We start from the raw sequence: 72,089 nt of genomic DNA on the forward strand, positions 1-72,089 counted from the left end.
TCGATTGGTTAAGCTGGCGCCTGGCGCACTCACTGGAGGGCTCAATGCTGGGGGCTCCTATCTATCCTGTGGAAGTATAAAGCCTAATTAAGCTCATTTGCTATAACTATTACCTACGCTACTAGCTAATTATCCCGTTCTGTTGCAGCCTTAGGTGAACGTGGGGATGAAAAAAATATTGGATGAGAAATGTTGAATCAAATTTTTTTTAGAGAAATGTTGAATCAACATTTTTTAAGAAAAAGTTGAATCAATATTTTTTCAGAAAAATACAAACCAACATTTTTCCAACAAAAGTTGAACAACATTTTTGAAAGAAATGTTGAACCAACATTTTTTCGATAAAGTTCAGCCAACATTTTTTTTAAAGTTGAACCCAGCATTTTTGGATCCTTTTTCTCCGGCGCTAGTGAGCGGCGCGCGCCGTGGTGGGGCCGGGCTGCAGGGGGGGGCGGCAGTGGGGGTGGGGGCGAGGCGACAGCCGGCGGCAGCGGGGGCGCGCGACGGGAGTGGAGGAGGCAAGGGCCGCGGCGGGAGTGGAGGAGGCAGGGGTAGGGTGATGTGTGTTAGGGTTTGTGGAATCCAACGGGGTGAGTTGTTTTGCGCGAATCTCAAACACCGGGAGTGAGGGAGAAAAAATCTTTCGGAAGATGGCTCAATGCTTGCCGCTGGCCCATTAACTCATCAAGTGAACAAAAGTTCAGCCGAAAACAAAGAGACAGGCCCAGTTCATACCTTGCCGTACTGCTGAGCCCTTCGCCGAAGGGCGTTGAATTATATGATACTAAAAAAACTACTGGGATCCAAGAGAACTTGCACAGGATAAAACAGCATATATCACTCCTATCAAGATGTGTTAAGTTTATCTAGTGTTACTAGGGATTTGCAGCCTAATTCCAATCCTAACAACTATATAAGGCAATTTTAGGAAAAGATGACACTCAAGCACAAACAGAGTAATGAAAGAAGCCAGGAAACGGCAGACTAGGACAAGTCGCTGAATATGATGATGTACCTCCATCCTCCAAGTCAGGCACTGGAACCTCACCACCCGGATGAAAAAATGGTGCAGAGTGTCATGGTCTGAGAGGATGATGGCTATAGTCAGTGGTGATAGCTCATCCAAGTTCTTCTTGTTGCCAACAAAGAACTGGGCTATAAAGAAGCAACAAATAAGAAGCACCAATGCACAGGAGGTGCAGTGTCTGGTACTTGCTGAGGCCAGCAACACAAGCAGTTAAACGGCAATAATGGGACTACACCTCAATGTGCTCATTCTTCAACTGATCATGTTGCAGCATGTCGTGTCGATTCTTCAACACAACCATTAGTTGCAGTAGCGTAGTAGCAGATGACTTATACACGGCTGAGTACTGACTAGTGCAGGAGAGCACGTCCACACATTCAGCACAGGAGTGCGCCACCATGGGGGTACCCAAGAATAAAGAAACTGAAACTGCTATTTCTGGTTTCTACAGCTTAAAAGCAATTTAAGCAGAACCTGGATTGCTGCAAACCATAAAAAATATGCTATCAATATCCAGTTATCTTGAACAGTAAACAAATCTTTTACATGCTCTGAAACTTATGGCAAAATTTCCACATATCTGAAAGAACAAACATGGTTATGGCGGAACGAAGCCAAACATGAAAAATTAATTTGTTAACCAGCGTTCGTAGGCTTTTTACTTATTTGTTATTTCCGACGAATATGTAGTTTTCATTCCGAATACCTTGAAGTTCTATTCTAGAAGCTCTTTCAATGTTTCAAGCTTCAACAAACGACAACTTACTTCATCCATCACAAGTGAAGGTTGAGCGATTAACTTAGCCTACCATATACGCTACTAGTATACCCAGAGAATTATCGGCATAAAGGGCCTCATACCTCTGTTTGTTCTGCTCCTGATGCTACTGTTGGCATTTTGGCAAATTAAAGAATGATTACTAGCAGGTTGAAAACATATGTTAATCAGCTTAGGCTCACAAATATAGATGCACCATGCATACATGCATGACAGGGGTCAAATAAGCTAAGAATTTGATTTTATTTTTCCAAATGGGTAGCCCATGTTGTCATGGTGTCATGGTATCAAATATTTGGCAGTTACTGGATAATGAAGTAGGGTAATTTTTATTGGAAAGGAAAATCTTGATATCCGCCAAACATTATTATATTATAACAGCACAAAAAAATAAGCATTATTCTCATGCATGCTTTCTTTCACATCTCATCATTAGCAGTTCCACTACCAATCTCCCTGCCTACAAGCCAAAGAATCGCAATCAGAAAATGAAAATATTTATTCGGGAAATCTGATTGATAAAATACCCCAGTGTGCAAGAATTAGTCCAGTGCAACATTATACACCAATCTAAACTGAACAAATTATTAATTACGTTCCATAGCACAGCTTGGAATAGAAGGATCAAGCACATCCAATGCAATTTTCAGGTACAAGGAAATTACTCGGAACAAGAGTAATAACTCACGTAGTAACATAGTAAAAGAATATGTTCAGGCTAACTTAGCCGGAAAGACAATTGAGGTTGTCTAGAATTATTGTCACATTCTTAATCACATGACTAGTTCAGATGTTTGTGGTAATATATTGCCAATCCATTCTTAAGCATATGACTAGTACCAAATTAAGCAGCAAGCATAAATGGACCTTTTACTCCTATATGTGAAGTAAATACAATCTCACAAGTCCTACCTGCAGTAAAGAAACTTGTGTAGGAATGATAACGGCAATCGTAATTCAGGTAACCCGTAGCACTTCCAGGAATTTCCATAACCTGTAATGGCTCGAGTTGGATCAGGAAGGCAGCACCGACCCACAAGACAAAAATGGCATTAGCATCCTCAGCAATGCCCAGTATCTTTATTCGGATTATCCCAACCAACAGTGCAGACGAAAGAAGTTTGTTCAGTGGCACCCATCTTAAAATGCCGTCTGAGTCGGCCTTCCACTGCCACAACTGGAGGCTCAGTGATATTGTCGCAAAGGCTATGCCAAGCCCGTTGCCCTCCATCGGCAAGATCTGAAACTCGAACCTCAAGGGCAACCAGTGCGCGCGCGGCCCTAGCGGCCTGCTGATCACAGCAAGACTCCGCGTGTCCAAATCAAGCTCAAGGATATCACCTCCACCGGTCAACCAGCAAATCGTGTTCCCAACCATTACGCTTGGTTCATCCACTGGCCAGCCACCGGCCGGGAACGGGAACGGTGTTCGTGGGCCAGTAGTGATCTGCAGCCTGAGGCTGGACTGCTGGAGTTGTTGATGGTGGTGCACAGCAAGACCAACTGCAATGTGCTCAACTGGCCGGGATCATCGTTGCCCGGAGGGCGCAGCACTGTCGCGTCGAGGACAATGAGGGTACCTGGCGGGAAGGGGACGCGGCGGTGGTGCCCGGTGATGGGGTCCCAGACAACAGTCTCCCCCTTGTCAGGTTGAGGAAGAGGGCGAGGCCCGTGCCGGCAGCCGTAGAAGGTGCAGCTATCGCCGCGCGGAGCGGAGAAGCGCGTGGCGGGGATGCGGTCCCAACTCCCAAGTGGGCGTGAAGGACTAGGGGGTGGGGGGAAGGGGTGGTGCGTTCTGGTGATGGAACGCGCGGAAGCGGCGAAGGAAGGCAGCGTTGGTGGCAAGGCGGCGCCAGAGGTGGCAGACAAGGGAGGCGCGGAGGAGAAAGGATGGGAGCGCAGGGAGGCGGAGGAGGATCTCTGAGAGGACCAGAGGAGGTCATCCTGCAGTTCCGCCAGTGGGGGCGCTGGTGAGGAGGGGCCAGTCTGCCCGACCAGGGCCGTGGCGGCGGCGGCGGCTCATCGATTAAACCCCGTACCTTTGATGAGCTGGGTTTCTCCCGTCGGATTTAGTAACCCGGCACTCCACTTGGGGTCCCCAAGTGGTTGATTTATAGGTGAGGACGATTGCGAAATCAAGAACTCGAAGATGATTGCGAGAACACAAAGGGGACACGAGGATTTTAGACAGGTTCAGACGTTCAGAGAGTAATACCCTATGTATTATGTGCATGGATTGTATTGCTTGGGGTTGATCTGATATTCCGATACCCTCGGGGGTGCTTTTGGCTACCTTATATAGGATGACGACCAAGAGTTATAAGTCGGTTTGAATCTAATCTACTCGGTAGTTACATGGAAATAATTTAAGTCGGACTACAATACGTGTTCCGCAATATCCAAGCAGATCTGGTCCATCTTGTTGTCTTGACGTGTACTTCAAGTAACTTTATGCCCTTAGCCCGCACGCCCCGGTTGGACGGACCCACTTGTCAGGTCCGGTCAGTATCCTGGTCGGTAGGGACCCATAGGGTACCCATATCCCTCATCTCTAGCTTGCAACATTGGTGAAGGTGGGACTGCTGAAGATGGATAATGCTACCTTGACAGCGCTAATGGACCGGTGGAGGCCAGAAACACACTCATTCCACCTTCCCTCCGGTGAGATGACAATCACACTTGAGGATATAGCTATATTATTTCGGCTACATGTAGATGGACGAGCGGTGACCGGGAACATTAATCCGGTTGGCTGGAGGGACACGGTGGAATTGTTGCATATGATGTCTGGGTTCCTATTCCCCGATTCTAGCAGGAACACCATTGATGTGGCTGCCAATCATTGGGCAAGAGTGGGAGAACATTGGCACATATAGCTGGGGGATTGTGTTAATGTTTAGACCCGGCAACCTACCGAGGGGGGGTGCTCGAGATAATATTTAGTGCGTGGGGCTCGCCAAGATTAGGAACTCCAAGGTGAACACAGAAACACAATTTAGACAAGTTCGGGCCACTTAGATTGCATAATACCCTATGTCTTGTGTGTTGGTTGGATTGAATTGCTCTGGAGGGGGTCCCTACCTCACCTTATATTGCCGGGAGCAAGGTAACGAGTCAGTTGTTTTACAAGAATACTAGTCGGATTCGACTAGATGAGTCCTACTCTAATTGCTACGAGTAGTTTCCTAATCCTCAACTAGTTCTTATCTTGCCACATACACCACGCCGTCCCGCACCGTAGTCTCCATCTTTGACACGTCTCCATGTACAACCCTGTATCTAGGATTGTTCAAATCTTCTGCTGGGCCCATAGATGTATGTACGACAAGTCCCCGAATACATTTTAGTCAAATGCAGCAGTTCCGAGTACTTCTGTAGGCTTCTTCGACTAGTTGTGGTGCTCTTCAAGTACTCCATCGGGTTGAGTCTTCAAACGTACTCGAGCACTACCATATGGCTAGAATGTGCTCAAGCCTCACTTAACTTTATCTTGAATTTTCAATCTTGAATTTTTATATGGAAGTGCGATGAAAGTCGCACTCCATATGGAGTAGCCCCCGAGTCTTAGGTTGAATCGAAGAATCAGACTGAGGATCAATCTGCAATTTATATCTCTTTTTCCTTAAATTCCAAAGAAAAAACTTTTTAGCTGATGGGCACGTGGCACACAGCCCCGTAGCCGTTACACGACTAGTTTGGTGGGTACAAGAGTCAACCTCTAGTCAATGTAACCGTTCGTCAACAGTAACCTTATTTCTTCCGAAAATAATGGAAACTACCAACCAGGTGCGAAATCTTCGAGCCATTAAACCAAAATATTCCCTTTAATCCCGCAGCTGTTATTGCGCTGCGGTTACAAATAAAAGAGGAAAATATCCCTTCCGTTTTACCTGTGCCATCTACTCTTTCAACTTCTGCACTGTAGCCCTAGCGCCACCACTGCCCGATCCTCAACCTCTACCACCACCGTCCCCCACCACTTAGTGTGACATCCCTAGTAATTAAGAGACTAAATCAAAGAAATATCAAAGTGATTAAGGAATAAATCAAAACTAACTCTAAATGACTAAGTGTTAAACACCTTTTACTAAATCACTTGGAAAGCAAGTAAAAACAAATTTTATATATGGACTCAAATTTTGGCCAATATAAAAGTGGTAGATCTTTTGAAATGAAGCAACTTTCACATTTAGCACCTTTCTTGATTTTGAGTGGAAGGTGTTCAAAAATGGAGTAGAAGTTATGCATTGTTTATATCACATAATTGTTGTTTATTGTCAAAATTTAAACTTGTGAAGCAACTCAAATTTTTGCTATGCAACTGTGCCTCCTATTATTTTAGTTAAATACGATATACAATTTGATGATTTTACAATATTTTTTTACTTAATTTTTTAGTGGTGTTCCCTTGTGTTAAAAATTCATTTAAGATTCAAGTTTAGCTGTTTTCTTTTGTCAATTGCATGAAAACCTAAGCAGCTCTTAAGTTGATTTTTGTGGCATTGTGTTCTTTGTATTTTTGATCTTTCAAATGAGTATTTTTGGGCAATTTTTGGATGACTGTAACTGGGTCAAATGAGGGGAGAAAGTTGAATAGTTTAAATAGGCATCGGGCCCACACGTAAACGTGTTTCTTCCACATCTTGCTCGTGCATGCTCGCGATTGGGCAGGACAGTGCCACTGCACGCCCGTTGGCCAGCACCGGCCACTAGCCCGTTGGTTGGGCACTGCCAGCAGGTTGCTCATCGCTGGTTGGCCCAGGGATGTCGCCCACGCAAAGATACTCTTCTGCTCTCGCCCTCCTCCTCGCCTATAAAACAGAACAACCGACCCTTCCTCCATTGCCAGTACACCAAGCTCCAAAATTCCCCATTTTTGCTGACAAAATTCGCCACCATGGTGAGCTCCCAGCTCGATTCCTCGTACCCACGCCTTCCCATGACACCTCGCCTCCATTTTGCCACCTCCCAGCCGTCCTCCTCCGCCGTGAAGGCCTCCCCACGGCGAGCCCCATCCGCCTCCATGCACTGCTCCTAGAACTCCTGTGCGCTACCCCTTTCCCTTGTCGCCAGGCCCTACTGGTGAGACCCTTGTGCTCAGGGCGCCAACCCGCCGTTTTCCCCCACCTGCGTTGCCCTTCCCTCTTGCTACCGTCGGCCTGGGCCAACGCCACAGCCAAGTGCCGAGCTCGTGTTTCTGTCTGTGCCTGTTATGTGTGTGTGAGGGTATGTGGTGAGAAGAAGGGGAAAAGAGAAGGGGGTATGGGGAAAAGTTTAGGGACTTATGTGCAAAGAATCTTTAGATCTGAGGGTGGTTTTGCAAGTGTATCCCGGTTTTGGATTTATTTCCTAGATTAAATAGCTGCAAACTTTGGACATGCATGTTCTGCATTTGAAAAATATGAAACTACTTCTGTTAGTTTACTTTTGACATGCATGTTCTGGATCTGTAAGTTGTGCTACTGGAATCCTTAATGTTCATACTGTTTTAAGTTCAAATGCTTAAATGCTAAGTTGTGTTGGTTTAAAATTCAGAAACAAGATAACTTTCCAAATGAATGTTGAGCAACCCCAAAATGATCCCCACCTTTCTTTGTGAAATCTAAAGTTATTAAAACCATCAAGTCAAGCTCGAGTTTTTAAATCGCAACACACTTTACTTTACAAAGAAATCAAAGTTTAAATTCTTGTCTAGGTGAATGTGGCCGAAAATACACACTCTATGCTTTGGTAATGAATAACGAAATGAAACCTACGTCGTGAAAGTTTATGAACGAAATCTTATGCATATGCATCCCGTGTAGAAGCTAACCTTGCTGACGGGACGTACGAGCTCGTACTGGACAATGAAGAAGGACAACAAGTGGGAGAGCTGAACCTGATTGAGGCAAACCAAGGCCCGAACCAAAGTTTGGAAGAGCCTAAGGTTGATTTAGGACAAGAAGGCAAGCCCCGGAGCATAACCCTAGTTTCCAAATTATGCAATACTTATGTTGCTAATGTTTGTGCATTAAGTTCATAGGAATTGCTTGAAACCTTAGTTGCATACTCCTAGTACCCATGACTTGAATACTAGCATGTTAAGTTGAGTAGATGCTATGCGAAATAGGGACACGGTAAAAGTTGAGTGATTTTCAATCACTCGCGAGCTATAGGAGTTGCCTGTTTACTTATGTTGGAATCATAAGGTTGACGAGCAGGGCTTGGTACTGTGTTCTACAATTACTGATGCCCCGTCTGTATAAAGGAAAAACTGCTAAGGTTCAAACGTGTGGGAGTCTTGGTCAAGTTTTTGAATGTACTAAACACATGCTGAGAGTATGGGGAATCAGTAAGCCTAGTACCTAATTGAACCGGTGTGGACCTTTACCCCACTCTCTCTGGAACTGGGTTTCCATGTGGCCTCATGTGGTTACAAGTGTAGCCACGGTACGGCGTCGTTTTGGGACCGTGGGGCATTGTATCCAAGGGAAGTGGGCTCTGGACAAACACCGTGAATTGACGGGAACCGTTGATATATGTGAACCCGTCATGGCAATAGCATATGTTGCGTGTTTAGGTCCACCTTGCAAGGTTAAGAAATTCGATTCAAATCGTCTGCTTCTCACAGTTTGGGACTGCTTGACCTCTTTTCCAGCATCGAGTAAGAAGATGAATAATGATGATGATTAATATTGATGCTTGATTAAATTGCTTATTCTACCACACTTGCTTAGAATAGGTGCTTATCTAGAATGGTTAATCAACTAGAATTTGATGCTAAAACTTGAAAACAAGGACCTACTTTAGAAGCTTTTGGCAAAAACAAACCCCTCAGCCAAAAAGCCTTACATGTCTAGGAGTCGGTGGATTAGATACCACCTGACAGGTAAGTCTTGCGGAGTATTAGTATACTCAGCCTTGCTTGTGGCTATGTTTTCAGGTAATGAGGTGGATGTGAATGACTTGGTTGTCAGTTTGACTTGGTTGTCTTAGATCCCTCCGAGATGGACGGTTGAGTGGGACCCATTCTCGGTCGGCGAGGATTGTGGTGTTTGATATCATGGCAGGCTTCACCATGGTATTTGTATCGACATTAGACTTATCTTTTTTTTTGCTGCTTTTGAACTCTGAATACTACTTTATGCATTTAAACTCTTAAGTTGTAATAACTTAATTTGGGACCTGTAATAATTTATCTGGATTGTTGTAATCTATGGACTCATCTTCTTGCAAGTATGCTTTGTTTCGATCTGAAACTCATGGTTGCATCGGTGAAACCCGACAGACTGCCATTTTAATTCGATTAAAGTGTCTATTCACATTTAAGGCGATGTTGAGTAAACTTTAGCTGGGTTAACTAGGGTGGTTCTGCCACACTTAGCCCTCGAGTGTATGCAAAAGAAGACCATCGTGGCAAAAAGGATGGGGAAGAAGGCAACTGCATCCAAGGCAGCGGAAGGCTGGAAGAAGAAGATAGATAAGATGATGGAGATCCAACTACCAGCTCCCAAATATGGAAAGACTAACCAGACTGCCCCGTTGTTCCCTGCTTGTGCCTGGAAGCGATCTTCGCTCAAGGAAGAGGACATCAAGGCACTTGTGGCCGCCAGCCTCCTCTAGGAGAAGGATGTCATCAACTGGAGGTGTGCATTCAGCAACCCGTGGTCGCTGGAGACATACGTAGATGAGACGGTAATCTTCTCCCATTTTATTGGGCACAGATTAGCTTAGCCTGCCTTCGACTTCTTCGGCGGCCTCCTGGACTACTATAACATCGAACTTGTGCACCTCAACCCCAACAGCAACTTGCACACCACTATCTTTGTTCATCTGTGCGAAGCCTTCCTGGGGATCCAGCCACATTATCAGCTTTTCCGCAAGTTTTTCCACGTCAAGCCTCTGCCCAAGAGAGAGCACACTGAAGTAGTTGGCGGGGCTGGGATCTAGATGAGGAAGAAGGTGAAGGGCCTGTACTTGGACTACGAGTTGATTGACTCGCATTATGGGTGGAAGGAAAAGTAGTGCTACATCAAAAACCATGAGCCCAAGCTCCCGAAGTTGACAGGCCACCACCCGACTTGGAACAACAAGTGGTTGGATGAGCCTTCACACAAGGACTGCCTTCAGCTACCCAAGCTCCTAGACAGAATTGACAAGCTCAAGCAACAAGGACTAACAGGAGTTGGGGCAGCCTTCAGCTTCATGAAGAGGCGAGTCTAGCCCCTGCAACTGCGGTGTACATGGAGCTATGACTAGTTTGGCCCCAATGACCCACCAGGATGTCACTAGAGGAGTTCAGTGTGGATGAAGTCATGGCACGGTTGAGGCGCTTGTTTAAGAATGCAAGCGAGATCCCGACAATTGTGCGGGAATTCTACGCTGCCAACCTGCCAAGCAGTGTAAGTACTCGTGGTCGTAGCCCCCGAGTATTGATTTTGGTAGTTTTTGATGTACTAACTTGTCTATCTGTGCAGGAAGACATACACTTGTACTACTCCGCCCCTCCTCCTCCTAGATCAGAAGACTCTGAAGCTGCTCCTCGCGTACATACGGCTACAAGCATACATAGTGAAGCCGAGGAGGAGGAGGAAGATGAAATTGAGTCCTTCAGCAGCTCCGATTTTGAAGTTGCGGAAGAATTCATTCTAAAGGCTCAGCCATCTGACAAGGCTGGGTCATCCTCCGAGTCATTCAAGCACATAGCGGAAGATAATCTGGAGGCTGGGCTGGCGCTGCCACAAAAGAAGAAGTGGACCGTCACTGTGAAGCGTGCGGTAAAGAAGCCTCTCACCACCGAAGACGTGCTTCCACCGGTAATAACCTTCGAAGAAGAACAAGATCTTGAGGATTGAGTACTAGTAAGTCAATCCCATACCACCATGTCTACTCTATACGACATTGGTGGATTGAATGTAGTCGGAGAGGTGACTGAGGTGGAGAGGACGACTACCAAAGTCATGCAGCAGCAGCTGCCAGTAATCGAGGAGGTTATCAAGATCGAAGATGACCAAGAACCCCTCATTGCTAGGGCAAACCCTATCAGCACACAAACTACCTGAGAGGCAGAGGCAGCAACAAAGACTGGTGAGGATTGCACCGCAATCCAACAAGGCATGCCAAAAAAGTCATCACCGACCATCAAGCCCATGCGCTTGTTAGGGGAGCCCTTTATGAAAGTGAGGAGATCCTTAAAGTAAGTATTGGAACTTCATTCGAGTACTGATTCACCAGGTTATTGTGCTTAATGTTGATATCCTTGCTTGCTTAGTTGTTACATGATGTCTACCAAAAGAAGTAGGCACATGGTTTCAACAAGCCTTGACATAACTTGTGATGCATATGTGGGTATTTGTAATGATCTCTTACTTGATGATTGTACAGGTATTGCGGCCGGACTTGATCTTGTGATGGAGATCTTGTACTGGGCGTTCAGGCTCTGGGTTGGGCATACAGTGGCCACGGCCTCTTGAGGGTCCCGCCCGACTACCCTCTGCTCCAGCTTGGCTTGGTCTTGCACCTCTGATTTGACTTGGTCTGGATGGTGTGCGTCTAAGGCTACTGCCATTTTGGGATGGAGTGTGCAGAATTGAATGTATCGAGTTTTGTTGATCGAGTTGTTCGTACGCACGCTCTGCCAGTTCAGCCAGTTGCCTAGTGTACTTGTCCTGTGGCATTGCATAGCTAATAAGATCAATGGATGCAATGGTGGCAAAAGGAGTACGATGTTGACGCGATTGAACTACTTCAAATGCATGATCCAGGTTCATGATTGGCAGGTTTGCTACAAGCCAGCGGCAACGCTCTGCTCTTGCAGCGTTTCTTGCTCTTCGTCGAGATATTTGAGCTTCAGTTTCTTCTCTGACAATGTTGGCAGTGAGCTCATCCTGCGAGACATTATCTGAGTTCTCGTTCCTCTTCACCTTCTTGTACAGCAATGAGAGTGAAGAGTTCTCGTTCCAGAGAATAGCTTGCCGAAATTGACATGATGACCTTCGTGGAGCCGCCTTCTTCATAGATGGGCTACAGAGGAGTTCCCACCTGGTACGGGAGGGTATCAAGGTAGGCGATAAGGCATGAATCATCGTTCTTTGCAAGAGCAGGTGGCTTCATGTTGGGCCAGTAAACGAATCTATCTTGTGGAGTCGATGTGATTACTAGGCCTTGCTCCGAACCTGATAAATGGGTCTCCTCGCCCGGGTCCGAGTAGTAGTTGGGGTCCTCGATCATATCTGTGTTGGATTGTGATCTGAACATTGTTTGCAGGCATATGTTATTTTAGTATCATTCAATTTGCTAATGTGTTACGGGATTTGCCATAGGACGGCGATAACTCCTTGGCTACTGTTGGTTTCCTCTGGAACAACGTTTCTACCGTCCACGGCAACCCAGGATGGCACTACATCTACAACAACGCCATTGACCACCTTAGAAGTAGCCATGTAAGTGCAACATATTTTCACAACTACCTTCTATTTCATAGTGTGTTTCTAGGAAAGAACAATTGCTTATAGAGGTGAAATTGCAAATGTAGGTAACTTGGGAGCCATATAGTAGGAGTGAGGTTGAGGAGATGGAGCTTAGTCCCATGTGCAAGATGGACGCAGAGTATTGGCGTTCTGTTTGCCCCCTAATTTTCTTCTACATCATTGAGTACCATCTTCCAAATAGGGTGATGCGGCAATTTGGAATTCTTCAAACTTGCTCTTCAGAGTATAACAACACAGGTCAAGAACTGCACCAGTATGTATTTATTTCATCTTAACTCCCCATGAAATTGATTAATTTATCACCATCTAACCTTGTTGTTTTAATAATAAGATGTAGAATCAGTCATCGCAAGCAAAGGGATGCCAAGAATGGGAGGAGAAGCACATTATCAAGTGTTGTTTCTATTCCTTACATGCGTTGTTCTCTTGCACCGAAAGAATGGCGTGAACTTCACGGGAAGCTCAAGATTAGGATGTTGCAACTTGCTTGGAACCCCACAATCGCATAATGGGGGGTTCGTAACACGCTTGCATGTAGCCTGCATCTTTTGTTCATTATGAACTAATGATATGGCTGATTGACTGACTCATGCCACCCAAATAGACGGATCCTAGGGTCAAACTTGTTGGGCCCATCAATCCATTGGTGGAAGCGACAAGGACCCTTGCTGTAGTGAAATGGGTATCCACGGGTATTAAATTCCCACTTGTCGCGCATGTGTAAAACACCCTTCCAGCTGTAGTCTCATCCCTTGATTGCTTCACATGAGCTGGGATGCCACAATCACACATAGGAACTGGAAGAGGTGGGGGCACGGGGCCATCCGCATCCCCTCACGATATTCCTTGAACTTACGCTTCCGTGACGCCATCTCCTTGAAAAAGATGAAAATTTATTAGAACAATTGTATAAAATAAAAAAATGAAGTGGAATTAACATTATGCAAAAAGTACCACCAAAAAATAAACATGTAATCCTAAGTCAATACCGTATTCGCACTCGTCCAACTCCTAGACCACTTGTTCCTCTTGTTTTTGGGTAAATTTTTTAGACCCTGCTTATGTCGTTCAATGCGGTGACCCTCCTTACAGCAAACACAACAACTTGGTCTTGGTTGAACTCTACGAAACCGTAAATATCGACATCGTACCCACTTGACTAGTCCATCTCATTGCACAGGAGCTTCTTCTTCCTCCTTCCAACCTTGATTTTGTCCTTATCGTTGTCAGGAATGTAGTCATGGCCATTGTGCTCTGGCCGATGCGTCTCATCTAATATAGGCTCAAAACAAGACTCCCATATCTTCAATACTGTATTCTTAGAACATAGTTGTGTCATGTATGCTGGTGACAGGTGTGACACCCCTCTCACACGGTATGCGGTGATCATATGAGAGCATGGAACATGCAATAACTGTGGGACACAACATGTGCAAGTCACACTTGAGAGGTCAACTTTATAGATACGCCCACCCGTCATCTCACCCACCAATAGTCAAAGCGGAAGCCGTCCTAACCGAATACACATACAACGTAGGATCGAACAACTCGACCGACATGCTTGCTGCTTTCTTGCCTTCTGTTGCTAAGTGCTTCATTGCTCCTTTCCCCCATAGAATTTGGTTCGGCCGCCGATCAATTTGAGCCCTTGCTTTTGCCCACCTATGCACAAAATATGAATTGACCTTGTAGAAAGTGAACTCCACAATAGCAGATATTGGCATAGCATGAATGCCTTTGAGGACCTTGTTCAACATTTCAGATATATTTGTATTTTGCACACCATATCTAGCACCATTGTCAAATGCATTGGCCCACTTATGCTTGTTCTCCATTTTCTCCTCCAACCACTTCGTGGCTTCTTCATTCATCATTCCTTTCAGTTTCCATAGCCTAATGTCAAATGTCCTCTCCGCCTTGGCTGCACAAACCAATTTGAGCTGTTTTATTACTTTCTTGTTCTTGTGCCTATGCCATATATTTGCGGCAAAGTGACGCATGCACCACCTGCTCACAATTGGTTGGTAGCCTTCCATATGATCCTCAACCGCGTTTAGGATTCCTTGGTGGCAGTCCGATATTATGCATACCCTCCTATCACGCCCACAACATCCCGACGGACCAAATGCAAGAATCATGACTAGCTGTCGTTATTCTCACCCTCAACCAAGGAAAATGCAAGGGCGATCAATCGGTTTTCACCATCCATACCAGCGGCGATCAACAAAACACCCCTATACTTTCCGGTTAGAAATGCTCCATCAACGCTTATCACCGGCTTGCAATGCTTGAATGCCTATACACATTGGGGGAAGCACCAATACACCCGCTCCAAAACAAGCTTCATGACACCATTGTGTAGATCCTCCTTACCAGTTGTGTAAGTGCAGCACTTTGTACTCGGGTTGTAGAGTGCTATCGCTTATAAAAATTTTGGAACCCAACCATAAGAATCCTTCCAATCACCCCACAACATGGCTATAGCATGTTGCTTAGCCCTCTAGGCCTTTCCATACTTTACCACATAATTTGTGAATCCTTTGATGATTTCAATGACGACAGTTATAGAAACATTGGGATCCTCATGAACAAGTGAAGTGATCCGTCTTGCAATGTAACGAGCCATGCACTAAGAAAGCTCTTGTGCGTCCTTGGATGTCCCACATGTATGAGGTTGAATAACTCCAGTGATCCTCCATTTCTGCCTATCATCAGGTACTAGACGCGCCCACACCTTCTAGTCACAACCATGTTGGCAACGAACCGTGTATCTCATTTTGGCCGATGAACGAACCACATCATATGGCCTATGGTGCCGCACCGAGTAATCCCTTTAGAAAAACTTCAACTCCTCTAGGCTATCAATCTCATTCCCTTCTCTATAAATAGCTCACCACTGTCGGGTTCAACTTCAATAAGGCGCAACCTAGAATCACAATAACCCTTTCTTGGAACCGAATGGAATATGGAAACTTCAGGTACATGTACATGTACAGCTTCCAACTGCCTCAGCTCAGTCGGAGTGAATTGCAGCAACCGAATTCTAAAAAGAGTATGCACCAATCCTCTTAATGCCTCATCCACCATCTCTTTAAATAATGGAGTAGCTTGGCCCACCAGACTTGGTTCAAGTATAGGACTACATTGCAACACAGGTGTTGGATTCGAGATTGGAGTTGGAATGGATTGCACCACAGGTGTTGATTGCATCATTGGAGTTGGAATGGATTGCACCACATGTGTTGGTTGTGTCATTGGAGTTGGAATTGATTGCACCACAGATTTTGGTTGCGTCATTGGAGTTGGAATGGATTGCACCACAGGTGTTGGTTCTGTCACCCTATCATTAACCGATGGTCTCGCTTCATCAACAAATGAGACTTGATCTTCACCACCATTTCCAATCTCATCTTCACCACCACTTTGTTCTTCTTCAGAGCCCACGGATATATCATCCTCATCCTCGTCATCCTCCAAGTTGGCAATATCAAAATTATTGTTTACTCTACATGTATCAAAGTCACCTTCATCACTACTATCATCTGAACCATGAGAACAATCATCAGCACCATCCTCTTCATCATCCTCTTCCTCATCAACATCACTACCTGGTAACACATCTTCCTGAGTTAAGTGTTCAATTGGCTTATCGATATATGGAGACATAGACCAAGGACAAACATCCACAACTAACTTGGCACAAGCAACTTGAGAACCTTTCACCAACTCTTTGTAAACTAACCAATCATCATCACATGCAAGTGGCATCAACACATAGTGAGATCTTTTGTTACCGGCATCAAACCTTCCACAAATCCTTAAATCATCTTCCTCATTTCCAACTTTGAACAAAGAATTTACTCGGCTTATTATATCATCAAATGTTGGACTATCAAATCTTGCTACTTGTTGCCTCATTCTTGCAAACTATCCATTATCAACCGTTCCACCTAAAAAAAATGAATTAAACGATCCATCTACACACAACCACTAAATTAAATTGAATACATAGACATTCACCTAGTTTCTTACGACTTCTACATTACCAAATAATAATGAAGATTATTCTCTAAAGCATTGTTCATAAATCACATTACCCACAATTAACACATCAAAATTCTACCCTACAAGAGAAACTACATGATAGGAAAGGGTTACCATTGACCATTTGCACGACACAACACAACTAATCATAGTCGATTCGTACTCAATCCAAAGTTCCAACTCATATCATACACAAAATCTAACCACCTCATTTCCAACTAAAACGATGGAATCGAAAAAAACTAATTGGTTAGAGTGGAGGAGTTACCTTCTCGAAGCAATTTCCCTTTGTTTCCCCTTCGAATCGGGTGAGGGATGGAGTGGATCTAGAGGGGGAGGACTGGAGCTGGTGCCATGGGAGGAAGAGAGCTCGAGCTAGGGCTCGGAAGGGAAGGGAGGAAGTGAAGTGGGGTGGGAGAAAGAAAGGGGCCGGCGGGGCCACTATGTAATGTGCTGAGTCACGCCACGCCGCATGGCATGACTCAGGCTGCCAGCTCAGCGGCCAGCACGGCCACCCCACGTGTGCCGCCCTAGCATGGAGGGCCGGTCATGCCACATGCACTGGCGCGACTCAAGTATTAGTCGTGCCAGGCATTGTGGCTTGACCAAAAGGGCTATTTCTTGGAATTTTAGTTTAGCCTAGGTTGTTTTTAATATTTTAGATTAAAAAGGGTTAAAATAAAAAATCCAATATGGCTGACATAGGTAGACTCGTCAATATTCGATTCCACTTTCTCATGCTTCTGGGCCAAGAGAGAAATTAAGGGTTTGCTTGGTTTCCGCTCCAGTCTTGCCTCACCTCGCCTCACTGATGCGGGCAACAATGCGCTTGCCAGCCTAGGCGAGCGAATTTGGCTCTCCTGTGCTAGCAAGTAAAATCTCGTCAGCACAAACCACAAGAGAATCTTGCTCTGGTTCCAAATGACTTGCCTTGCTGGCTCTCCTAGCCTAACAAGGCAATACAGTGCGTGTCAAAGAAACTAAGCAAACCCTAGGGCATCCTAAGGGCGTCCTAAGGGTGTGATTGGTTGGGCGCATTTGGCCCAACCAGGCTCACGGGAGTCATCGTCCCGAAGTTTGGTTGCCTGCAAGCGGAACAGATGCAAGAGGTGCCTTCTGACCTGGCTCCGTAGAAACGGAGATGAAACTCGTTTCTAGTGGTCCTGGCTCGTGCGCTACAGCTCACGCATCTAGGGGTCAAGTTTTCCAACTCGATGTGTCTCAATCGAGCCTGCAGCCAAGCAACCACAATCAGCTTCGTAGTGCAACCTGATCCAATCATACCTGTCTGCACACCTACATCCCGGTTATCCTCAGCCTGGTTCTGGCAAACAGCTTGGCCCATGCATATACCGCAACCAATCACGCCCTAAGCCCGTTCGGTAGTGCTGGCTGCAGTTGTGCAGCCGCTACAGTAGCCGCAGTCAGCTAACAATTGTTGCAGCCTTTCTATTTTCTCTGTTGCTATGCTCCTCACTGCGGTGCCTCTCTCGCCAAGTAAAAGAATCGTTACAGAACAGCTTGGCCCGTGCATATACCACAACCAATCACGCCCTAAGCCCGTTCGGTAGTGCTGGCTGCAGCTGTGCAGCCGCTACAGCAGCTGCAGTCAGCCAACAGCTGTTGCAGCCTTTCTATTTTCTCTGTTGCTATGCTCCTCACTGCGGTGCCTCTCTCGCCAAGTAAAAGAATCATTACAGCTTATAGCCAACGAGTGCGCTTGGGCTGCAACCGAACGGCTGGGGTGTCAGTACAGCTGCAGCCGCCGCCGCTGAAAAATCATAAGCGAGCAGGCCCGGCCGACATGGGAGTAAAGGGGAGGCTGAGCTGACAGCAAAACCATAGTGTTGGAAGTTGGAACAGATTGCCATAATCCTAGAGTCTTTTCGGGAATACTACTACAAGGGTTTGTCCCATTAGATAGAACACAGTGCTATAGAACAGGTATGAAAATTTCGGTGAACTTTCAGGAATTTACTTCACGCAGACGCCTGATAGAATAAATTAATTTGAAAAAAGAAACAAAATATTATTTAGCGGAGCAAAGTTCCTGCGAACCGGCAAACTGTTCACAAGAGCGCGACTTATCCAGCCGAGCAGAAGAATCGTTGACTAGTTGCACTGAGATTGAGCAACTGAAAAGGTTGACTTGCAAGGAACACTGCTCCTGTTCTGTTTCCTTATCAAAAGGAGCAGCAACACTGTCATGTTCATATTCATTTGCAGCAGGAATCTGGCCCATTGCAAGGATCAATCTGGCCTCAACCAATCACCGAATCATTGATCAATCTTAGACAACTCTATCAAGCACGAGGGGTGTATTGGATTCGTGGCAATTGGAAAATTGACCAAGTGCAATAAGGAACATTAATCCGACTCGCACATACAACAGATTCAACATGTATATAAATTACAGGGACCTTACATTGAGCCGTAAAATCCTTCCCATGGTCACAGAAGATCAGACCTTGAGAAAAAAATCATAGAATTATTTCCTACTGTTCCATTAAAAAAACTTCGGATAAAATCTCCACATATCAGACAGAACAAACATGAAGTGAAGAAAAGCTTAAAAATCAAAGGGATCGACAACCTTGGCGGTTTTCTACCTGAACCCCTACAACTTCTATTGTTGAACTTGTCTTAATGTTTGAATAAACGGCAACAACTTGCTTCATCAAAAGTAGAGGCTTATCCAGCCACAGGTTACTTGTACATGGACTTCCACTTTCTAGGAATACTTTGATATTCTCCATTCGCTGCATATTCTAACAGCAGCTCCACCACCAATTTCCCCGCCTAGAAGTCAAAGAAACCCAATCAGCCAAAATTAAAACAACAAGAAAAGCCATATCGATAAGAGATGCCATACGTGCAATAGTTAGACAACATAACATTATATATCCATCAAACATGATAAAATTAATAGCTTTGATAACACAGTTAGCAATAGTCCGGTAAAAGGAAAAAATACAGGGACTGACAGTCACTCATCTAGCAACAACAAACATGTTCAGACTACTTAGCCAAAAAGAGAAAGGGAGGCTGACTACAATTATTGGGTAGGGAACTTCATTCAACTCTAACACATGGACTAAATCAGTGTATGACTAGGCATTATTGCTTCAATCAAAAAAATGTGTGCCTTATAAAAGATAAAAGAAAAGCATTGTATAAGGATTCGCTAGAAAATGTCAGTACAAATTAAGTACCAAGAACAAATGGACTTGGTTACCCATACATATATTTCGTCAAAGCAAGGTTGAGCTTTTACCTGCAGTGAAAATGCTTGTGTAGGGATGAATATAATAATAAGAAACTTGTAGTACTTTCAGGAATTTTGGTAACCAGAAATGAGTCAAGCTGGATCATGAAGGCAGCATCAATCCAAACATAGCAAAATTGCATTAGAATCCTCAGCATACCCCAGTAACGTTGTCCAGACTTTCCCTAAAGACGGTGCTGGTGAAAGGAGCTTGCCCAGATCCAATTCTCTGTGTAGCAGCCATCCATCCAATTCGGCATTCCACTGCCATAACCGGAGGCTGAGCTCCCCTGACACTACAGCGAAGCCAAGTGAACTGTTCTCCAGTGATAAGATCTGGTAATCAAACTTCAAGGGCAGGTACAACGGCCTCCTGATCACAGCGAGTCTCCGTGTGCCCAACATGGAGGATGTCCCCTCCACCGATCAACCAGCAAAGAGTGTTCCCAACCATGACGCTTGGCCCAACCACAGAACTCCATGGCATGGCCGTGAGCGCTGCTGCAGAGCCTGTAGTGACCCACTTGCCAGATTCCCATCTGTAGATGCGCGCAACCAGCGGCGTGAGGCGGGAGGCGCGGAGCCTGCTGCACAGCAAGACCAATTCGAAGGGGCTCGATTGGCCGAGGTCGTGGTTGAAGCCGGCAGGGCGCAGCACCGCCGCTCCGAAGACGATGTCACCCCGTGGGAAGCGCACGTGGCTGTGGTCTCCGCTGACGGGGTTCCAGACGACGACCTCCTTCCGCGTCCTGTTGAGGATGAGGGCGAGGCCGTGGCGGCAGCCGAAGAAGCCGCAGTGCTCGCCGCGGGCCTGCCACGGCAGACGGAAGCGCGCGGCGGGGATGCGGTCGGACGGATCCATCAGGGGGGTGAAGTAGGCGCATTCGCTGCTGTATCGGAAGAAGCCGAGGAGGGGGGCGTTCCGCCGGTGGAACGCACGGAAGCGACGGAGGAAGGCGGGATCGGTGGCGAGGTGGCGCCAGCGGTGGCAGACGAGGGAGGCGCCGAGGAGGGGGGACGGGAGCGGCGGGAGGCGGAGGAGGACCTCCCAGAGGAGGTCGTCCGGCAGGTCCGCGGGCGCCGGCGAGGAGAGGCGGCGGCGGCGGGGGCCCATCTATCAAACCCTCGCAACCTCGCTCGATGGACGAGGGACCGGAGTGGGCCGGCGGGCCCAATCAGTACTCGCGTCGTTCCAGTCCGGTCAACCAAAGTCAGAGGAGGCATGTCAATATGGCAACGGTTAGGGGTGTTGGGATCTTGGCTAAGGTTTTACGGATCACATTATATGTTTGATGCTCATTAGAAATATTAAATATAAATTAATGTTAAAAATAATTGCATAAACGAGGGTTATTTCATGAGACGAATCTATTAAGTCTAATTAATTCATGATTAACACATATTTACCGTAGCATCACAAGTGCTAATCGTAGACTAATTAGGTTTAATGGATTCACCTCGCGAATTAACCCTCATTTATGCAATTATTTTTATCATTAGTGTATGTTTAGTACTTCTAATTAGTATCCAAACATTTGATGTAACCCGGGCTAAACTTTAGCCAAGGATCCAAACACCCCTTAAATACTCTGTGAACACAACTATCCACCTGCACACTTAGCCATCGGATAAGCACGAAGGGCTGAGATTGAGCCACATCACTTCATCCCGCAGGTGATATGGCTCAATCTCAAACCTCCAATGCCTATATGATGGCTAAGATTATGCGACGTTATAGAGTGGGCAGCTGGTCCTATACTCGTAAAATCCACTTTCGCTGGCCCTACGGCAAGGGCGGACCCATAATTACACTTGCTCAGCTCACTTTTTACGTTACTTTTTTTAACAAAAATACAGATTATTGTTGCAATAAAGTAGAAGTTAGATCCAGACTGGAAAATAAAACAAAAGCGAAAACTATGAACACTGACAAACTAAACTACATTCAGGAAACATATTGGCTACCATTAATTATATTGTGAGGACACGAGAGAGACTTTCCGTCTGACAAGCAAATTATTGGGTCATCGTTTTGTATATTTTTGTGAATAATTGAAACCCAAGCAATAACACGCATTGCTTATGTTTGTTTTTTATGTTCCCTTTCCTTTTCTTATGATAAATAATTGAGCTGAAATTATTGTAAAAACTTGACTGTGTGTGTGGTCGTAAAGGTCCATTTTCTAAAAAAGAAATCGACAAACTAAACTACCAACAGCACAATGAACCCTTAACGAGCAACAACACAACAACACAACAACCATAACAAGTGCAATTTTAACCAAAAAGAAAGTCTTATGATGACAAAGAAAGCACGCCAGAAGACCCCGAAATGCATGATTTTTCGAATGCATAAGAGACTTGATTAGATCCAGTGGTAGCAGTTTCTTTAGACAGTCTATATATATTTACATCATGTTATTATTAAATTCCTCGCCATTTCATATAACACCCAAGCCGGTTAGCATATTGTGTTGGGCTTTCCTTTTGCATGCAGCTAAAGGTAAAATTTGCTTATTGTGTACTCCCTCCATTCCAAATTGTAGGTCATTTTAGCTTTTTTAGTTTATAGATATTATTATGAATCTAGATAATATCTATAAATCTAGAAAAGGAACGGAGGGAGTATATCAGTATGTCCTAATGTAACGCTTGTTGTGTATTCAAAATATATTTATTTGGCTAACATTCCATTAGATTTATTTGGCTAATCTTCCTGGTCAAGGAAAAGGATACTAATATTCCAGTTGTTTTTCTCTGAATCCGGATCGGTTTGAGTAATATACTCCTACTTTCCTCTGAATCCAGATTGGTTACCGGCGATAAAGTACGCAGGATTCTACAATTCCTAGAAGGACGAGCCAGAAGGATGGATTTGGATTTCTTTTCGTGTATACTACTATCAGAGAATATGTACGTACCAACTGTATTGATTTTTTCACTTAACACAAGAAGTTGCTTAGTACTCCCTCCGTTCCAAATTGTAGGTCGTTTTAGCTTTTTTAGTTTTTAGATATTATATGTCTAGGTGTATAATAATATCTATAAATCTAGAAAAGTTAAAACATCCTATAATTTGCAACGGAGTGAGTAGTTGATAAGAAAGTTCCGCCTGTATGAAATGCAGCAGAGAAAGCTATTCCACCACCAGTGTGTTACATTACTATCCTACAATTTCCCTATTACCTTAGTAAGAGACGCAAGAGCACGACAATTGATATGCCAACAAAAATATCTCCCACATCAAAACAAATGAAGTAAATATAATATGAAATTTAAAAATGATCAGAATTCTTTTATTTTTAAAATGTGGAAATAAATGGCCGAGAGTATTTAGACCATTAGGAAATGAGATAGCCGTCCGTATGTCATGTTAGCGTGGTAATGAATTGGCCAATAGTGGACCGTCAGGCTTTTCCCATTGGGAACTCAATGGTCAACATCCGGTCGGCTATTAGTCGAATGCCCCACCATGAATGATTGAGGGGAAATGACCGACAGTATACCCTTGGCTATTTCCTTTTCTGACTGTACATGTAGATGAGGGGAAATGACCGACAGTATATTCTTGGCTATAAGCCCTCGGCAGGAATTCAGTAGAAATTGTATTTTTTTTTATCTCTCAATTATTGCATAAGTGTGATATTCATCCCTCATGTCTTATTTGTGCCTGAACCAACTAAATTGGTGCATTTATCATCTCCACATTAATTTAACAATAGTTTAGTGTCATATAACATCAGTTTAGACCATGTAAATATCTTACTAATCACTGCTTAGCCGCTTCTACTGTTGAGTCAATCGCTATAATAGTTCGGTGTGAACAGGTTCCAATAATTTTTCAAATAAATTTTTATGGGACGAGCAATTTTTTTGGCTTTATATCTTCGACTCAGGATATTATATCGCTAACTATGGATTAGTGAGATGGTTACCTGGTATAAATCAACATTAGATGGCACTAACCTATTATTAAATTAAGGGGAGGATGATAAATGCACCATTTTAAGTAGTTAAAGGGTTGATTTGCGCCAGATGAAACATGAGGGATAAATGTCACACTTTGCAATACCTGATGGATGAAAAATACATTTTTTCCGTGTTTTTATGAAATTTGCCTTTTCACGGTTGTGCTTGGGAGAAATTGACAACCGGTCCTTTGAGTTCTCCTCACTTACTCTTTTATATTTTTTTAGCCTCCGTCTCTCTCATTTCTAAGCCTTCCACTCCCTCCTTCTCTTTATTCTCTGTCTGGAGGAGGAAAATATGTTGGTACATTAATTGTTTTGCTCTTAGTGAAAAAGGGAGAAAACTGGTTACAACAATTTGGTACCTCACTTTTTCGATCTTTAAATTGGTCGGATAATCACCTCTCTGTTTCGACATTCCACACTCCATTATTCTTCCTATTGTCATGCCCCGCTCTCCTCCTTCATCACCCTGTCATCTGTCATCCGCTCTGCCTCTCTCCATCCTTCCTTTATTTGTTGATGCAGGAGCTAGATGGCACCTCCATAGCACGATGCCACTATAGGTGACATCGAACTTAGGGGAAGATGGTGGGCGGGAAATGGCCTTGGAGCATTTTGAGCATGGCAGAGGAGGCTACAATTTTTCACTATTATTTCCAGTTAACATCTTTGTTACATGCGCGCATCATGCGCCAATCTGGCTAGCTAATTTCGTTAACCAAAGGTGATGACACTCAACGCAAAAAATAGGGGTCATCTAGGAGCAGAACTAAAAGAGTTTGACTATGTATTTCGGCTTTGATCTTTAGTCCTTGGTTTCCCTACCCAGCCCTATATTCTAGGATAGCTCACGACTTCCTATTCTTCATAGCTGAAAGGGGTGGATTAGTGCTGGAACTAGACCTAAGCATTTTTGGGCTGGCCCAGCATAGCCCAAGCTCGCTGTGATTTGGCCCACTCATGCTTGCTATGGGACTATACATGGTCAGCGAAAATCAAATAAAAAAAAGATCAGCCCTGAGCCTACCCAGATAATTTATTAATTTATTTTTAACTAAAAAATAACGGGATGCCTAAACCCAGCCCAACAACGCTCGTGGAATGGTCGTGAGCACAATTTTTCAGCCCGAAATGAATCGGGATTTTTTTAGCTCAGCTCGGCCTGACAAATACTAGATCTAGCTGCAACTAGATAGTGTGGTGGCCATGGCCCGATGCATGATGAAGGCAGAGACACTATTGGTGACTGTTCTGGGTTGAAGTTATTTGCATCGCTGTATTTCTCAACCGCACACTAGCCCGATCAATTTCCACATGTACAGTTGACAAACATGGGACTCCGGGACGAAGCCAGCACGTGAGAGCTTGTGGAGGGGGGTATACACTTAAAAAGGAAAAAGTCCAAATTACTCACCTCAAGTATAATCAAAGTCTGGACAACCCCCTAAAACCTATGCCATTTGGTTCAATTTATCATTAACATAATATGTTTTTTCTATTTCTTCACGCACAAGTGAAGTCTTAAGTTCAAATTTTGCAGGATGATAGCAGACATCATAAGACATGTTAGAAAAATATATCATGAATTTTTATCATTATTTTGATAGAGTAAGATATTTAATAATTAAATTTATCCTTGAGATACAAAATTATATAAAAAGTAATGATGAAAAATTCATAAAATATTTTTTAATATAGATTATGATGTCCACTACCACCCTGTAAAGTCTCAAATTCAAATTCAATTTGTGTATGGAGAAAAAAAGGACAAATTGCATTATGGGGTAAGTTGAACCAAATAGCATAGTTTAGGGGTAGATTGAACCAAAACATAGTTTAGGAGGTTATCTGGACTTTCGCTATACTTGAAGGGAGTAATTTGGACATTTTCCTACTTAAAACATACTCCCTCCGTCCTAAAATAAGTGTTTGTTTACCTTTCAAATTTTGTCTAACAAAGAATATTTATTTATTTTAGCTCCTAGCGAGACTCATCTAATTAAAAAGCAACACTCATACAAATTTAAAAAAAGTGTATTGAGAAGTGTATAGAGTCAATAAAATGATCAATTAATGCTTTTTCTCTGGTTCCAATGCACCTGCATTTATTCAGGATCCAGAAAACCAAACAGATTGCACAATTTTTAACCACAACTAATATAAGTAATCAGGAGCAGTATAGTCACTTCTCACAACTAATAATGTGTCCAAAATTTTCTAAATGAACACTTATTTTGAGACGGAATTAGTGCTAGGACATTAAGCAGGGAAAACATCATCGTTCGAGGGAGCAAGGGGGCCCTGCGCTCCCCCCAGCTGACTACACCTCACCGAGTTTGCACTTAAGAGAGAGAGCTTCATCGAAAGCTCCAAACCACTTCAGCAATCATGTCAATTATTACTCCACATAGAGTAAGGCACACCAAATTGACCTCTATATCTTGTAATTGGCCAAAATAGGCTGAAATCTAAGCTTTTGGTAATCAAATCTCACATAACTCATCCCGTAGCACATACGATTTTTATTTTCTATCACAGACTAAAGAGATTTGCTCTGACTTGTCTACATTGTAGGGAGTTTTGTTGCCCTGATGGATAGGATCCTCTGGATCACCAATTTTTCTAAATGGCAAGGGCAATAGTACTTTATTTTAGCAAAATCTAATGCAAGAGTTTATATTTATTGCATAACACAATTGGGAGAATAGGGGGCCATGGCCCCTACGTGTCCCCACCGGCTCCGCCATTACCTCCAGTGCTATGTAAACTTGTTGTATACACAACAAGGTGTTGGCGATAGTTAGCTGCCAATTCGTGAACTGCAAGTGCACGAATCAATTGTAGCTTTTCCTTTAGAGTATTCCCCTCAAGATTTCTCAATCCGTGGAACAAATGGAATGATGGCTCTCACTTTATATTAATCTTACTAACGAAATCAAGAAATAATATGAGTTGTGTAGAGAGACAAACTAATCTAAACTAAACAAAAAGTAAAGGTTGATACAAGATAGATAACAAAGATAGATATGCGTTCCCTCTATAGGATCTAGGTTCACATGAATATGCATCTACTACACAAAAGGGTGCTACCTTCACTAGCTATCATAGAGATTATGTGCTCACTTGTCCCTTTCCCTCCTGCATATTGTCACTATGTAGGGATAATCAACCACCTTACTCACACATCTATATCAAAGCATCCGCTGAGTTAAGTTAATCACCACGATTACCACAAACTCTACTAAGGACATATGAAGCGCTCACATATGTACATAAAAGCATTGCAACGATATAGACTATGAAGCATTGATAGGCATAATGTACATGTAGCAGTTACATATCAAGGATCCATTCAAACATAGGGATGAACAGAGGTATTATCCCATCATCTTACAGAGATTCATGCACAAAGGGATCATGGAGGTCTGGAGAACGTTGTCACCGAAGATGGCGGTGAGAGGGTGCAGGATCGGCCTGAGGGCTTCCTCCTCCTTCTCGACATCCGTCGGCATTGGTTGTTGTGGTAATCTGATCTAATCACTGTTTCTCATCTTGTGGCAGCGGTGGCTAGATCAAAACTCGTCAGGATTTGTGTTCCTTGTTGAATTTCTTGGGTATTTATAGTTGTCGGCATTAGTTGGGGTGTCTGCAAAATATCTGGAGAAAAACCCTAGGAACATTGTGGGCTTCCTTCTAGTGAAAGGGGACATTGTTTGGGGCCAAAAAGGGCCAGGCCAATTGACCCCCATAGGCCAATCGGCTTGCCCTTTGTAGGTCTAAATGCCTGAGCACTTTATACGAAAGTTGTAGATCTTTTTGAGCCATGCAATTTTGATACCAAATCCGTCCCAATCGGAATTCGGATGAGGAACATATGTCCTGTGAAAGTTCAGTTCCTTCTACGGGCCTGCAGTTCAATGTTCATGTTTGGTCCTTCCAATATCCAAAATCCGGGTCCAAATCCAACTTGTAGAAAAATCCTTCATTTATGTCGTATTTCCTGTGATTTTTCAATATGGTCCAAAACACAACACATGTGCGAATATGGGGTTATTTTAGGTGCCATATGGTGGGTTAGTACAAGAATAAGTCCAATAATGTCACTTAAATGATACTAAAAGCGTGGCAATAATGAACGCCAACAAGCTCCGCGGTATATCTTCTTTCCGAGCGGGCATCTTGGGTGGCTGTGTCATGGACGACTAGCCCAAACTAAGTTTTTGTACATCTTGTTAGCAAATTCGTAGTGCAAATCATTAAGTATGTGCTATCTAAATAAAATGACGCGCAAATAATATAACTTGCATAATCTAAATGGAGAGGCCTCTCAATAAGCCCTCCTATTTTGAAGGGAAGAATATGTCGGAAGGAAACAAAGACCAAAAGAGGGGGGAAAATGAAGAAGGTAAAAACCGAATCAAAGAAGTAACAAATTGATGGGCAGCTCCAACTCCGGTGACCTCCAACTCCAACGTCCTTTGTGTTAGGGTTTGGGGTTGGGGAGGGGGAGGTGGTCTGTTCCTTTAAGGTCTAAAGGGACGGTCGGGGAAGGTTGCTGGACCGGCGGTGGTGCCTATATGTGGGTTGGATGGCAAAGCGGCAGTGGCGCCACCTGCCGCAGTGGTGGAGGATGACAGTTGGGCAGTGCTCGAGGTGGGGGCTCATTGCTTTTTGTCGGATTAGGGTGGCAACTGTCGTCAAGCCGGCGGATCCGAAATAGGTGAGGTGGAGGCAGGGGAGCTCATCCAAAAAAATGTAGAGCGTGGGAGGAATAGGAGGGAGAGGTAGAGGTGGTAGGGGAGGGGTAGATAGGGGAGGGTGACACCGGCGAGGGGGAGGTTGGCAGTAAGGCAGCTTCATCGCGGGAGACGAGTGGGGGAGAGACAAAGAGGTGGAGTTCGATTTTTTTTTGTGCGGGATGGATGGATAAGGTCGGTCAGGAGGCTGTGGTGTGGAGGGCTCTCGATCGAGAGTTATCGAGAGAGCCCTCTCCGCTGAGTCACCTCTCTAATATAAATTTGTACAGCAATGAAGGCATTGCAATTTCCAGCAAGTAACTCATGTCCATCGCATTGACAGTGGAATTGTGGACATTCCGACACCTCATGCCATCACATCACCTAGTAGGCTCCAAGTGGCCGACGGCCACATGCGGACATGCCCACATTGTGCATGTCCTGCTGGACCAGACTTTCTCCACAGATAAAATTCCTTATTTGCCATCGGAATTTACATCGCTTCCTTATTTGCCACCGAAAAAGTTTGCCTTCCTTATTTGTCATTCTCTATTCGCCATCACGTAGTTAAGTTGACAAAAAAGATGATTTTACCCTTATAATATAGAGACATATTGTTGTAAAATTTAATTGGCTGCATATGCATGGAATCACCATATCTTTAAGAAATATTGGGTTGATACGGAGAATGCAAAACCAGTTGGATGCAAATTTTACAATGGATGTGTCCCTATGCCATGTGGGTAAAAACATCTTTTCATATCCAACTTAACACTGTTGATGGCATATAGGGAATAAATTTTGAGTCGATGGCAAATAAGGATGGCAAACTTTTTCGATGGTAATTAAGGAGGTGACGTAAATTCCCATGACAAATAAGAAATTTTCTAAAAAAACAAATACGGTGGCTTGATCGCAAATCCAGCCCAGGCATTTGTGCCGGCCCAACAACGAACAGCCCATGAGGCCATGAGAGGAGGGGACCAACGAGCACGTAGGCCATGATGAGTCTTGAGGGGCTTCAAATTGAAACAAGGTAGTCATGGGGCGGGGGCGTCGTCCTAGATCCAATCAGGAAGGGGCCGGGTTAGGCATATCCAGGCCCAGAAATTGAATTAATATAACTAACTAAAGCTGCTTTACAATTGGTGCAGCATTTTAAGGAGTACTGGAGAAATTATGTAATATACGATCATCTGCATGTACAAGCGATCCTTTTACGTAGTTAATCAATTTTGTCCTAACGATTAATGCCATACTGTACGTGTTTCCCTATAGCTTAATCTTCCAGTATCGTGCACTGCCGTAGCAATGGGAGCTTGAATATCCGCCATGAATCCTTCTTTCAGAATTATTTAGCGTGGCAGTACATGATCTGGGACTACGGGATTACATTTTCTGATGCAACAGGCCATTTCCAATCATCTCTTCCTCACTGCGTCACTGCGTGTGCTTCATCAGATGTGCCTTTTCATTTTAGTCATCAACTAGCAACGATTTTATCTTCTCTCTTTCGCTTGTGAAAAAGGATCACGATGCTTGTTAAATGATCGAAATCAGGCTGAAGATTGCAGAAACAGAACGAGCCAGTCTGGTCAAAACCTGGCTGTGGATGACAGGCGGATCAGAATTCAGAAGGTCCCTTTGTTAATGAGCATTGGTTATTTGATTTCCTGCTAAGTTCTAACATCTGATGCTGCAAAACTTGTAGCTTCTGTTATATAGCTTTCCCGTCATAACACGTGACTTCTGAGCATTCCGGGGCAAACACTCATAGTATTTGGGTATAAAAACGGTCGAAAGCCTCTAATACCAGGATTAAGGGCATATTAGATTGATTGATGCGCTATGATCCTCGCCACTACGGGCAACCTGACAACTGGAACTTCAAACCCACATTTCAAGATCCAAATCATACTTCTCTCAGAGAAATGATGGATTTATAGACACAAAACATGGTCCCCTAAAATTACTACTATGCATCACATCATGCAACTTGTAATTATATAGCTAGTGACAGGCGATACACTTTCAGTATCTTTAGGGAACAGATCAGTCCTGTCAGATGGCAAAATTAAGCATGCACGTTGACGTTGGATCATGAGCCAGCGCCAGTGATCTCCGCAGAGATCGAAATTTGAAAGATTTTACAGTGTTTTTTTATCAGAATCAAATTTTTACAAGCTAGCAAAGATGTATAAACGATCTCAATTTATATCAACACCACCAAGCTATCACGCATTCCATCGTGATGTGTACGTCGTCCTTGCAAGTGAATTTGTTTTGTGCCGTTAATGGCTGTCAACTCACTCTGCATCATCGAATAAAGCTCGTTGTCGACCAAATTAGCAATAATTCAATCATCCATTGTTGCAAGTTACAATACACTAGACATGACATAGGTCAAAAATGGTGCCTGGAGGGCCGTATAGTATAACAGGCAGGTTAACATTGGACCTTTTGAGATGCCAAGCTAGTTATGTAGCTTATAGGAGGAACAAACCTTGAGCCAAAGGGTTAGCTTTGTAAAAGAAATTATGATAATGTTGTTTGACCAAAGCCAGCAAGGTAATAAAGCAAATGCTTCCTTTTTCGCTTTCGGTAATCTATTGTACCCGTACCATGTACATCCATGCGTGCAATGATCGAGTCTGCATTGTGACAGTAACAATTCATGGTGCTCCGCATACAAATGTGTTTTCTTCTCGATGTTTTTACATGACCGTAGGAGTACATTTGTAACAGCTTTGTCTAAAATTCCCTTGAAATACTCTGCACAAATCATATCCTTAAGCCAATGTATTTGCATATACAAATTATGCTGGAAGCTGTGCTGGCAACCGGATTCCAGATTGGAGGCCATAACTATAACTTCTGCAAGGTGGCAAAAATTCGACACATGATGCCACGTTCTGGATTCGCCATGTAATAGTTATTATTTATGAAAATCATGAAGTTTTGGAGAGGTGGTAATGACCAAATTGTAATTTTGATTGCAATTCATGTACCAATATATTATTTATGAAATACAATTATTGCGATAATAAAAGTTTTCACCTTTCCCGTATAATTTTTTCATAGATACTAATAATTCAAATTTTTAAATTTTTTAGCCATGTCTGAGATTCCATGTTTTTTGTGACTGGAGTTCTAAACATGTCTTTGCTCCCGTACCTTGATATTCGGAGACAGAGTTGCATACCATTTATTTGTACGCCAAGTAAGCACTGCTAAAGCAGCTTCTTTTCATCACGGTTACATAAAAGTAACAGAGAGATCTGCATTGCGAACGACAGCATCAACTTGCACATGGCAGGATGGATGCTGAATTCAAAGGTGCTTTAGCAATTTAATCGCAAAGGTTAATAGCATGAGTGGTAGCAGTAAACTATACATGCTCATAAAAAAGTTAAGGGCATCTTGTTGGAGTTTTTTCACTAGAGAGGATCGGAAAAGCAATTGTGTGAAGTGTGAACCCATCACGTACGCATCCATGCGGAGAAGGGAGCCATCATTAAACTAACTTTGATATCATTTTCACATATTGCTCCTTGGATGCAGAGATCAAAGATATTATTTTGTTCTGTTATCTAAACGTGGATCAGCTCCACTTTATTTTTACGAAATTTATGGCAATTTTCCTATAAGATTTATGCCCAAAAGAACTTAAAAATTCTATTTTTAAGAATTCCAAAAAAATGAAATGAAATGTTAAAATTAACTGAAGCCTCCCGAATTTATTTGCATAATGGATCTTTTCTAGCCGTGTTATAAGATGTGGTACTTAATCTCTTTAACAGCTTACAGTTCTAGGGATGCATATGTAATAATGCCACATCAGAACGGCAGCAGCCCTACAAGATCTGCCTCCACCTGAATATTGTAAGGCTTTAAGTTTCACTGGTAATGACATTTGCACTGTAAACCAAACAGTCGATCTCGGAGACTGGGACTGGGATGCCTCCACCATCAGATCAATCGCAGCATAAAAAAAATACCAGCATAATTTGCATAAAAATTCAACAAGACACCAGCATGCAGTATTTAAGTCGGGATTGTTGTGTAAGGGTGCAACAAACACCACAAAGAAAAGCAAGGCCATGCATACTTTAACTATATCAGTGCTCGCATTCGCTAAAAGGAGAGGCAAATATCAACATGACAATTGTACGTGTGTTTTATTCCACATCATTCATCAGCCCCGACATCCAAATCGTCACAAAAGTTTGCAACCCCACATTGAAAACTGGATTTGCCAACGCTAATGCTTGTGGCGATAATTATGATTACACGTGCGGCGCGCGAAAAGTGCGAAAATGACCTTGAGCACTCAAGGGGACACAAATCCTCTAGCTAGCTGCGTGTGTATGATATGGCATAATTAGGGACATGTCAAGTTTACAATATTACACATGCACGTCCATGTAGATTATTGTGGATTGTAGCATCTTCATCCTAGACCACCATCATCATATGTAGCTGCATCACTAGTCACTACCCACGTTGATCAATCATATATATGCACTACATATATAGGACCGTGATACCGAATGATGTTGACATACCTAGATATTGGTTTTGTTGACATGGGAGCGAACGGATCATGTCGACACCCACAATTCCAACTTTTAATTACATCATTTAGGATGTTGTACTCCTTTTTTCTAGTCGCCTTATTGGAGGTGAAGTTTCGGTTACTGCAGATCACCTAGCTTGATTGGCTGACATCTGAGTGTCACCAACATTCACCACGTCCACATCATCCTAAACTGTTTTTTTTTCAATAATGAAATTGTTCTTAACCATAAGATTTCAGATCTGTAATGGAACACATATAGGGAAAAGTAAAGGTTATTAGGAATATTATTAGAGAGCTTTGTAAATCAGCAGCATGATTATGGAACTCATATAACAACTAAGGTTCTGATTTAAGTTGGCGTCGATAAAATATTGCTAAGGCTGCATGCAATTTTTTCTTGGCAAATCATGTGCAATAAATGGGGCCTAAGTACGGTCTCATATATGCAATGCAATGCAATGCATTAGTGCACATATATACTATTAGTTTTGACAGTTTGTGAATCAAATCAGAGGATTGCCCGCCACTTCTCCACTAACTAGTAATGAAATCAAATTTCGACATCACGAATGCATACAAATATATGCATTATGCTTGATCAAAAGGCTCCCATAACTAAGAAAATGGCAGCACAGAGGGGGCATTATCACTGCCAACATTAGCTCCCCTTTTTTTTGTGTGTGTCTGTGGTGAGGACCACTGAATTTGCTGCTTTTTCACTTTGTCAAGTGCATGGAGCGCACAGGCCCCTCCTTTTGCTTCCTCATGCACACACATGATTGCTCCCTGTGGTTGTTGATCCCGATGCAAAGCAAAGCAGTTTTGGTAATCACAAAAATATTTGCAAATTAAAGCCTTTAGAAAAGGTCCTTCTTTGTTGTATATATCAGAATAGAAAATCATTCTCATGTTATTCGAATCGAAAATAGCATCTATGCTGCTGTATAAAGCTAGAAATTATAATAATCATTTAGTATTATTGGTAGTTTCCTAGGTAACATACGAGGATCACAAGCTAGAGTGTTCAATTCCCATCACGAATCCGTGAATCGACGGATTACAAATATTTACCAGTGCAGCCATGTAAGACCAGTAGTAACTAGGATCATTACCAGATTACTGTTTAAACCGAAACTGGGACGAAATCAGTAGTTATTACCGGTAGCCTCGGCCAAGACGACATGCATTTACCGGTTCCGCGTCTAAATCTTTCTTACCGGTTTGGGCCGATATGACCGGTAACCGGCTGGTTTTGGCCCCAGGTTCCCACGTGCAAACTTTCCAGCATTCCAGAAAGGCAAATTCGTCCTGAACCTCTTGAAAAAGCTTTTTGACATAATTTTGGGCCATGGATTTTATTGACATAGCCATTGTATCATTATACTACACCTGGGTTGTCATGCTGCCTCGCTATGTTATTGGATTAATGTTACAGCCACTCTTTATCCATGACTCCATGCGCGGCAAAGAACAGGCGCCAGCACTATATAGATGAAGAAACAGCAAAAAGGCAATGAGAAGGAATGTTTCCTTGACCAAGTGAAAGGAGCCCCAACGCCAACTCACCAACACAAGCTAAAGAGAGCACAGATCAAAGGATCCATCCTTGATTGGTGATTCTACTGATCCCAAACCAAACAATTGCTTTCACCATCTCTCTCTCTCTCTCTCTCTTCCTTTCTATCACTCCTTTCTACCATGTACCTTTGATGGTGCCGAGCACAGACCAAACTCTGTGGTCTCTGTCTGATCTCCTCTCGCCCTGCTGCCATGCCAACAATGGACATGCTCCACGTCTTGCTCCTCCTATCTTCAATCTACGTGTCATCGTCTGTGTTTACGCCAGTGGTGGTGGTGGCGGCGACGGACGCGGAGGCGCTCCTCCGGTTCAAGGCCTCCATCCAGAAAGACCCAGGAGGTGCCCTCTCATCATGGCAGCAGAGTGGCAGTGACGGCCCGTGCAGCTGGCACGGCGTTGGGTGCGACGACGGCGGCGACGGGAGGGTGACGCGGCTCGACCTCGCCGGCGGCGGCCTCGTGGCCGGGCGCGCGTCGCTCGCCGCGCTGTCCGCCATCGACACGCTCCAACACCTCAACCTGTCCGGCAACGGCGCGCTCCGCGCCGACGCCGCAGACCTGCTCAACCTTACCCGCGCGCTCCGGACGCTGGACTTCTCCTACGGCGGCCTCGGCGGCGTCCTTCCCGGGGACCTGCTGGCGCGCTACCCGAACCTCACCGACGTCCGCCTCTCCCGGAATAACCTCACCGGCGTGTTACCGGAGTCGCTCCTCGCCAGCGCGCCGACGAGCATCCGGTCCTTCGACGTGTCGGGCAACAACCTCTCCGGCGACATCTCCACGATGTCGTTCGCCGAGACGCTGACGCTGCTCGACCTCTCCGAGAACCGGTTCGGCGGCGCGATCCCGCCGGCGCTGTCGCGCTGCGCGGGGCTCGCGACGCTCAACTTGTCGTACAACGGCCTCACCGGGTCGATACCGGAGGCCGTCGCCGGCATCGCCGGGCTCGAGGTGTTCGACGTCTCGTCGAACCACCTCACCGGCGCGATCCCCGATAGCATCGGCAACGCGTGCGCGTCGCTGGAGGTTCTGAAGGTGTCGAGCAACAACATCTCGGGACCCATACCGGACTCGCTGTCGTCGTGCCACGCGCTTCGGCTGCTCGATGCCGCGAATAACAAGCTGACCGGCGCCATCCCGGCCGCCGTGCTCGGCAACCTGACGTCGCTCGAGAGCCTCCTGCTCAGCAACAACTTTATCTCGGGCTCGCTCCCGGGCACGATTGCCTCCTGCACCAACCTCAGGGTCGCCGATTTCAGCAGCAACAAGATCTCCGGTGCGCTGCCGGCGGAGCTCTGCTCGCCCGGCGCGGCGGCGCTCGAGGAGCTCCGGATGCCGGACAACATGGTCACCGGCGCCATCCCGCCGGGGCTGGCCAACTGCTCCCGGCTTAGGGTGATCGACTTCAGCATCAACTACCTACGCGGCCCGATCCCGCCGGAGCTCGGCCAGCTCCGCGGCCTCGAGAAGCTGGTGATGTGGTTCAACGGCCTGGAGGGCCGGATCCCAGCTGAGCTGGGGCAATGCAGGGGCCTCCGCACGCTGATCCTCAACAACAACTTCATCGCCGGCGACATCCCCGTCGAGCTTTTCAACTGCACGGGCCTCGAGTGGGTGTCGCTGACGAGCAACCGGATCACCGGCACCATCCGGCCGGAGTTCGGGCGGCTGACCCGGCTCGCCGTGCTGCAGCTGGCGAACAACAGCCTTGAGGGCGCGATCCCTAAAGAGCTCGGAAACTGCAGCAGCCTCATGTGGCTGGACCTCAACAGCAACCGGCTCACCGGCGAGATCCCGCGGCGTCTCGGCCGGCAGCTCGGGTCGACGCCGCTGAGCGGGATCCTGTCCGGCAACACGCTGGCGTTCGTGCGGAACGTGGGGAACTCGTGCAAGGGCGTCGGCGGGCTGCTGGAGTTCGCCGGGATCCGGCCGGAGCGGCTGCTGCAGGTGCCGACCCTCAAGAGCTGCGACTTCACGCGGCTCTACTCCGGCGCGGCGGTGAGCGGATGGACGAGGTACCAGACACTGGAGTACCTGGATCTGTCGTACAACGCGCTCTCCGGCAGCATCCCCGAGGAGTTCGGCGACATGGCGGTGCTCCAGGTGCTGGACCTGGCGCGGAACAACCTCACCGGCGGGATCCCGGCGTCGCTCGGGCGGCTGAGCAACCTCGGCGTTTTCGACGTGTCGCGCAACGCGCTCTCCGGCGGCATCCCGGACTCCTTCTCCAACCTCTCGTTCCTCGTCCAGATCGACGTCTCGGAGAACAACCTCAGCGGCGAGATCCCGCAGCGCGGGCAGCTGAGCACGCTCCCCGCGAGCCAGTACGCGGGCAACCCGGGGCTCTGCGGCATGCCGCTGCTCCCGTGCGGGCCGCCGCCGAGGGCCACCGCCTCCTCCGTCCTGGCGGAGCCGGACGGCGGCCGGCGCGGAGCCCCGTGGGGCGCGATCCTCGCCGCGCTCGTCGCCGGCGTGGTGGCGTGCGGCCTGGCGGCGGCGTGCGCCGTGGTGGCGCGCGCGCGGCGGAAGGAGGCGCGCGAGGCGCGGATGCTGAGCAGCCTCCAGGACGGGACCCGCACGGCGACGGTCTGGAAGCTGGGCAAGGCGGAGAAGGAGGCGCTGAGCATCAACGTGGCCACGTTCCAGCGTCAGCTCCGGCGTCTCACCTTCACGCAGCTGATCGAGGCGACGAACGGGTTCTCCGCCGGCAGCCTTGTGGGGTCCGGCGGGTTCGGCGAGGTGTTCAAGGCGACGCTCAAGGACGGGTCTCGCGTGGCGATCAAGAAGCTGATCCACCTGAGCTACCAGGGCGACCGCGAGTTCACGGCGGAGATGGAGACGCTGGGCAAGATCAAGCACAGGAACCTTGTCCCCCTGTTGGGCTACTGCAAGATCGGCGAGGAGCGGCTGCTGGTGTACGAGTACATGCCCCACGGCAGCCTCGAGGACGCGCTCCACGGCGGCGGCGGCGCGCTCCGCCTCCCCTGGGCTCGCCGGCGGCGGGTGGCGCGCGGCGCCGCCAGGGGACTCTGCTTCCTCCACCACAACTGCATCCCGCACATCATCCACCGGGACATGAAGTCCAGCAACGTGCTCCTCGACGCCGACATGGAGGCGCGCGTCGCCGACTTCGGCATGGCGCGGCTCATCAGCGCGCTGGACACGCACCTGAGCGTGAGCACGCTGGCGGGGACGCCCGGGTACGTGCCGCCGGAGTACTACCAGAGCTTCCGGTGCACGGCCAAGGGCGACGTCTACTCGCTGGGGGTGGTGTTCCTGGAGCTCCTCACGGGGAGGAGGCCGACGGACAAGGAGGACTTCGGGGACACCAACCTCGTGGGGTGGGTCAAGATGAAGGTTAGGGAGGGCGCCGGGAAGGAGGTCGTCGACCCGGAGCTCGTGGCCGCCGCCGTGGACGGGGAGGAGAGGGAGATGGCCAGGTTCCTCGAGCTCGCGTTGCAGTGCGTCGACGACTTCCCGTCCAAGCGGCCCAACATGCTGCAGGTGGTCGCCACGCTAAGGGAGCTCGACGACGCGCCGCCGTCTTCTAATGAACCAGCACAGTCCGCTGCTTGCGACTGATGATGAAGGGGGCAACGCATACAACCGTACTTGCCACACCAGAGGAGTTGACGACCGAGTTGTAGTGTGGAAGTCGAATGGTCTCTTCTGTACATTGCTGCTCCGTACTGTTTCGATGATGAACTGATTTTTGAAGTGAGATTAATTGCTAAATTAAGCTGCTTATGAATACGAATTGAATTGTTGACCAATCTGACGCAGCGGTCAGACCAAAACGGACTATTACAAGAATGAACGATCAAGGAATTCAAGGCAGGCACCGAGTGAACCAAATTAGCAAAGAGGCGAGGCGATTGTTGGCACTTTTTATGCCTTTAGCAACTCCAAGAGCTCCCTTTAATTAATCATAAAATCTTAATTAGGGGAAATAGGAAAAAATGTTGCTCCAACAGGTCCCTCAAACCTACCGCATATTTGCGTCCGCCCGCATCGAGAGTCAATCCGCCTGCAAATTTGCATGGCGCTTCTCCTCCCCCAATCGGCCCGCGTTACTTTCCCGCGCCCACGCCTAATCCATTCGCGCTATTTTCTTTTCCGTGCGCGCCATTCCTTTCCCGAGCATCGGCGGCAGCAGTGGCGCCATTCCTTTCCCGAGCGGCGGTGGCAGCTCCTTTCCCGAGCGGCGGCAGCGCCGGCGCAAGAGGCCTGGAGAAGGAGCCGCCAATGTCAAGTGGTTCCATCCGGCAAGGACAAGATCGGTGCGGTAGGCAGAAGATGCGCCGAGTCATGGCCATCGGCGGCCCCTACGCCCAATGGAATGGCGGCGTCCAAGATTTCCAGTTTGCTAGCGGTGAGTACCTTGGCCGGACCGGTGAAGGTGAGATTCGAAGTGAAGGGCAGAGTCGACGACCACCATGTCCTCTGATGGCAGGCCTTGCCGGCGACGATGATGATCCCCTGGCGGAGCAGTACCCTGGCAGCGATGCTCCCTTTGCATCCTTTGAGCACATGGCCAACGGCAACACTTTTCTGAATGGTATGGTTCTCATATCCTGTTATCCTAATTCGTCAATCAAATTTATGTTTTGTTTTTGGATCCTTAGTTTGTGTAAAGATTTGAGTTAATTTTGCTAATGTGTAGTGCTCTGTACATGCAATTTCTCACAAACTGTGAAGATTTGATCAGAACTGTAGAATGCATTGTTGATTTTTTCTGGCAGAATCCTGTGGTAGTTTAGTCTGAGGACTTTGTTTACAGACAAACTAGATATAGATATCCTGACAGAGTCAGAAATAGTAGTACCTGAGTTTTTTGCTTCAAGGCATCAACTATCATTCTGATTTCAGCTCATGAGACGCAGCAGACTGCGTATTAAACTTCGTTGCAGTTTCAATCATCCAGAACAGTCAAAGTTTTCTTGTCAACCTACCCTGCTTGCTCTTTCAGATCTTTCTGATGCTTCAGAATTCATATATAGGCAAAGTGCTCTACTGCTTTGCCTAATGGAGCTTGTCTGTATGCATTTCATTTTTACAGTTACATTGAAATTTTTTTTCTTGGTTATTGTGTGGCATGCTTATTCTGATGCTTCGTTGCTGACAATAGAAATCTTGAGTTATAATTCTGCATCTGTACTGATTATACTGTGGACAATTGCCTTGAGGTAGGGCTAGCAATATTCAGATGATATTTTTCCTTAGGACTTTTCCTTTGTGCTTGGTGTTATATTTCCTTTGTTCTCCAAAATAATTGAATCTTTGCCTATGATCAAGTTAAAATAATATATCCAGCTTTGATAGAAAATTTATCAGTGATTAAATGCTTGTAGGAAATGGATATTTTTCCAACATGATGATGGATGAAACTAATCAAGGGGCAACACATATGCTTACCAACAGTCACAGGCAATTGAAGTCGGTCCAGCAGCCCCCTCCGCAAGGCCAAACCATAAGAGATCCAAGAATTTCAGTGACCACGAAGATGAGGTTTTGGTTTCAGGGTGGCTGAATGAAAGCTTGGATCCGGTCGTAGGCAAAGATCAAAAAGGTGGCAAGTATTGGTCTCGTATCTATGAGTACTTCCATGAACACAAGACATGCCTCTCAACGCGAACTATGAATTCTCTCATGCACCGGTGGGAGACCGTACAAAAATACGTGAATAAGTTTGTGGATGTGTAACACGGATTGAGTTAAGACATCAGAGTGGTACTACAATTTACTCACTATGCAAGACCAGGATTTGTTTTGACTATTTTATTTTTATATATCATATATGAATATCCCTTGGATGTTGGTGTGTGCAGGTTGTAGAGGCATGTGCTTTGTACAAGTTCAAAGACGAACATCACAAAACATTTCAGTTCATGCATTGCTGGAATAAGCTAAGAACACGACCAAAATGGCGTGCTAAAATTGATGAATTGACTGCTGCTAAAACATCTAACAAAAAAGCAGAAGACAAGCTCAACTGCTGATCCGAGTGCAAGTTTACTAAGTGAAATATGACAAGGTGAGGTTTAAGGCCTAGAGGATAATGCATTAGCATGGCCAATTGGTAAGAAGAAGCAAAAGCAACACTGCTGCAAGAAAAGAAAAAAGTGTGACAGCAATCTTAGAAAATATGTGGGCACAGAACAAAGAAATTGATGGGGAGAAAGAGTAAAAAAAGAGGAAAGTTCAACAAAGCATTTGCTCTTGAATATGATCAAGTTGCAAATGAAAAAAAATACTTCTTGAGGTGATGAGCTAGGAGGTCCAGTTGCAAAAAAGGAGGGATGAAGAGAGGATTATGACCATGGACCTTACTGCCATGCTAGATGAGCAAAATAAATACTACATGTGCTTGCGGGCTGAGATCATGAGCCGACTATCTATGCCTAGTACTTAGTATTCGATTCTTCTAAATAGTATTAGTAGCAATTGTTCTGTTACTGTTCTGCAACTTGGCATGTCTCTGTTATGCAAATTCAACATGTTTTCATGTTTCAGATTTGAATCATACTGGAAGCTGTTCATGTTTTTTTTTCACGTGGACCTTACTGTCATGAACAATCAGTCATCTAGGACTTTGATATATTTATCACCATGTGTGTGAGTGGGTTTGGAAGACAATATTGTGTCTATATCCATGTGTTTCAGTTTTGTCCCTGCTTCATTCTACTTCATTGAGCTGTGCCTTCTTTTAATCATCGATCGTAACGTGCATTTCATGAATTCTTGAATATTTTATTATTCACTTGCATATTGTATAATATGACTGCAGCCTTCTTTTGTATACTCACAGCGTGTTCAGGGGCAGAACCTTTTTTGAGTTCTTTGTATTTTTCTGCTCGTTTGTACTAGCCTCAAGAACCTGTGTCATGGGTCGTGACATAATCTGAAACCCATGCTATCCGAAGAAAAACCCTATGTGCCAGTATCACAAATAGTAGTTCTCATATGAATAACATTGTGAGAAGTACAAATAAACTTATAACGTATCCATAATTATTGAAAGTAGCAAATAAATATAAACTATAGGTAATCATTTGTAGAGGTCTGGATAATGTTGCCACAGGTGCTCAATAAGGTCATCTTGAAGCTAATTGTGAATATCTTTGTCCTTTATATTCTTGTAATTTTTAATAAACTCCTCAAGTTCAGATGTTTCATCGTGAGAAATATTCACCTTTTCTCTCACCCCATCATAATTTAAATTATCTTCCTCATCGCGCTCATCCTCAACTATCATGTTGTGCATAATGACACAAGCCCTCATGACTTGTCCGAGGGTATTTTCATCCCAAAATCGAGCTAGACCCCTAACAATAGCGAAACGAGACTGTAGAACCCCAAACGCTCGATCCACGTCCTTCCTACAAGTTTCTTGGGCAGTTGCAAAATATTTCTTCTTGTTACCTTGTGGTTCAGGTATGGTCTTCACAAATGTGGCCCACGAGGGATATATGCCATCGGCAAGATAATAACCCATTGTATATTCGTTGTTATTAATGGTATAATTCACCTTTGGAGTTTGACCTTCAGCTAGCCGTGCGAATAAAGAAGACGGGTGCAAAACGTTGATATCGATGTGCGAACTAGGCATCCCAAAGAAAGCATGCTAAATCCACAGATCTTTATCCGCAACAGCTTCAAGTATAATTGTAGGCTCATGCACATGCTTGGTGTACATACCTTGCCATGCCGAAGGATAATTTTTCCACCTCCAATGCATACAATCAATCGACCCAAGCATACCAGGAAAACCTCTACTCTCTCTAATGGAAAGTAATCTAGTAGTATCATTTTCATTAGGTGATCTCAAGCACTCATCTCCAAAAACCTCCACAACAGCACTAACAAACCTTCTCAGACTCAATAGCAGTACTCTCACCAATACGGACATAATCATCTATAGCATCAGCTGCTACTCCATAAGTTAACATCCGAAATGCTGCAGTAATCTTTTGTAGACTAGAAAGGCCAAGTATACCGGTAGCATTTCTTTTCTGCATGAAATATTCATCATGTTGTTCTACGGTATTCCATATGCGTACAAACAGTGTACGACTCATTGGAAACCTACATGTCAAGAGTAACGAGACACATATATAATATGATTTTTTTTAAAAAATGGTCCAAATAAATCTATTGTTTACATATCCTCGTCTGAAATAACTATGTCCGTATAATCTTGATACAACCTCTGATGCCCTGCCTGTTTGTGAAGTACTCGATGCCCTAGGATAGAACCACGATATTTTGTTTTATCATCGGACTCATTCGCATTCACGACCACATGAGTAACAGAGAGGAAGAAATCATCATCATCATCATCTGACGATGAATCCAGCACCAGTTTTGGCTTCGTCAACTCATAGCAAATCCGTTTTACTTATCCAATTGGAGTTGGAGATAGCAGGAACTGCTTTTCCTAGGCAGGGGTGGTGGCGAAGTGCTCGTGCAGACTTCTGGCGGCGGTGTGGAGATCGCGAGGGGGAGGGAGGTGATCGTGAGGGGGATTTGGGCAGCCTAACTAATGGGTCCAATTATGATGATGTGGCCTATTTAGAAATATTGAGGGGTAGTTATTAGCGATCTGCTGTGGGTTGATATGTTTTTGGGGGAAATTTTTTTTGGAAGAGCCCCTAATATATAGTTTTGGGGAAGAACTTTTTGTACTCTTGGAGTTGCTTTTAATAATTATACGCTGAGGCTGTATGAAAGAAACATTGGAATTAAACTAGTTGGGGATGAGCAGGATGTACGAAAGAAGCAACGGCATACCATGGGCTGCTAGGTTTTTATTTTCCTAGAAGGAGAAGAGGAATGGGCTCACAAATAAAAATAACAGGCCCTCAGGTAAGATTCAGGAATCTTTAGGCCTTAACTATGTTGTTTATGGGCTGAGGAGGCACTTCTGTTGGGCCAGTGGCGGAAATAAGATAGATAACTAAACACTATAACCCAGCAGTAGCTCAATAAGAGGCTTACAACGGTCCAACAAACTAGATGAACTATCTCAACATTATTTTACATAAAAAAGTTGGTGAATGTAAAAAAAATATAGAGAAAAAAATGTTGGTGAGTGAAAAAATGTTTGTAAATAAAAAAGAGACGGAACGTAGCCAAATCACTTATGGAAGCCATCAAATCTCTCAAATCATCACCCGAGTAATGGAAATTAGCCCCTAGATCAGCCAAGCTTGACATAGATAGACCACACGTGACAATAAGACAGTACATAGATAGCGTGAGCGATAGCGCGGGACCATCTGGATATTAGATACAGATATTAGAGGACTTGTTTGGATGACAACAAGTAGATACAGCCGGCGAAACAGACTCCCTTGAGGATAGGGATTGAAAGGACTACGCTACTGCCAAAAGAGAGGGAAATCGACCACATACATAGGGTCCCGGACCAGCCCACTAATCGTTGTGTGTATATACACGAAACGTTGCGCGTTCAAAGCAGGGCGAGCCACGCAAACTCGTTCCGGCGCGCACGGAGCGGAGCACCATCACCAATCGCGCGCCATGGCTGCCGCTGGTGACGCCGGCCGACGACAAGGGAGGACGACCGCGGCCATCGTGGTGCCAGCGGTGCCGCTGAGTTCCGGTAAGCCAATGCCGCGGGTGGGCTTCGGCACGGCGACGCCAACGTTGGGCCAGACCGAGGGCGACGCCGCCGCCGTGACGGATGCCGTCCTCCGCGCCATCGGCGGCGGGTTCCGCCACTTCGACACCGCCGCGGTGTACAACGCCGAGGCCGCGCTCGGCGACGCGGTGGCCAAGGCCGTGCGGGCGGGCACGATCGCCTCCCGGGACGAGGTCTACGTCACCTCCAAGCTCTGGATCGCCGACGCGCACCCCGGCCGCGTCTTGCCGGCGCTCGAGAAGACACTACAGTGAGTAGAGTACAAATCATGGCCCATTCCCCGAGAAAGCGTCATTGACCATCTTTTTTCTTGTCAGGAATCTGCGGATGGAGTACGTGGACCTGTACCTGATTCACTTCCCGGTGAGCCAGCGGCCGTCGGAGGTTGAAGGAGGCCCGGTGCTGGTGAAGAAGGACCTGGTGGCGATGGACATGAAGGGGGTGTGGGAGGAGATGGAGGAGTGCCACCGGCTAGGGCTGGCCAGGGCCATCGGCGTCAGCAACTTCGCGTGCAAGAAGCTCGAGCACCTGCTCTCCTTCGCGAAGATCCCGCCGGCTGCTAACCAGGTGGAGGTGAACCCGTGTTGCCGGCAGAACAAGCTGCGGGAGTTCTGCAGGGCCAGAGGCATCCAACTATGCGGCTACGCTGCATTGGGCGGGAACGGCACGCCGTGGGCCAACAATTCTGTCATGAAGTGCCCTGTTCTGAAGCAGATCGCCCAGGACAGGGGCAAAACCGTCGCCCAGGTAATTTTGTTCGTTCTAAAGTCTAAATCACACATTGATCGAAAACATCGATTTAATTACTTTCGCAGTATCAGAAAATTAGCTCCCGTCTTGGGTATTTATTACAAACTTTGTCGGCGAGATGCAGGTGTGCATTAGGTGGGTTTACGAGCAGGGCGACTGCGTGATCACCAAGAGCTTCTCCGAGAGTAGGATGCGAGAGAACCTCGACATCTTCGACTGGGAGCTCACAGAGGACGACCACCGGAAGATTAGTGAGCTCCCAGAGTCTAGGGGCAACTACGATTTCCTTGTCCATGAATCCGGGCCATTCAAAACAGTGGAGGACTTGTGGGACGGTGAGATCACTGCCGGCCAATGTAAGCAAACGGCGCTTGTTTCGTCTGACTGATGAATATGATGTTCTAATGGTTTCTGTCCTTACAAATATGCAACCAATATATTATATATTGTGCTAGTGTTTTGTGTGTCTCTTGGTTATGGAGGCACGAAATCTTTTTATCGTTGCGGAAAGAGAAGAAATCAGAAAAAAAATTGTGAGTAGAGTTGGGCTTGGGTTTGGACCATTTCTGCTAGTTAGGGCTTGGGCCATGCCATTTCGGCTTGGCTGTCCGAAGCATGATCGTCATTTGACACGGCATGAATGTAGGGGCTACGCCATGCCCATGATCTCGGCACGGCGGGTTGCATGGCATGCTACTATGGTACATCATCTTGATGATATAATATGACAATAGAAGCAAACCCATCCATTTGGTCTTTATGTTCCCCACTTGTGTTTATTTCTCCTCTCCTAACTAGAAATTATGTGGATACACGTATGAATTGTGTGGAGAAATTGTGGTCAATGACAAGATAAACCTTATTTGGTGACATTTAATGGGAGTTGGGCTTGGGCTAGTACGATTACAACATCACAGCGGCATATCATTCGATAAGACCACCACCAGATGTCTAACGGGATGTACTATCAGACCAAACACGATGATAGCTACTCCATCCATTTAAAATTTAAGATCATTTTAGTGTTTCTAGATACATGATTTTTTATATTTTTTATATATACCTAATAAATATATATTATATTTAGATATCTATGTATCTAGAAAAGCTAAAACGACCTACATTTTGAAACGGGATATTGTATCTTTTGTTATTAGGATCGTGCCCGTGTGTTGCTACAGGCAACATAATTTTTATATTGCAAAACATTGGATTCAATGGGATAATAAAAATATAAAATATGTATGAATATGAAATAAGTATATCATCCAAGATTGGATTCAGCAGGACAATAATCATGTGGAACATGTACGAATACATGTCATCCAAATACCACCCTCATCTATCCTATTTCTTTGCCTGTGATGCACCAAAGGAAATGTTTTACAATGCCTGGTAGTCTTGTCCTCCAAGCATTCGCTTCGTGCGCCAGAAGATCGACGAAGAAGTTGTGCCGCATTTATAGCATCATGTACGTAAGATAAGTGCTTACTTTAAGTTAAGCTCTCGTGTGATGTGATTTATCGTATATTGTAAAATTACAAAGGAACATACAACAAAGCATATTTACTCACTTTTTCGATGTGCACATTTCGAGGGCTATCCCACCATGCCATGTACTATAGAATAAGCCATCCATCTGAAAATCTGTGGTATGATGAATCATCAGCTATATAAATATACGAACATATATTTTAAGAAATAAAGAATATTGATACTCTAAAATGCCGGTGTGTCAGAGCTGATCTTACCCATCAGTGTCTTCCACAATCCCTTTCACGCGTTCAAATTTCCATTTGTGAACATCCTCCCATGAATCAGGTTTAAGCTGTCTAAATGCGTCCATAAATTTTAGGCAAAACCCTACAATCTGTATCGCATAATGTTTATATGGCACATCCGTGGCATATTTTGGAATGGGTTTAGTATCAATCACAATAAATTTCTTCCGCTTAATGTCGAGTACATAAAGCAAGTAGGTATTGACATGCTTCCATGGCAAGAGAACCTGCAAAGCACTCAGTACTAGGACCACAAAGGATATGTAATGAACAAATAACGACATGAAAAGAACTTACATATCTACAGCCTAGTATGTCATATTTTACTATTTCCCATCCACCAATCACATCACCCAACTCTTTACCACTGTGATGTTTACGATATTTTTCATGACGTGTTAACTCCAACATTTTCTGAAGCAGAATGATATATAGCCATGATCAGTACCACTTATCAATTTTATGTATAATTAGTAAATATAAATAGACAATGAATGCAGCATATTCCACAGTATGATTGTAATTATAAACAAGCTAACTTACACAGAATCACAGATCCACGTGATGCTTTGCAACCTTGTTGTACCTTATCATCCCTTTAGCCTCTCGGTATGCAAGAAATCTGATACCTAAGTTGAAAAATGGTTTAGGCATGGGCGAACCTCGTTTCAACAACACCTTGAGATCACCGAGTTTATACACAGCAAATCACTTCTTACCCAAATCATATTGCAAATCAATATATAAACACAATGCATAAGGAATTATAATAAACTGCAATACTATTAACAAAAGTGATGAAGTACCGAGCTTACTCCAATTTCGCAGGATCCTTGATTGTCAAAATATAATCACAAAAAATCTCAGCTAACTCATCTCTCTCCAAGGGCCAGTCCTTGTAGTATAGAAGAACATCTTGCTTATCTGAGTCTATCTCTGTATCGATTTTCTTTGGTTTAAGTGCATTTTCATGACTGTTCGTGGATTTCCTCTTTTGTTTGATCTGCTGAAACTCGTTAGGTTCTATTATTTCTGCAAAGTCACTAGGGCTTCCGATGGTTTCATCCTCATTACGTAGTAATGGTTTACCTAACCGTTCATTAAATATAGTTGACAGTAATGTAGCTGCCATTTTAGTCCTAAATTTTACCATACTCTCCTGTACATTAGTAGTAACACATTTAATTCAGAAAATATGCTAGTAAAAAATATTCACTAATTACTTGTGTTAAAGTTATACATAAAGTACGTGATCCACGGTAGTGCACAGATGGTCCCCAGTCCAATACTTTATAAAGGCAACCATGAATAACCCTCATGAGACACTACAGAATCATTATTATACAGAAAAAAGTAAGATATATACATATGAGATTGTAGAATTGGTATTTTAAATTAGTGTGCAATATCATACATACCCATCAAACTGTATTCTGTCAACCATGACTTCCACAACATCCCAGGTGTCAACATTGACGTCCGTCTAAGCATGATCTTTAAGGCCAGTGCATTGCAATGTGTATTCCTTCTACATCCGCAATCCCTTCAACTGTTTGTACATGTACTGGTTAATTAGTATGTGTAGTTTGCAAAAAAAATAGAAATATCTGAGATCGCAAAAACTCACAGTATTTTTGAGGTCTCTACGCCCAAACAATGTTCTATAAGAATCTAACACATGTATCTTATGCCTTTGCACATTCACTACAACAAGATACCAGTGTGTATCTTTTATATTTATTGGTAAGAACAACTATCAAGTATTAAAAACGTAATGTCAGTCAAGGAACGTATATTGGATAATTGAAGTATATCGTAATGTTGAAAATAGTAGTTACCATATCGTGTTGCATGTACGATAATACCCTTTCAGCCAACTGTGGAACCTATGAATCCCACGGGAGGGATAGTGATCCTCCATGTCCTCCATGTTCCATTTTTCTTCACCATCCCCCTTCATTAACATGGTCATACTTGTATTTTCTAGGTAGCACGTACCACTTGGCCTATTTATCATATTATCTTGAGTCCGCAATAGGTGGATATACGCATTTATGACCTGTAAAAAATCAACCATGAATAATTTCTCAATATAAAAAAGATTTTTGTTCCCATAAATTTGCACTCGGGGTTATTACCTCATCATACAGGTATGCGTTTCGATAAAATAAGCACTCCATGTGATTCCTATTCACTAGGACATCATCGATGAGCACAAGCTCTTCCCTACCTGGTTCAACTGAGATCTTTTTAGCAGCTTCAATGAAGGCATGATCATTGACATTACATTCGTAACCTAAAATAATCATAAAATTTGAGGATAAAGATCATTGCACCTGATAAATGTTGTGAAAATATATCAAATTAGCAACCTGATATATGAATGAAACATAAACTACCTTCCGAAATCTTGAAAGCATCTTCTGACTCGTTGGTTTCGTTAGGGATCAACACCTGTTGTGACATATCAACATCTTTGAGTTTGTTAGGTGTCAAACCCTCTTGGTATTTATTAACATCCAAGTAATCCGTCTTTGGAGTAGTTTCCTCTAGTTCCAACAATATATCCATACTATAGCCACCCTCGTCACCAGTGGGCGTCAGCTTCATGGATGGCTGCTCCAAGGATAACTATTGATGGAAAAAAGAGATAACATATAAATTCATTAAGTTAGTACCAGTTCTGCAATATGATTTAGTGAGCATTAAGCTTGTGGGTAGCTTACCTCGGAACCGTCTGACATGGATGGACGCTGAGATTTAGGATGCTGAATGTAGTGGTTTAAAGTTCACCAGGATCGTACAATGACTTGCGCTTCTTGACTGCTAATACTGATTGACAATGCAAAAAGGAGTTTGCTAAAAAAAGGAGTTATAAGCAAAGCAACAGTTTCAACGAGACAATTCCCCACAATAAATTATTTTTCTGAAAGAAACACGATTACAGTAAATAGTAATTATATTAGAACTACAACTGCCTTTCTCTTCGCATTTTACAAGAAGATTATTTCAAAAACCAAAATTCCCCACTACATCATGGCCTGCTAAGTCAAGTTACCATTCAATCTTAATTCCCTACCACATCATATCTAATTAGGCCTAATTATGATCTAATCATAACAAACATGATTAACAGATTAATTAACATAACACATGCCATATCGGAGAACCTCTTGGGTATAATCATGTTTGATTAGGCCTAACCATGATCTAATCTACATGAAAATGTTTAACAGAGGGTAACGAGAACTCACACTTGAGCTGCAACGCCGCCGCTCGCACGGCACCCTCCAACCTTCCGGTGCAGTTTGCGATCGAGCGTTCAGCTTCCCAACAGATCGGCGTCAGTCTAGTAGCGAGGTCAGGGAGTAGGCGATGAGAAAGCTTCAGGAGAAGAAGGATATAATGGATTGCATGCATCCTTACCAATGGTCAACAATTACCTAGCGAGGAGGTTAGCGAAGGCACAGGGCAAGCAATGGCAGCGCGGGGCGAGCGACGGGTTTGTCCTAGGCGTGTGCGTGTGCGATGGCGGCGACGAGTTTGTTATGGCGGCTGATAGAAAAAGGAAGGGAAGGAACCAACGATACAGACCGAGTACAATTCTTTTTCCAATTTCCTCCCCAGGCCTTTGCAAATGGAGTGACTGCGCACAGCCGCCCCAAAGTTAGGGCCCAATCTGGCGCATGCATGCAAGGAGTTAATTTTTTAATCTTTCCTTTCTTTTAACATGCCCACAAAATCTCGCGGATGCATGGAGTTGATTTTTTAATCTTTCCTTTCTTTTAACATGCACACAAAATCTCAAGGGATTGCTTGCTTGCTTCTGTCTTGCTCTTCTTTTTCTTCACGCATAAACTCCAACTGCTATCTCTTTCCTTCTCAAGGTATTTCCTGCCGACTTGTCTCTTTCCTTCGTCAGGTTCTCCAACAGTCGCCGCTTCATCTTCTCAAAACAGTCTTGTTTTATTCCTTCAAGTAATCCTCCTTCCAATTATGATGCAACTTATCAAATTTTCTCCCTGCACTTTCTTATATTACTATTCCATTGATCAGGATAGCAAGCACCCAATCATGGTGCGTTCTATAATCAAATCAAAATACATTTCCATTACCTATATTTTCTAAATATAGAGCCTCATTTTATATTCAAGTGACACTGAGCAGCGAGAAGCAAAGGTAATTATTACAATTGTCTTCATATTAATTTTTTTTACATTGAGGTTTTCCCTAAGCCTGCTATTGAAATTTATTTTATGCGGGAGCCCAAAGTGTTTGATCAGTAGATGAGCACTTTGTTCTCCTACTTGTGCTACGACTATGATGCATTTCTTTGTAGCAAATGAAACACCGCAACATCCTTGTGCATCGGAACCTGCATACCTTTTGATGTTTACATATTAATATCGGTTCACATGAACGCTCCACTTAACGGTATGAGCATCTATGCATAGTTGCGTGTGTTTTCACAGAGAATTGAACTTGGGGCTTTTATATTTGTATAAAACAAACAAACTTGACAAACGGTTCCCATTTGTTATTCAGACATCTCTGTGGTCGAGCTTCCTAACAGAGTTCCTTTTGGATTCCATGCCTTGTTTGTAACTGAGGTAACGATCATCTTTGGTGCTTGTGTTGAGTTGCAACAAATCTTCTTTCTGAGATCATCAGGTACATAAGGTCACCAAATTAAGAAATTTAAGGATAAATAAAGTTTATATGACTCAATTATTAGTTAGTTAATAAAGCATTATATTTATAATTTCCTCTAACAGGGTAATAAAAAGGTCATGGTACATGGTCACTATCTAAAAGGTTCATATAAGGAAAATCCTCGAAAAATATGATTCAGTATGTCGTGAACATCCAAACTTTGAAACACAACACAGAGTTGCGGAGCATCCTAGCATTACTACTTGTTTTTGATAGCTAATGTAAGGGCACCTGCCATCTTTGTAATTTGTTTCCGTTCAGCACGTATCCACTTGCATACGTCTGCAGCACAAAAATCAGAGATCGAAACTATATAACTTCAGTGAAACGAAGTTATTGAGCATAAAAAGATGTTACCTTTCAAATCGTATGCATCTGAACATATGGGAGAAAAAATAATTTGACTATAATCTGTAGTAGTCACTCCACCTAACAGGCAAGGGAAAATTGAATTAAAAACTTAAACAGGCAAGGGGATACATGAATTTAAAAAATTAATGGTTAAATATATTGTTAATTTTATTATCAAAACTGGGTGCTCATTGATAATGTCATACCTTGCATCGTAGATATCTTGACATGGAGGGCGCTAATGTCTTGAATTGATAAGCCGCGCGGTGCCACTCCCATACGTGGCGTTGAAGGTGTGGGTCGTTCATGTGGATTATGATGAAGTTTTTCCTACAAGCAACAACATTAATTCCGATCGACCCACGGCAGATAATTTCATATGTACATAAATACACATACCTTTGATTCATGATTACCACGTGCCTGTTAGGTCGCCTCCTGAAGTCCCCATATCTTGGATCTCAGACATATATACAACCACGCCTATGACATCTTGAACCACAAAAAAATATATGCTTTGCATTTTAGTGTGAAACCAAGGACATCATATTTTGTTAAATGATAGTGTGTATAAATTGATGAGTCACCTGCAAAAGTATCTACTGGCTAACAGTATATATCCTCAAATTTTCTAAAGGCACGAGGACACTTTGAAATCCAGATGGGCCTCTGTGGAGTCTTGATTACAGTGTCTGGTAAAAGGACGATAGCGTATTATTCACACAGACGGTACATATTGGGAATGGGATCCACATAAGTTGGCGTAAAGTACACCCAAAAAGTCATATGTTTCACCTTCAATGAGCACATTGTTGAACATCATATGATGGTCGCCGCACGCAACTGCCTCCATCTTGGTGCCCTGGACAAACATTGTAGCCAACATACATCAGTAGTTTGCAGTGAAACCACAATGCATCCGCCTAATTACACATGCATATAAAAAAATGAAGCACGCCGATGATTGAAGCACCTGCTCATCAACCAATATTACGCGCAAATACTCCTGTCCTCCATACTCTCGTATGTTTCCTTTCCAGAAAACCATGATGCTCACATCCCATCTCTAGAAGATGTGTTCCAGCTCCACCTCATGAAACTCAACCCACCTATAATTCTGAGATTTTGTACATATACAATGCGAGGATGCATCATAGCGTACAAGATAAAAACTGATGTCGTCATTCAAATGAAATCTCTACCACTTCAAAAATGATGAGTATCATACCTGTTCATTGTCGGTGCGGGCAAGGATATCAGCGGTGTAGGCAAGGTTACCCTCTTCCTCGAAAGTGACATGTAGGAGGAACCCATAGCTGAATAACTGCAAGTTGAACATTTGTACTGCAGTGAGTCTTATTCGTTAGGAGAGATGAAGGAATAATGATATAGGAGCTTATCACTTCGGTGTACTGTTCCATAGTTACAATAAAAAATATTTATCACTATGTACCCTTGTTATTTGTATATCATTTATGTACATGTTTTATGACTATATACTTCCAATCTGACTTACAATACGACTGAATCTAATGCTCCTCCAATTAAAAAGATGCTAGCTGCTACTGCCTACTCCTAGACACTTCTCTCTCTTCCTCTTATCCCATCGAAGCATAGGTGCTAATTGCAAGGAATTGGTACTAACAATGGCTAATTATGGAACTAACAATGGATAATTTTCATTGCCTAAAAAACAGTGGGTAATTTCAACTTAATTAGGATAGGGTGATTAACCCGAAGCTATTAGGGCCTAACCTAGACTATTCTTGATTAATTAATATAACATATGCCATATCCGAGAATCTTCTTGGGTATAATCATGTCCGATTAGGCCTAATTATGATCTAATCATAATGAACATGATTAATAGATTAATTAACATAACACATGCCATATCTGATAACCTCTTGGTATAATCATGTCTAATTAGGCCTAATCATGATCTAATCTACGTGAACATGATTAACAGAGGGTAACGAGAACTCACACTTAAGATGCAATGCCGCCGCTCGCACGACACCCTCCAACCTTCCAGTGCAGTTCACGACCGAGCATTCAGCTTCACAACAGATCAACGTCGGTCTAATAACGAGGTCAGGGAGTAGGCGATGAGAAAGTTTTAGGAGAAGGATATAATGGATTGCATGTGTCCTTACCGATGGTCAACAATTACCCAGTGAGGAGGTCAGCGAAGGCGTAGGGCGAGCAATGGCAGCGCGGGGCGAGCGACGGGTTTGTCTGGGGCGTGTGCGTGTGCAATGGCGGTGGCGAGTTTGTTATGGCGGCTGATAGAAAAAGGAAGGGAAGGAACCGACGATACAGACCCAATACAATTCTTTTTCCAATTTCCTCCCCAAGCCTTGCAAATGGAGCGACTACGCAGGGCCGCCCCAAAGTTAGGGCCTAATCTGGCGCATGCATGCAAGGAGTTGATTTTTTAATCTTTCCTTTCTTTTAACATGCCCACAAAATCTCAAGGTATTGCTTGCTTGCTTCTCTCTTGCTCTTCTTTTTCTTCACGCATAAACTCCAACTGCTATCTTCTATTAATTTTGACCTTGACTTTGACGATGCACTGGCAGTTTCCTATGTCTCTCAACCTTCCTGCATGACTATGCATTTTCACAGAAGATTTAAAGTCTAATCCACATATCGTTTGCTGCTGACATTTTTCAATTTGGATTGCCAAAACATTACTCATTTATATTACATACAAATATACAAAGTGCAGAAGTATCATCTGCTGCTGACATGAAGCTTTAGATTGCCAAAAGATCAACCATTTATTAGATACAAATATGCAAAGGGCAAGAGGAGCCCTTTCCTCCATTTTCCCTATACCTACTAAATACAGTTCCGCAACGGTCATTACAACCTCCTATGATTCCTAATGAAGTTTGTTGTTATAAAAGAAAGCACCGTGTCACACGCATTAGACACCACGGCTAGCACGGCCGACGCCGCCAGCAAGATAGCCTTCCACTGCCTGGTCGCCGCCAGGATGGACGCGGCCACGGCCGCCGCAGCGAGGATGGCAATGGCATTCTTGAGCGAGGTGTACTTCTTGACACTCGCCCTGCACCCCTTGCAGTGCACGATGTGGCGGAAGTATCCTAAATTAACAGGTTGATAGAAGATGGGTGTTTATAGCTCCACAGCTAATTAGCTTTCCATTCATATGCAACTTTGAAGGATTTATTTTCACCAATGCAACAAGAGTTTCCAAAGCTGCTACAACTATCTCAGGGTCTGACGATGCCAGGAGAAGCTTAAAATGCTGAAAAAAGTAACAAATTAACATGAGGCGACTAAAAAAACATGGGTGGTTACAATTAGCATCCTCTGAAGTCATGAGGAGGTAGTTGCACAAACTTTTAGCTCACCTCAAGACAAGCAAAAGAACTTTTATTCTAGCAATTCTCCAAAACAATTTGTATAACTTATTTTTTCAAGGTATCCTTGCATTGTAATAGGTCCTAAAACACGAGTCTTCCCACCGAATAGTAGATCCTGTCTGAAATCCCCTCCAAAAACAAAAGTCTTCCCACCGAACGACAGATCTTGCCGGCCCATTATATCATGTAGGCTGTTATCTAGGGCTTTCATAGCTTGCCTCTTTGCCATAGACGCCTCGTCCCAAATGATGAGAGACGCTTGCTGTAGTAGCTTTGCAGTACCACTTTGTTTGGTGAAACTACAACAACCACCATCCTCAAGAGTAAGGGGTATCTTGAAACGTGAGTGGGCTGTCCTCCCACCAGGCATTATAGACAATACGACACCAGATGTAGCTGTAGTAATGGCAAGCTTGTTCTGATTGCGAAGGGTTCCAAGAAGTGCCCTGTACAAAAATGTCTTTCCTGTACCGCCAGGTCCATCTACAAAGAACAAACCGCCTTGTTCGGTGTCCACTTTGGACATTATCTCTTTGTAGGCAGCCCTCTGCTCCTCGTTTAGGGAATAGATAGTCCCACATCTTCCGGATTCTAATCAATGCTTGCCTCCTCAAATATCTCACGAGGGATACCGCTAGCGTCGTCATATGCGTCGTCAATTCCTAGGAGAGGGAACGACCTTATGTCCTTCTCCATAGATTGCAACATGATCCTAATGTCAATCAAAACCATCTGTTCCACCAGACTCGGGTTTGGATTGTTACGCCTGTAGTCTTCTAACATTGCGTCAAGGTGTTTTGTCCACAACCCAAACACATCATTCGGCTCGCAGAATACCAATATTGTCACGAATAACCTACGCAATGAGGATGGCATATGGAACAAACTGTTTTCAGTAAGAGACTCATCAAATGTATTATCTTCTTCGATTAGACCTCGCATCTCCGCAGCTTCACGAAACAAGGGCAGGAGCACACCATCAACAGTCCTTAGGTCCCTGTATGAAGTAGCCCTAGCAACATGGTTCAGGAGAACCCGAAGAAAGTAGCGTTCCCCCTCAGCCGGATGAGCTGATACGAGTCTCCCGATCTGGTATACGGCGTTTTTCCTTAGTTTCCAAAATTTACCATTAGATTCCCAAGTATAATGCTCCGGAAAGTCACGGTACAAGATTCCTCGAGCTTCCTCATGAAGCCTATTGTAGTCAAAGTACGCTGTCAGCATTGACTCGTTGGCAACTGGACCCTTGACAACCCGTTCGATCTTGTCCCATTTATGATATGTAACCATATGCATGTCGGGAAGATGAAGCTGCAGATGCTGCACTAGTGGATGGTTCTTGCTCAAGTCAAAGTCATATATCCTCCACATCACTTCTGGAGGTGTCACCCACCGGGCCTCTCTGTACTGCGTGATCTCATCAACGTTCCCCTTGTCATCTTTTTTTTTCCAGCCTCCCTAATAGCCACAGGCGCTCTGTCATGGCCCTTGTATATGTATTTGAATAGGCATTTCACGGATTTAATGCTACTACATGCCTCAACGTTGATGTGGCAATTGAAAGTACACAGCAGACATGGGTTGTATGGGACGACCCACTGATTGTCCAGGATGTGACCTCTAATTATTTCCTTACAACCATCATCGCATCGCCGATGGATGGGGTACGAATCCTTACCTTGTGACATTGAATCGCAGAATGGCCGCGGGTACTGTAGAGGTCAGGGTACTTCTTCTTGTTTGGTAGCTCAGCAGAGATAAGCAGGTCATACTGTTCTGGACACGTGATCTTGTACTTCCTCTGCATTATTAGCAAAAAGTGTGCATGCGGCAAGCCCCTCTTCTAGAACTCCACGACATATATGAATGCACGAACCTTTCCAAGTATGTCTTTTTCCATCAACACCTTCTTGAGCTCCTCCAACTTTGCCCTGAACACTTGAGTTACAAGATCTGGACGGTCCTGTGGACTCTGACCAGGATAAAGCTCATTCGTGATCTCATCCCAATTAGGATTGCATGTCATTGTGAGGAAGATATCCGGTTTACCAAACTTTCCCACCAGAGCCATCGCATCCATGTACCGACACCTCATATTACGGGGCCCTCCGATGAAAGTCGGCGACAACACAGTACGCTTACCAACCTCATCAGCGTCTTCCACCCCCGTACGCCAGCTGTCAACCAAACCTTGGTACAAGTCAGCCCTAAGAATGTCCTGATTGTTGCGGATGTCGTCTAGACATGAGCTTTCGATCTTAACGTAGGTGTCGACGACAAACTGCTGGAATAGACGCTTGCCGTATAGTATAGGATTAAAAATCCTAGGCCGCATCTGGAATTTGTAGCAATAGTAATCATGCACGGAGACATATTTATTTCTAGCAGACCCTACACACATAAACATCGTTCATGTTGTACCGTGATTGACGGCATGCAAAACATTTGTCTAATGTTTGTAAGACACTATAAAGACATCTGAATTTACCAGCATCATCGTCACCACCACCATCAACACGCGCCTTGCAAATCGCTTGAGCTTTATTGACTTCAGCCACAGTCATACCAACTTTTGGAATGCAGTTGTGCCACTCGAGCTCACCTCTTGGAAAGAATAGCGGGTATGAGAGAGCGTCGTAGCACCCATGATAGGACCGGATGCCATGGATCGACCTATCCTTCCCTTGGAGGACAACACTATTATCGAATTGGCTCCGATGCTCGCTCCCCTCAATCCAAACGGCAGCAACCTCTGACGTCAATGGCACGTTATATGTTCTATGGTCTAGCCGTTGGTCAAGGTTCAACTCAACATGGTAATCCTCAAGGTTGTCAACATGGCCCATACTCCTAAGATTCTCTGAGTAGGGATTAATGCCATGTAAGATATCCTTTAGCCTCCGGATGACTTCCCTGTCTTCTTGGGCAAACTTCTCACGGTACTTGCGGAGCCTATGCTCAAGAGACGGATCGTCGTCGTAAAAATAAAGCTCGAGGTGACCAGGTTCGTGACCATCCTCTTTACCAAATGATCTTATGTTATGGTAGATTTGACCATGGGCACAGAATGTGTAAATTCCACAGTTTCTCATGTCGGTGGTTACACGATCAAGTTTACAGTACATAGAAGTGAAATAGAAGTGACCATTGAAATATCGGATGTTTGCACGAAAATGCCTAGCATCAGCGTCCGAGCTCGACCACAATCTCACGAGTTCCGATGGTGTCTCATGGGTGGAAAGATGAATCTTTCCACTACGACAACCGAATCCAAGTGGCTCAGACTCAAACTTCTTTGCATTGTAGTGCTCGCAGTTATCCTCTAGCTTGAGCATGCGCGTCACATCAGGGACATTGGCATAAACCGCATCGTATGGATCTGGTACATCGGGTTCGTTGGGATCTTTATTAGTCATCTCGATATCAACATCCTCATCAACTTCCCAATCATCAGGTTCTAATAATTAGCACGAGTATGAAGTGTTAGATTTTGGAAATAAGATAAGTCAAAGGTCACATAGATGCGCTGGAGTGTACCTTGGCGTCCAGAAAGGTACCCCTCATCCTCTTCCTTGTCGTCCTCAAATATGATATTCTCATCGCAATCTGATGCAACATTGGCACATGAGTGATGAGACAAACGTTTTTACATAGGTAGAATAATAGCATGCAGGAAGCACATGCAACATTTACCGTCCTCTTCCATAGAGGCATGTGTCTCTGCCTGTCCACCATGTGGAGGCATTGAATACGGCTCGTCAACAATAGATGGCTATGTCTGAATACCTATAGCGTCATTAGGTGCAGGCCTAGTATTTTCTGCGAAAGATTAATTGTAGGTGAGACATAGAAGAGGTATTGACAAATAAGCAAAGTAAATTTCTTTTTACTCGCTCCAAATACATTAGATGCAGTGAAGGGATGGGAGTCGCGAGCGTCCGTTTGGGTGCCACCTTTAGTAGTAGAATAGCAGTAGGATAAATGTAGGTTACTTTAAATATCATAATAATATAACATATGAATACTAAGGTGGGCAAAGGATGTGAGCTAATTACCATTGTCCATGACACAAGACGTTTGAGTCGGCTGGCTCGTATAATTGAATTTTTCACAAGCAAGCCGTTTGGTATTTCTACCAATGGTTGCTTCAAACATTTGATTACACTGGTTTAGACGTGAATTTCTAATTCCAGGAGTCACAGGCTTGCTATGGATGGTGTGGTTTGCAGGGACTAGCTAGGGGGTAACGATTGTAGGGGATTGCTCCACAGCTGACTGGATGTAAACAGGCCTGCCGTTTACAAGGGGGATTTCCATATCATCCGATATTCTTAACGGTGATTTATCAGCAGGAGGGAATACTAGCTCCGGGGTAAAGTGAGGGCTTGGCATAGCGATAGAGTCAGGATGCAAATTGCTCGCCCGTCGTTCCTTAACCATCTTTTTATAGTCTCTGCTGACCTATCTTCTTTTCTCTATATTGTCCTGTGGCGTCATCAATAATTTCTTTGCAGCTCTCAAATCACGCCGCCTCTTATTTATTAGAGCCCTCTGCCCCGGAGACATTGCCGCCCTACGTGCCCTATCCCTTCTACGCCTACGCTCGTTAGGTGAGAGGTCATTATTGGAACATGGTTCTAATCCAGCACCTAAAAAATGAGTTGCATTGATGTTTGGTTAATGTGTTTGGAGCATTAAGATGGCAACAATTGAGAATAACAAGATATCTATTTGATTTATGAAGAATAAATATGATCCATGTGTTATATTTAGCAATGTGTCAGAACATTTATATCAAACATTAAAGATAATGGTAATTAACAATCCAATATAGCAGCAATATTTAAATGTTGCCAACATACACATAATTAATTAATGCGATGTTTTCATAAACATATAATGAAATATTAATAAACAAAGGTACAAATTATACCACTAGAGGAAGCATTCATAATTAAAAAGCACTAAATAATTAGCCTGCACAGGATTACCTGCTTCACCCACAGGGCTGCTACAACTTTCATCCCAAATGTCCCCCATGTCACCAAAAGTAGCATCGTCATTGCGTAATGCAGCATTTATATCTAAAAAAGTTTTAGAGTTACAAATTCCTAAAATCATAGGCATATCATCTGATTATTAAGCACACGGTTACCTCCTTCACACAAAGGGCTGATACAACTCTGATTGCATAAATCTTCCATCTCACCAAGAGTAGCCTCATCATTGATGAAACCAGCGTCTCCATCTTTAAAAGATCATAAAAATAAAGCACCTTCTGAAACATTCATGTTTTTCCAAAAAAACAAAAGGGTGTAGGCGCACCTAATTCACCTGTCCCTACAGGAAGTCTGTATTTATTTTCTCCCAAATCTCCCCTATGGAGTCAGCCATCATTTTCATCTGCCTCCATGTGTACACTATCATCTACGTAAACTCCTCAATGTAAATATTTTGTCATGAAAAAATAAGGATGCAAAAGTGGAGCGAAACGAAAAACACAATAGTACCTTGGTGATGGTTTGGAATGTGCTGAATGGCACCTTGTTCCATTTTTCTCCTCATACACCTCTTACGGCGTGTATTGTTATATTCAATCCTCTTATCATCAGACATTGTTGCAACCAAAAATCTCTTCCACTCTCTATCACGTTCATTAGGATCTACATGATGTGGGGTTTGCATACCTTCATCATATTGGAATGACATAATGAGTGACGATAGTATATCACGAACCAAACATCCAACTATATCCTCACCTTGGATTGTCGTGTTTGTGAGATCTGTAAAAGGTACCCTAGACCGCCTTGACCCGGATGGTTCCGTCAAAGCGATAGTCCCTGCACAAGTCTAAGGACAGACATAACCATAAACAATTAGACTTTATTGAAAGGGGGTTATAGGACAAGTTGTACAAGTTGCACAAGTTGTCAGAAGATCACAAGAAAACCATTGAGCTAGATGCAAAAGAGCTGCAATTTAAATGATGCTCGGGATAGATCCATTTTTGTTAAAATGATTGCAAAGCGAAATAATCATTTTGCTCCAATTTTTGTTAGCTAGAATTCTGCATGAAAGTGAAATAAAAAAAATATTATTGTAGACTTCTATGAAATGGAAGAAATGATTACAGGAACAGAACACAAAATCAACCATGGATCATTAGCCACAAGCATGGAGCAAAGCGAAATGATTTGAATGGGTAGCTTTCAATGGTCGTGCACTCCTGCCTTTCAATATCAATATAGCCAGATAGTTCTAATAACCTGCAATGACACTTCAGTTGAATCTGCTTCACTTTCTCTTAGTATCACCCTCACCCGACCCGCTGCCATTTAACTATCATCCTACACAAGTGACAAAACTAAGCAATATAATCCTAGAAAGCAGCAATCCAGCCAGCACTTCAGCAGTGGTGAACACATGGTTAACAAAGCAGCAACATAGGCGGTAGCTAGGCTGACAACTGCCTAGAGCATAAAAAATATGTAGTGTTGAAATTTCACAGACCTCATGCATTTGCAACAATAGCTGATTTAATCAATGATGAGACATAAAATTGAGTTAGAAGCAGGTCTATATAAAAAAAGTGTAACTGTAGCAGGGAGGGAGAGCTTTGAAATTTCATGCTGGTTTAATCAATGATGAGACATACAATTAAATCTCCATCAAATATACCAGATTTTTATAAAAGCAAGCCATTAGCTTCCTTTCTTCAGGGTAATACTTCAACTAACTATATTAGGGGTTGTTGACTCCTTACTAATTGTGCAGGTTCAAGCCGTGACATGGGTGACAGTGTACTGTTGCAACTGTCTAATATTGCAGTATTACCTCTTCAGTTGCAGGGAGTTGTGGCAGCGCGGCGGTGACGCATGTAGGGGTCGTCGGGGTCCTGGCTGTGCTGCAGGGAGGGAGAGGTGGCGGTGCAGTGTAGACGCCGGGAGGGGGCGACACAGGGAGGGAGAGCTGGCAGCGCGGCTTCTGGCGTAGGGAGGGCGGTTGCGGTTCGTGGCTCAGCGGCGGCGCAGGGAGGGGCGACGACGGCTGGCTGCGCAGGGAGGGTCGGCGGCGGCCTGAGCCGCAGGGAGGTGCGGCGGCGACGGGGTGGCGCAGGGAGGGGATTTTTACGCAGGGAGGGAGAGTTGGCGGCGCGGCTGCCGACGCTAGGAGGGGCGGCTGCGGCTCGCAGCGCGGCGGTGGCACAGGGATGGGCGACGTCGACGCAGGGAGGGAGAGCTGGGGGTGCGGCGGTGACGCAGGGTGGGACAGCGACGGCTAGCGGCGCAGGGAGGGGCAGCGATGGCGGCGCAGGGTGGGACGATGACGGCTAGTGGCGCAGGGAGGGGCGCGGTGGCTGGCGACGCAGGGAGAAGTACGAAGGGAGGGAGAGCTGGGAGGGGCAGCGATGTCGGCGCAGGGATTGGCGGCGGCGATTGGCGGCGCGGAACGGGGCAGTAGCTGGCGACGCAGGGGGAAGTACTCGCGGCGCAGGGTTCCGCGCGGAGCACAAAAATGGACGGAGGAGGAAGCCTGGAGCGCCGGAAATCAGGGGACTGCCAAGTCAATGGTCCCCGCGCGGAGGGACCTCGAACCGACGGCCGAGATATGTCGGAGCGAGGGCTATCGCGCCCCATCCCAATGACGGACTTCGTTTTTGTGTCCACTTTGCTTTTTATATAGTAGAGATATATGAGAGTTTTAGCAGAAAAGAAAAACAAAAGGTGATCAGCTCTAGAGTCTAGACAACCTTTCGATGTCAATATTCGAATTTGAGACATGAAAAGCAAAACACCAATTATCAAATCTCGGGTATCTATCTATCTATCATCCATTAATCATGAAACATTACTATGACCGTTCAGATCCTTATGATTGGTTCACACCTAAAAGGAACAAGAGGAAATCCCCGTGGACATCTTCAATCTACGTCCCAGATTCCAACTCTTTCATTATCTGGCATCATTTTTCTCCTTCCGTTTCCTGAAACCCCTTCGCCAAGAAGACTTCCCAAAAACAGATGTCAAACATGCCCTCATAAACGTGATGTTGTCCTTCTTCACTGCCGTCATCCTCTCTCTGCTGGCCGGGGAACGAACCTGATACTTTTGTGAGATGAACTTGTGAGATGAATCTGATACTTTTGTGCTGTGCTGTCTGTGTGTGCAAAGTGTTACTGTTGTGCTGTCTGTCTGTGCTTAATTTTGTTGTTGAACGTGAGCGAAATTGCTGTACAAATTGCTGTTTAAATTGCTGTTCAAAGTGCTGTACAAATTGCTGTTGAACGAGACCATGAACGTGCTGTGCAGAAAGACCATGAACGTGCTGTACAAATTGCTGTTCTAGGTGATAAGGTCACCCATTTGAGACACTGGTCACTTGACCGGGTTTGGCCAGTCCAACCAAACATGATGCAAAGCCTACGGTTATGCAGGTCAGATTGTTGACCAATCAACCAAACACGAATTCATCTTGATCTGACCCAAGTTAGCCACCCAACCAAATAGATAGGCTCTAGCTATATTAACAGAGGCTACATTGAGCCATGCATAACTATTAGCCCGGCTGCAACTAACCCAAGCAACAAACACACCCTATACAAACATTATTGATCAGCCCCATCCTTAGATAGAAGGCCGTGATGTGATGGTGAGGCTGATCGAAAGAAGGTGTGAAGAAGCCTAGGGCTGCCAACAATCGTGACGTACGTACACGGACAGTATCTGCGGCACCGGCAACGTACATGGAGATTGTGGTGCATGACGTTATCACAGGGCTCACCTAGGTAGGCACCTTAGCGAAGGGCAAGGAGGATGATAAACTCGATGGAGGCAGCAGCACGGCACAGCTCGGCATGAACGAAGTTCATGTTGAAGGATACCTCTCAGACTAGCATCGCGATCGGTATTCCAGCAGCAGATGGTCTGCAATGACCACGTTTATGAAGGCAGTTTCATTCTCTTGTGTTGGCATCATGGTCGCTGCTAGGCTGCGCAATGGAGGTCGTGTTGTTGCCGAGGCTACAACATGTGCAGGTTGCAGGTTTTTCAGTCACAACAATGGAAGCAGCTAGAATCTGTGCATCACAGGAATATATATGTTGATGGAATCCGCATTTTGCCTGCTGTAAGAAAAATCAGAGTTTTTAAGCTGAATAGATTAAGCGTCAGCTTTTTAAGTAGGTGAAGCTTAGGAAAAAGTACCTATCACCTTTAGTTGACAAAAAACAATTTTTGATCATGTTGTTTTTTTCACCAAATAAAGTTTAATTATAATTGTCACATAACAAGGATACTCAGTTCTCTGCATCAACTTAATTTTGCATGAGCTGCTGGCAGTTCATTCTAATTGTTCATGGCTTTAATTAATTGATTCTGAGAAGAAACTTCTATAATACCTCACCTTATGACAGGTATTTATAGAAAGCAAGCCTCGAGTTCATCGTAGCTATAATCGTCAGTCAAGTTTTGATGCTTGATACACTACGAACAAGCAGGTTCTCTCACATCAGTGCTCATGACAAGTATTGAGATAAATCAAGTTTATAGCAATTATCAACTAAGTTTTAAAATAGGTCAGTATTTTAATTTTATGTTTAGATTTGCTTATCATGTTTTCTTCCACATGGGAAAGTACGCTAATTTTGCAGTACATATATTCTTTCTCTCTCCCATAGTGTGTTCAAATGTTTTTGGAAAACAATACTGCAGTGTATACACAGAATAACAACACCTTTTCGTTATCCAAACTTTGTAAGTATTTGTGCCACAAACTGTTTCAAATTTCAATGCACATTATTAAAAGTTCGTAATATATAGGCCAGGCAACTGCACATATTAAGCGATATAAAAACTGTTATTTTCTAAGAAATCCAAAATGTTAAATATTGAAGATACAGTATGACAAACAGCAATTTAGTAGAAATAAGAAAAAATAAAAAAACAAGAGCTTCCATACTATTCGCTTGTAGGGAAAGCTTTCTTGGTGAGGTCAAACAAGTTGAGCTTGGTTGTTAACCAATGAAGCAGTAGTGTAGCGCTTGCAGGAGTTCGAATCGTGTCTGATTAGAACACTAAATCGTCAACATCGAATTCTCCACCAATCAAATTTATCACACGTATTGGAAGATCGGGCCAGTGCTATATATCAAAAAGAGATTGCCATGTACTCGCTGGTAGGTATATATGTTTCATATAAGAGGAAATTGTGTCCGTCACATAAATCCACACACTTTTGTATTAAAGAGTCAATCAGCCGGCTACAATGCCCTTGAAATTTAGATCTTGATGAATACGGTATTTTTCATTGGCGGTCAAACTTTAATAAAAGAGCAAATTTAGAATGGTTGGAAAAATATAAGAGTTGTCTATCCTGAAAAATCTAACGTTGGAAACAAGTACCTAAAGAGAGAAGTACCAAGGAGTACCAATTTATTTTTTATTATGATCAACATGTGGACAAAAATCACATACAAAAGTACCAACAAGTACATCTGGGTACTTTTAAACCATTGTATGTAAAGACCCCTCAGTTGGTACCCGAGAACTCCACTGATGAATTCCTGCGTACCAGTTGTATATAATCTCTTTTACGGATCATTAGATCAACATATGAATAAGGACAAAGGAGCCAATCGGGGAAAATTACATCAAATTAAAGCTCTTCAACGGATAGTTTATAAAAAAACCTAAATTGAGAGAAATTTAAGAGTGCTTGAAAATGAGAGCCGTAATCCGGCGAAAACAAACGGTGGAAACAAAGGAAGTACTATGGAGTACCAAAAGAGAAATACCGAGAAGTACCAATTTTGTGGGATCAAATACTAAAAATAGTGAGAAATTACTATGATGCTTTTTTAATTATGTGTAAATCTATTTAATTATTTCTTGGTAAGAAGGATAAGAAAGGAAAACAGTGGTACACTGGTACTTTAAAAGCATAGGTGCTAACGATACATTTGCAAAGAAATTGACGCATGGTTTCTGTTTCTCCCGTGATTTCACGAGACAATGGTTAGCAAAGCCATTGTTAGGTCGAACAAGCCTACGTATAGCTGGCTTCAATCCAAACAACCTACCGGAGCATTTTCAATGCAAGAATTTGGACAGGCTCCGGCTTTCATCTAAACATGTCCCTAAAGCCAGTGTCAATGAGAGATATGAGTCAATGAGAGATTTCATATGTATGTTACCAAAATGCCACATAACCAAGTGAGCATTTAATTCGTCATTAAAATAGTTTCATACAATGCATTACAAGACACCAGCTATGTTAAAAATATTGTATATATGATTTCATCATCATAAAACTCATTTCACCTCTATATTTATTAACATTTTGCCACATCATAAAAACACTGACACGGACTCTATTTAATAAGAATAGAACTCCCATAATAAAGTATAAAGGTTCACAGCATCCATTTCTCCAGACCCAACCACATGGTTTAAGAGTTAACTAAAACAAAAGGGCCAGGTCATAAGGGGAATGGCATCATTTGCATAGGGGAATGACACGGTGCCCATAAGGGAGCTGGAGCCGGTGCAATGTCGGATTTGTTTGTTAAAAGGCCCAGGTCAGTACCAGGGCTAAAATATCTTGTGGAGCGCAATCTCAACTACAGAATTCTAAGAAAAAGAGCCTAGTTCCTTAGATACCCACTTTTGCTATAGTGCTATTTTTTTTACTTTTACATGGATGAAAATTATTTGGTGGAAATCGCCAGATTCTAATACAAGACCATATGCGTTGTGGGATGCAGATAGGGGGCACGTCACAGCCCGCCATCCCTCCGTGCAATCATCTCTTCCTTTCCTCCCAACTCTTCTAGGAGTAGCATGAAACTCAATGCATAATAAACGTCCTCCTCGCACACATAGCACACTCAGTTGGGGCAAACAAATTGAGATACAAATTCTCACATTTAATAAGCACTCAACAAATCATAGAAAGATGGCGGGACTCCCTCTCGTGAGGAAACGCTACCCGAGTTATCCAATAGCATAGCATGATGATACGGCTTCACCACAGTGCGTGTTTCTTTAGAACCATCGCAGCCACGGAAAGCGCTATCAGTACCGGTTCGTAACCCCAGTTACACAACCGATATTGCTAATTCGGTATTAAAGGGGGGCTTTAGTACCGGTTGAAATAACCGGTACTAAAGGACACCCTTTAGTATCGGTTGGGAGACTAATTTATTTATTTTTTCTATTTCTTTTCTGTTTCTTTATTCTATATTAATATTTCGTATTTATTTCCTTTACGTATACTAGTTCTAACCGGTGCTAATGTAGTGGATGAAAAGGTCCATTCTCCAGTAGCGCGTATATCGTTCAAGTTTTCATCGCCTCAACAAACATGTCGAAGTTGTCGTGCGAGGAGCCCCCCTCCTTGACGCTCTCATGGGAAACCTTCTTCATGGCTTCCACCCTCTCCCTGATGCCCCCGTCGCTCATCAGCTCCTCCACCCTGCCGGCGATGTGCTCCTTGGTGATCACCCCCGACTCGTTGGCCTCGGCCTCGAGCCCAACCTTCCAGACGTCACAGATGTAAACCTTGTTGACGAACTGGTCGGCGAAATACGGCCATGCCAGGAACGGCACCCCGTTGCGGACGCCCTCCATGGTCGAGTTCCACCCGCAGTGCGACACGAAGCACGCCACCGCAGGGTGCGCCAGCACCCGCTGCTGCGGCGACCACGCCACTACCATGCCGCGGCCGCCGGCACCGACGACGCGGCCTAGGAACCCGTCGGGGTAGTCGTGGACGTCGCCGTGGACGATGTCCGGGCGCACCACCCAGAGGAACGGCCGGCCGCAGAGCTCCAGCCCCAGCGCGAGCTCCTGGAACTGGCGCGAGTCGAACATGGTGAAGCTGCCGAAGGCGACGTACACGACGGACCTCGCCGGCTGCGCGTCGAGCCACGAGATGCACGCGTCGTCCTCGGGCCGCCAGAAGTGTCCCACCGCCTTGCCGCGGCGCTCGCCGGTGAGGAGCGGGCCGATGGGGAGGACCTTGGGGAACCGCGCGAAGGTCGCGTGCTCGGCGCCGTGGAAGGAGTTGCAGAGGATGAAGTCGCACTTCTCGACGGCGCGGACGCCGCCGATGAGGTACCGGAAGAGAGCCTCCTGCCCCTCGTGGCTGCCGATGCAGTTCCACGCGAGGTGGGCGGTGTGCATGACGGGCATGTCTGGGGACAGCTGGAACGTGGCTTGCGTCAGTGCAGACCCTGCATTATTGAACTTGGACCTGTAACGCTAAACATATCTTTGTGTTCATTTACTGAACCGAAAATATAACGTCAATCACGTACTGTACCATCGTTGGAGTCGATGATGTTCTCATGAATCAGCCTGTGGATGCTCAGAATGCTCGCCAGTACGGCGGCGGAGGCCGGCCAGATGGCCGCGGACTTTATCCTCGTCCTCCGCGCGACGTCCAGTGCCCACGTCCCGAGGTTGTAGTCCGCCACCATGCACGTAATCGGCCCGTCGCCAGTGTCGTCGTCCTCGGTCGTCTCGCCATGGCTTCGACGGATGAGGTCCTCCACCCGCGGGGCCATGTGCTCCGCCATGACCACGGTCAGCCTGACGAGGTTGCTCCTGTCCTCTCCAGGGTCCATGCCGTCCGGCACGGCCACCAGCCTGATACGATCCAGCAGCCCGGTGCTGCCATCCTTAGTGGTGGTGTCCGCCATGGCGGCAACGACGCGGTGGTGGTTGAACTCGGAGTTGGCGAAGGTGACCGTGAAGCCCCTGGCGACGAGCGCGTGCGCAAGCTCCAGGAGCGGGATGACGTGGCCCTGCGCCGGGTAGGGGATGACGAGAGCGTGCGGTCGAGGCGTCATCGTGCTGCTGCACGTGGTTACGATTGTGGTTCTGCAGGTACCTTGTGCTTGTAGTCAGTATAGTAGGTATGTAGTTACTTGTGCTGTGAGTGATTGCTAGTATATATATGCATCAGGAGATATGAACTGACACGCACTAGATGCCACAAAGTTGAGGCATTCCTTGTTGCTTTTGACTGATTTTATATTTTAAAATCCTTCGGCACACACCAATCAATCGCATTTATCGTAAGCTGCTTGTGTAGCATGTCAAATCAACATGTCAATTCTTATCCTTGTTTTTTGTGATATTGCAGGATTGCATTGGTTTCATGGAATCTCTCGTGTTTGTCGCAGCATAGTTTTGAGAAGCATTCGAGGAGAGGGGACTTGGCAAGTAGCATGCGACGACTCAATTTCAAGTTCGCTGCAGGCCTGCACTTACATACATGTTCTTTTGGGAGAAGCAACCAGAACGTAATCCGATACGTGCATGGACAGAACATAAGCGAAAGATCGAAATTTGGACGCACGATTGAGATACCCTTAAGAAGAATCCAATGATCAATGTAGCAAACATATATTTATTTTCAGCACTATGTGACTTTTGAATACAAGAATTTTTGTATTCCAATTCGACCCAGAGGGTAAAGCAAGTCAAATCAATAACATGTGACTACTGAATGTGGGCATACAGCGCTGAGTTCACAAATTCCGGTGGCCTACTAGTATATGAAAAAAGAAAACAGAGATAAGAGTAACAGCAGGTTTAAGTGCACACAAACACGTATACATATGTCGCACAGCACTAATCATTTGAATTTACATCACTTCAACATGCAAATTCGCTTTTACAAAGAGCTCTTTTACGGTACACAAATCCTACACTAGTGTCCGAAAGGGACTAGTTAAAAACATCTGACGGTCCAGATTAATTGTATATTACTGAAAATTTAACTTGTTGTATAGGTAGTATACATGAGTAGTATATATAGTATAAGTGTATCATGGTAAAAAACACACAAATTGCATCACTATTCCATTTGAAATATCACATTTTACAATGTTATAATTACTAAATTATCCATAGTAATGAACGGCTAGATCTTACATATACTGTATACCACTAAGTAGTGATATTGTGTACCGTAAAAAAGCTTTTTAGAAATGGTGTAGCCCTGCCCTTGCCACTTCCACTTGGCACACGGCATACTAATCATTTGCATTTACATCACTTCAACCCTTGATCATTAGCGTGGTAAGTGTGTTTCTTCACCCCAGGATCGCTGGATCGGCTACTAGTATTTTGTTTTCACTAATAAAGTTCTAAGAGTTTTGATAAGTTTGTGTATGCAGGTAAACGTGGCAGGAAAGGCGGCCAAACAGGGAGCAAAACCCTGGCTGACCGGCCAAGCTCCCACTGCACCATGCCACGCCAGCGATCCAGGAGTCAAGAAATACAGTTACCTTAACTCTCCATCATGGATCAATGGTTAGTTGTGTGGTGAAACCATCCACATTAAACTGACTCAACAACGCCAGTGCCAATTAGAGCTTTCGACATCCTACACGCCGCGTACTTGAATCAGTGTAAACCTGGTAGTCCATTGGGTATCCTCAATTCACGTGAAGACTCCACTTCCAACTATTCTTCATCTATACACTTAAAATCGCAACACGCATGAGCTCATTACAAATTTACATTACAACAGACCTTTAACAAATAAATTTAGAAACAGTAGATTATTACACACCTTAAGAGGTTTCTCTTTAGAACTCGTTGTTCAATTAAGCCTTTCTAACGGTACTATCCCTTAGTAAGGCGTGTTTATTTGCTTTAAAACTTCTTAGGTACTGGTACTGCATGTTTAAGGCAACAATTTTAAGGTTTCTAATAATCTGCTGCTTCTAAAATTATTTGTCTAAAAGTCATGTAATGTGTCTAACGAGCTCATATGTGTTCCTTGAGTGAATGGATGGTTTTAATATATTTAAATTATTTCCTAAGTAGTAAAAAAATTAGGAAAATAAAAAATTAAGGGCGATAAGTTATTTTATAGTTAATAAATAAGTGTTAATTTAGAATTAAAAAATGATTTATTAGAATTATAAATGTGGAGAATTGCTTTTCCTTTATTAAAATTATGATAAACCCTATTTAATTAGTTTATAATTTTTCTTGGTCAATAAAATAACCCTTATTTTAGAAAAATATAAGGAGCCTTTGGATGAGTTGTATAGCTTCTCTAAAATTAGTTGTTGGTTGGTTTATTCTAATTATCATTCATTGCATCATAACATGTAAACCCAGAGTTTGTCGAGATCCCGTCTGCACTCTGGTCTAACACAGGAAGGTGGGGACATGATTGTGGTTGATCAATTGCCAGACGAAACAGCCTCGGAGGTCGTCGTTGAGGTCGTTGAACTCGAGGTCAAGGTGCTTGCACCAGCAGGTTCCCCTTTAATTCCGTCGCGTTGCTCCCGAACAGCGTTGCCCGACATACCACTCCCGGGAGGGGCGGCCGTTCTGTCCTGCTAGACGTGTCGCGCTCTCCCCATCCTGCACAGCCAGGCATGATAGGACGGGCCACCAGGCCCTTCCTTTACGGCCACGCTTCCCCTCAGCTACAACGCCGTCTGGGGGCAGCTAGGGGTACTCAGTAGTCTGATTCGGACTCCCCCGTAATCACGTGGTTTTGTAGGGAAGGCGCGCCCGCAGCATATTGGGCAAGGTAAGGGAAGCGTATTGGGCAAGGTAGTCTTATATTGTTACACCTCAGCAGTCTTATATATTGTCTCTCATGCATTGCTACTTAGCATTTTTGTTGATGTGGAAGAGAGAAAGTGAGGAGAGAAAAAGATCTCGTTGTTTCGTGAAACAACTGTCTCGTAGGCTAGATTTTAGGACTATGAGACGACTATTCCACTATTGTACAATTTGTGGTTGCCATGCAACTTACAATATTTATTTTTTTTCACAAATTAAGGAAATATAATTAGTATAAGATAATTTAAAAAGATAACCCACTGTACAAACAATTCATCTTAAAATTACATATATATTAAAATTACATATCTATGTATAAGACCGTCTATGAAACAGTACCAATGTACTTGCTCTTATAACGCCCAGCGCCAGTTTGTCTACTCAGTCATTTCC

At 44.4% G+C, this 72,089-nt stretch overlaps 4 protein-coding genes across 4 annotated transcripts; 2 read left to right on the forward strand and 2 right to left on the reverse strand.

The window, feature by feature from the left end:
• Nucleotides 1-18,639: 18,639 nt before the first annotated feature.
• On the reverse strand, nucleotides 18,640-20,823 carry LOC101754868. Its single transcript, XM_004983380.3, has 2 exons — nucleotides 19,593-20,823; nucleotides 18,640-19,117 (listed from the first exon to the last, which is right to left on the reverse strand). Exon 1 carries the CDS (start codon nucleotides 20,695-20,697, stop codon nucleotides 19,927-19,929), a length of 771 nt encoding a protein of 256 aa, XP_004983437.1. The 5' UTR covers nucleotides 20,698-20,823; the 3' UTR covers nucleotides 18,640-19,117; nucleotides 19,593-19,926.
• Nucleotides 20,824-34,427: 13,604 nt separating this feature from the next.
• On the forward strand, nucleotides 34,428-38,174 carry LOC101755269 (brassinosteroid LRR receptor kinase BRL2). The gene has a single exon (XM_004983381.3). The coding sequence runs from the start codon at nucleotides 34,640-34,642 to the stop codon at nucleotides 38,027-38,029; it is 3,390 nt and encodes a 1,129-aa protein (XP_004983438.2). The 5' UTR covers nucleotides 34,428-34,639; the 3' UTR covers nucleotides 38,030-38,174.
• A 5,733-nt stretch (nucleotides 38,175-43,907) lies between these two features.
• Nucleotides 43,908-45,315, forward strand: LOC101755677 (probable NAD(P)H-dependent oxidoreductase 2). Its single transcript, XM_004983382.3, has 3 exons — nucleotides 43,908-44,361; nucleotides 44,429-44,858; nucleotides 44,986-45,315. Exons 1-3 carry the CDS (start codon nucleotides 43,991-43,993, stop codon nucleotides 45,247-45,249), a joined length of 1,065 nt encoding a protein of 354 aa, XP_004983439.1. The 5' UTR covers nucleotides 43,908-43,990; the 3' UTR covers nucleotides 45,250-45,315.
• A 22,121-nt stretch (nucleotides 45,316-67,436) lies between these two features.
• On the reverse strand, nucleotides 67,437-68,950 carry LOC101768143 (UDP-glycosyltransferase 83A1). The gene is made up of 2 exons (XM_004986687.1): nucleotides 68,422-68,950; nucleotides 67,437-68,332 (listed from the first exon to the last, which is right to left on the reverse strand). Exons 1-2 carry the CDS (start codon nucleotides 68,948-68,950, stop codon nucleotides 67,437-67,439), a joined length of 1,425 nt encoding a protein of 474 aa, XP_004986744.1.
• Nucleotides 68,951-72,089: the final 3,139 nt, after the last annotated feature.

This window comes from Setaria italica, chromosome IX (assembly GCF_000263155.2).
Source record: "Setaria italica strain Yugu1 chromosome IX, Setaria_italica_v2.0, whole genome shotgun sequence".
NCBI classification, from domain to species: Eukaryota; Viridiplantae; Streptophyta; class Magnoliopsida; order Poales; family Poaceae; genus Setaria; species Setaria italica.

Bases quoted from the DNA above. Each gene is read 5' to 3' on its own strand.
- LOC101755677 (XM_004983382.3), top strand. From the start codon at position 43,991: ATGGCTGCCGCTGGTGACGCCGGCCGACGACAAGGGAGGACGACCGCG. The intron at 44,362-44,428 runs GTGAGTAGAGTA...TTTTCTTGTCAG, and splicing joins GCGCTCGAGAAGACACTACA to GAATCTGCGGATGGAGTACG. The intron at 44,859-44,985 runs GTAATTTTGTTC...GGCGAGATGCAG, and splicing joins GGGGCAAAACCGTCGCCCAG to GTGTGCATTAGGTGGGTTTA.
- LOC101768143 (XM_004986687.1), bottom strand. From the start codon at position 68,950: ATGACGCCTCGACCGCACGCTCTCGTCATCCCCTACCCGGCGCAGGGC. The intron at 68,333-68,421 runs GTACAGTACGTG...TCAATAATGCAG, and splicing joins CATCATCGACTCCAACGATG to GGTCTGCACTGACGCAAGCC.
- LOC101755269 (XM_004983381.3), top strand. From the start codon at position 34,640: ATGCCAACAATGGACATGCTCCACGTCTTGCTCCTCCTATCTTCAATC.
- LOC101754868 (XM_004983380.3), bottom strand. From the start codon at position 20,697: ATGGGCCCCCGCCGCCGCCGCCTCTCCTCGCCGGCGCCCGCGGACCTG.